Source organism: Cinclus cinclus, chromosome 2 (genome assembly GCF_963662255.1).
Source record: "Cinclus cinclus chromosome 2, bCinCin1.1, whole genome shotgun sequence".
NCBI lineage: Eukaryota > Metazoa > Chordata > Aves > Passeriformes > Cinclidae > Cinclus > Cinclus cinclus.
Window position 1 is genome coordinate 116,786,005 of NC_085047.1, and position 69,932 is coordinate 116,855,936.

General features: G+C 48.3%; 3 protein-coding genes across 5 annotated transcripts in view; 2 read left to right on the forward strand and 1 right to left on the reverse strand.

The window, feature by feature from the left end:
• Positions 1-8,416, forward strand: part of LOC134058148 (trifunctional purine biosynthetic protein adenosine-3-like) — a 24,038-nt gene extending 15,622 nt beyond the window's left edge. Inside the window, exons 15-21 of the mRNA XM_062515246.1 lie at positions 540-689; positions 1,670-1,876; positions 2,626-2,766; positions 3,610-3,740; positions 5,218-5,359; positions 6,505-6,620; positions 8,150-8,416. Coding sequence (XP_062371230.1) covers positions 540-689; positions 1,670-1,876; positions 2,626-2,766; positions 3,610-3,740; positions 5,218-5,359; positions 6,505-6,620; positions 8,150-8,416 — 1,154 coding nt within the window. The remainder of the gene's footprint in view (positions 1-539; positions 690-1,669; positions 1,877-2,625; positions 2,767-3,609; positions 3,741-5,217; positions 5,360-6,504; positions 6,621-8,149) is intronic.
• A 3,166-nt stretch (positions 8,417-11,582) lies between these two features.
• On the reverse strand, positions 11,583-38,123 carry GART (phosphoribosylglycinamide formyltransferase, phosphoribosylglycinamide synthetase, phosphoribosylaminoimidazole synthetase). Its single transcript, XM_062515247.1, has 21 exons — positions 37,979-38,123; positions 33,124-33,219; positions 32,362-32,536; positions 31,613-31,724; positions 30,368-30,436; positions 29,496-29,621; positions 28,862-28,949; positions 28,388-28,473; positions 27,652-27,820; positions 26,895-27,126; positions 23,674-23,768; positions 22,670-22,779; positions 21,876-22,074; positions 20,627-20,875; positions 20,171-20,323; positions 18,740-18,943; positions 18,361-18,492; positions 17,667-17,797; positions 15,792-15,933; positions 13,221-13,336; positions 11,583-11,980 (listed from the first exon to the last, which is right to left on the reverse strand). The coding sequence occupies exons 1-21, from the start codon at positions 38,121-38,123 to the stop codon at positions 11,798-11,800; spliced, it is 3,012 nt and encodes a 1,003-aa protein (XP_062371231.1). The 3' UTR covers positions 11,583-11,797.
• A 10,312-nt stretch (positions 38,124-48,435) lies between these two features.
• Positions 48,436-69,932, forward strand: part of SON (SON DNA and RNA binding protein) — a 36,505-nt gene continuing 15,008 nt past the window's right edge. For all 3 annotated transcript variants that reach the window (XM_062488210.1, XM_062488211.1, XM_062488212.1), the window contains exons 1-6: positions 48,436-48,551; positions 49,177-49,340; positions 54,445-63,777; positions 65,048-65,208; positions 66,712-66,852; positions 68,099-68,290. In XM_062488210.1, the coding sequence (XP_062344194.1) occupies positions 48,463-48,551; positions 49,177-49,340; positions 54,445-63,777; positions 65,048-65,208; positions 66,712-66,852; positions 68,099-68,290 (10,080 nt within the window). In that variant the 5' untranslated portion in view covers positions 48,436-48,462. The remainder of the gene's footprint in view (positions 48,552-49,176; positions 49,341-54,444; positions 63,778-65,047; positions 65,209-66,711; positions 66,853-68,098; positions 68,291-69,932) is intronic.

The window sequence follows — 69,932 nt, forward strand, 5'->3', positions numbered from 1 at the left end:
CGCTTCTGCCTCCTTCCCAAGGCCTTCTACAGGGGCTGGGAGAGAATTTGTTCTGGGAAACATTCCCAAAAACACCCCATGACCTTTGAAGCTAATTCACTGAATTCAGCCTGGAAAATGGTTCTGGGAGAGCTCAGAGCCCCTTCCAGTACCCAAAGGGGCTCCAAGAAAGCTGGAGAAGGACTTGGGACAAGGGATGGAGGGACAGGACAAGGGGGAGTGAGCACAAACTCAAATAGGAGAAATTTAGGCTGGATATGGGGAAGGAATTGCTCCCTGGGAGGGTGGGAAGGGGCTGGGATGGAATTCCCAGAGCAGCTGTGGCTGCCCCTGGATCCCTGGCAGTGCCCAGTTCCTGGTTGGACACTGGGGCTGGGAGCAGCCTGGGACAGTGGGAGGTGTCCCTGCCCATGGCAAGGAATGGGAATGGGATGATCTTTAAGGTCCTTTCCAACCCAAACCATTCTGTAATTTTTTTAAATTCTAAACTTCGCATGAGATGTCAAACAGAAGGACTGAGCTGATGCTGTTGTTTGCAGGAGATGTTTTGCTGACCCCAGGGAAAATGTTCAGCCCAGCTCTGCTGCCCATCCTTCGCTCGGGGCACGTGAAGGGCTTTGCCCCCACAGCTGAAGGGCTCCTGGGGGGCATCTCCAGGCTCCTGCCCGAGCACCTCAGTGCTGTCCTGGGTAAGTACCTGAGCTGTTCTGGGGGACAAAAGCATGGCCTTGACCTTCCAGCTTCAGCTTGGAATCCTCAGGAATGTCCTGGCAGAGGGGAACGGCCCCAAGTGGGTGCTTTCCAAAACCATTCCTATTCCAAGTCACCCAGCCCCACTCTTTGTTGGAGAAGGGAAATTCCAGAGGAGATTAAAGGCAGCACAGCTCTAGGACAAAAGGTGTTGGAGAAGACTGTGTGTTCCTCAGGACACTTCTCCAGACAAAACATTTTGACCAAATGCTGAGGTTTGGTGGGTGAATATATTTGCACAATTTGCTCCACACACACACATTTAATGCACTTTTTTGGTAGCTTCCCCACAAAATCTGACATCTGTGAGTAAGTCAGAAATTTTTCTAATGAGGCCAAAATTGGGCAAAGAATTCAGAAGTTTGAAATAGTAAAGAAAACCATGTTCATGTGAGTCTAAAAATACAGTGGGGATGGGGAGGGGGAAAGAAAGGTGTCTGTGTGTGGGTTGTACTTCTCTAGAATGAAATTGGAAGGGGAAGAAAGAAATTTCCAAGGCCAGGTTGGACGCTGCGGCTTGGGAAACCCTGGGATAGTGCAAGGTGTCCCTGCCATGGCAGAGGATGGATTGGGATGGGCTTTATGGTCCCCTCAGGTTGGACAGCAGCAGGAATTTCCCCATGGAAAGGGTGCTCAGGCCTTGGCAAGAGCTGCCCAGGGAGGTTTGCAGTGCCCATCCCTGCAGGTGTCACCTGGACGTGGCACTCAGTGCTCTGGGCTGGGGACAAGGTGGCCGTGGGGCACAGCTGGGACTCCGTGGGCTGGGAGGGCTTTGCCAGCCTCAGGGATTTGGGGATTCTGTTGCAGCAAGAATTGGTCTCTACCAGCTCTTGTGACACATCACTGTCATTGCAGACAGTAAATACGAAACACCAACAAACATTTGTGCTGCTCACACACGAATTTCTATCTTTTCCAGATGCTCTCAGCTGGAAGATCCCTGAAATCTTTTGCTGGCTCTACAAAGAGGGGAACCTCTCTGCAGAGGAGATGGCTCAGACCTTTCCCTGTGGGATCGGGGCCGTCTTGGTCGTGCAGAAGGAGCTGGCCCAGCACGTTCTCCAGGACATCCAGAGGCAGCAGGAGGCCTGGCTGATTGGGAAGGTGGTTGCCCCTTGTCACACAGGTGAGCAGGTGTCCCTGTGGGACTGAAGAGAATCCCAAAGTTTGTGTACTTCACACCACTTTCCTGTTGCTTCACTAGGCAGGAGGCTACTGGACACCTCCACATCTACATTTCAGTATTAAATAAATGAGAAACCAGTTCTTGTTTCAGAGTGGCAGCACCTGGAAAACCTCTTCCCCTCCCTGAGGCTTCAGGAAATCCCTGTGCTGATTGTTGCAAAAATCAGTGGATATTTTGCCACACTCACGGCGATCAAGTCCCCTCCTGTCCACCCCTTCCAGCTCACACAGACCTGTGCAAAGGTTGAGGACAGGCCACAGCTTTGTAAAGTCACGTGTGGTGATGGTCAGCTTGAATCCTGGTGTGTCACTGATTGACATCCAGCAGGACATGAACCAAAATCCCTCTGGAAACCCAACAGTTTGAGCAGCCAAAATGCCACCTCAGCTCTATCAGCATTGTTTTTAGTGTCCTTTTGCAACATGAGAGCTATAAAAGATGGGACTAATCCTTGAGAAGGTCATGCCTGGGCCTTTGTGAACAGCTCAGTGAGCAGGTGACACCAGAGACCAGCACAGCTGCTGGGATCTGGGCTGTTCAAGCGCTGAATCCCTTTGGAGCTCTACCTGTGCCAGCATAAATTCATTGCTGGTACCATTTCTTGTTGTTGAAACATTATTAATAAACTGCACAAAGTCAGTTTAGAAGGAAAGGTAAAATCTAACACTTTCCTCGTGTGATTGGAGCAGGTTCTCACATTGAAGTGGAGAATCTTGCAGAGGCTCTGCAGCTGGGCAGCCCCCAGCAGCTGCTGAATGACAGCAGTGCCAGGATCCAGCCCCAGCCTGGGAAGAGAAAGGTGAAGGTGGCTGTCCTTGTCTCTGGAGCAGGTGAGCTGCCACTTGTCCTGGCACAGAGAACGTGCTCACACGCCAGGAGAGGCTGGTTCAGGTGTGCCCACCTTTGCTTTCCTTTCAGTGGAATCTCCAGAGCCTTCAAAGCCCAGGGTTTCACTTTGAATAGAAGTCAGGGAGTTGTGTTGCACTGTTTGAAAACCTGAGCTTTAGCAGTGCCCCCACCCTCAGTCCTGTGTGTGGACAAGCAGATCTTTGTCCACACAAGGCTCAGAGCCCCTCCCAGGGCCCTGGGTGCTCACGTGTGTTGGGGTTTATTTTTTTTTTTTTTTAAGGGTCAGGATTCAATGAGTGAGATGGTATTTTTTGTTTGGACTTAGATGTTTAGTAGCTTTTATTTATATTTCAGTTTCACAAATGGAAGTTTTACAGTACTTTAGCAAATTTAAAATGGAGTATTTTTTAATAAGGCCTTCGAAGGGTAAAGTGTCTAATTATGAAATGTTACTTAAATTATTTTTACTTTTAATTTAATAACTAACCACTTGTGGCTCACAATGTGGACTTTACTTAATTACACAATATTACCCAAACTCACAAAGGACTAGTTTTTGTCTTAAAACCTCCATCTTGCTTTATATATACTACTATATTCTAAACCCTTAAATTCTAAGTTTTCCCCCATGTGATATCACACACTTCTTTTCAAACTACACACCCATAATCCCAGTTCTATCACTTCATTTTAGAATTTCTCTACCGTCTCAGGTTAAATGTAGTGTTTTCTTGGGGGTCAGTGCCTGTCAGCACAGAAAGTCTCAAATTCTCAGTGCCCGAGGTTCCAACAAGGTGTCCCCACCTCTGCTCTCTCCCCTGGAGGCACGGCCCTGGCTGGGCTCATTGGCTCTGCCCGGGAGCCTGGCAGCTGTGCCCAGCTGGTTCTGGTCATCTCCAACAGACCCGGAGTGGAGGAGCTGCGGAGCGCGGCCCGGGCTGGAATTCCCACCAGGGTAAGGAAAATTCCCCTTCTCCTTTTTATTCCCAGCCTCTGAGTCCGTGGGTGGGAAGGAAAAGCTTGCTTGAGCACTGGGGTTTCACCTCAGTGTGAAACTTTCCCCATGGATCTGTGGATGGAGCACAGAGCTGGGAGCCCTCATTGGGCTCTGGGAGCTTTTTGCAGTTTGGGAGCCAGTGCTACATCCCAGGGAAGGGATTTAAATGGATGATTTGGGACTCAGATTTCAGCCCATGAGCATCAAACTTCAGGTTCTGCAAAGCACAGGAATGTGTTGTCTCCTGGGCTTATCCCTCCTTAGAATCCCAGAATCCCAGACTGGTTTGGGTTAGAAGGGACCTCAAATCCCACCCAGTGCCACCCCATCCATGGCAGGGACACCTCCCACTGTCCCAGGCTGCTCCCAGCCCCAGTGTCCAACCTGGAACTGGGCACTGCCAGGGATCCAGGGGCAGCCACAGCTGCTCTGGGAATTCCATCCCAGCCCCTCCCAGGGAACAATTCCTAATTCCCAGTATCCCATCCAGTCGTACTTTGAAGCCATTCCCTGTGTCCTGTCCCTCCATGCCTTGTCCCCAGTCCCTGTCCAGCTCTCCTGGAGCCCCTTCAGGCCCTGCCAGGGGCTCTGAGCTATCCCTGGATCCTTCCCTTCTCCATGATAAAAACCTGTGTCTCACATTGTGCCCAATCCCTTTCACTAGCACCATACAGTTTTTCTCCTGCCTGTGGGTCACAGAGCACCTCTTTGGGACAGGAATTTGTTCTGGTTTCTTCCATAAAAACCCCTGGCAAGGATCAGCAGTATCTGAGAACATTCCATGACTTGGGATGTCAAACACAGGAATTCCCCCTTCTGACATCAAGTGGGTTTGAGCAGCTGTTTTTACATCTTTGCACAGATGGAAATAAACTCTGCTAGGGGCTGTCCCTGCATGGAAAGGCTTCAGCAGTTTCTTAAGCTTCTGAGTTGGATTCACGTGACATTTTCCTGACTCATCTCTTAAAAAAAAAAAAGGATCTCAAAATTCATTCACATTTTCACAGGCAAGAGCACAAAGATCTGTGAGCCCCTTGTTTGAAGGTCCACAGGAGAGTCAGGAATCAGCACTCACCTGGGGACCTGAAAATAGAAGGTGGAGTAGAAATAAATTCCTCCTCCCCTTATCCAGAGAGTCTGGCCAATTGACACCACCACCTCCCTGGGCAACTAATTCTAGTGCCTGACCACTCTTAAAATGGAGAAATTGTATCTCCAATCTGAACCTCCCCTGGTGCAATTGAGACCATTTCCTCTCACCCCTTCACTTGGGGCATGGCAGAAAAGACTGACCCCACCTCACTGGACCCTCCTCTCAAATCATGGATTGTCCTGGAATGAGTCCAGTTTGTTTTTCTTTGTTGCCCAAGCAGCTGCTCTCAATCCCACCGAGGTGTTTCCATGATGTGGCTTTTGTTGTGTTTCACTTCCCCAGGTGATTGATCACAAATTGTACGGGAGTCGCTCGGAATTCGACAGCACCATCGACCGAGTCCTGGAGGAATTCTCAGTGGAGCTGATCTGTCTGTCAGGATTCATGAGAGTCCTGTCCAGCCCTTTTCTCCGAAAGTGGAAAGGTAAGAAATTAAATGTCAAAGAGCAACTAAAGCAGGGGTGGTTGATTCACTGTCAGAATTTGATCAAATCCCTCAGCCCTGCTGGCACTGCTGACATTCCAGCAGGGGCTGCCTTGGGATTCCCTCTGGCAGGGGGATTGCCTTGGGATCCTGCTTCCATCTCCTCTGGCAGGGGGATTGCCTTGGGATTCTGCTTCCATCCTCTCTGGCAGGGGGATTGCCTTGGGATTCTGCTTCCATCCCCTCTGGCAGGGGGATTGCCTTGGGATCCTGCTTCCATCTCCTCTGGCAGTGGGATTGCCTTGGGATCCTGCTTCCATCCTCTCTGGCAGGGGGATTGCCTTGGGATTCTGCTTCCATCCCCTCTGGCAGGGGGATTGCCTTGGGATTCTGCTTCCATCCCCTCTGGCAGGGGGATTGCCTTGGGATTCTGCTTCCATCCCCTCTGGCAGGGGGATTGCCTTGGGATTCTGCTTCCATCCCCTCTGGCAGTGGGATTGCCTTGGGATTCTGCTTCCATTCCCTCTGGCAGTGGGATTGCCTTGGGATTCTGCTTCCATCCCCTCTGGCAGGGGGATTGCCTTGGGATTCTGCTTCCATTCCCTCTGGCAGTGGGATTGCCTTGGGATTCTGGCTGAGGATTGCCAGAGGAACCCCGGTGCTGCCTCAGTAGTGACAGAGGAGCAAAATGAAGGCATGGGGTGGGTCTGTGCCTTCCCCAGGGAAGGAGCTTGATCCCATCCTTTGCCAGGGAGCTGTGCTGGGGATCCTGCTGAACTCAGCCCCTGCAGTTCCCACCCAGAGAAAAATGGGAGAGAGATTTATCCATTCCCAGGAGGGATTTCTCCCTCCTGTGGTGTCCTGACCCAGTTCCCTGTGTGCCCCAAGTGAGTGAGGGGTGAGCAGTAAGTTAATCAAGGGTGAGCACTGAGACAGTGCCAGCCCTTGAGGCCTTGCTCAGGAGTTATTCACTCATGGCTTGAACAGGCTCCTTTAGGAATGTTGCTGCACCTGTGATACTGGAAGGGAAGAATTCCCTCACATCAGAGCAGTGCTGAAATTAAGTGAAAGAAATTAAATTCAAATTATAATTTTCTTTTTTTTATTCTTCTGTTATTTTTTTTTTCCCTCACACTGATACCCAGGAAAAATTTTGAATGCTTCTCCATCACTTTTTCCACTCATCAAGGATGGAAATGCTCATCAAGAGCCTCTGGAGAGTGGATTCAAAGTTGCAGGCTGCACTGTGCATTTTGTTCTGGTGAGTGGCCTCAGAACTGGGAAGCTAGGAAAATTTGGAAGTTAGGAATTTGCTTTTTTCCTTTTCTTTCTGGGGGCAGAAATAGGCAGATGTAAGAGCAATGTGTGGGAACCCTAGGACTATTACCAGTAAAAACCAGGAAGATTTGGGGTTGCTTGAAGACCTTTTGTCTGTCCCTTGCATTTTGGGGTGGGATTTTCCCATTTATCCTTCTTGCAGAACGTGCCAGCCCAAATCTCCTCTGAGGTGCCTGGGCTGTCCCTCATGGAGCTGTTCCCTCTTCAGGGGGTGTCCCTGGAGCCTCCTGTGCAGCCCCATCCCTGTGCTCAATTCCCTGTGCTCCATTGCCATTCCCTGTGCTCCATTCCCTGTGCTCCATTCCCTGTGCTCCATTCCCTGTGCTCCATTCCCTGTGCTCCATTGCCCATCCCTGTGCTCCATTCCCTGTGCTCCATTCCCTGTGCTCCATCCCCCATCCCCTGTGCTCCATCCCCTGTGCTCCGTCCCCTGTGCTCCGTCCCCTGTGCTCCGTCCCCTGTGCTCCGTCCCCTGTGCTCCATCCCCTGTGCTCCGTCCCCTGTGCTCCATCCCCTGTGCTCCATTCCCTGTGCTCCATTGCCCATCCCTGTGCTCCATCCCCTGTGCTCCGTCCCCTGTGCTCCGTCCCCTGTGCTCCATCCCCTGTGCTCCATTCCCTGTGCTCCGTCCCCTGTGCTCCATCCCCTGTGCTCCATTCCCTGTGCTCCATCCCCTGTGCTCCATCCCCTGTGCTCCATCCCCTGTGCTCCATTCCCTGTGCTCCATCCCCTGTGCTCCGTTCCCTGTGCTCCGTTCCCTGTGCTCCGTCCCCTGTGCTCCATCCCCTGTGCTCCGTCCCCTGTGCTCCGTCCCCTGTGCTCCGTTCCCTGTGCTCCGTCCCCTGTGCTCCATCCCCTGTGCTCCATTCCCTGTGCTCCATCCCCTGTGCTCCATCCCCTGTGCTCCATCCCCTGTGCTCCATCCTCTGTGCTCCGTCCCCTGTGCTCCATCCCCTGTGCTCCGTCCCCTGTGCTCCGTCCCCTGTGCTCCGTCCCCTGTGCTCCGTCCCCTGTGCTGCATCCCCTGTGCTGCATCCCCTGTGCTCCATCCCCTGTGCTCCATCCCCTGTGCTCCATCCCCTGTGCTCCATTCCCTGTGCTCCATTCCCTGTGCTCCATCCCCTGTGCTCCATCCCCTGTGCTCCATTCCCTGTGCTCCATTCCCTGTGCTCCATCCCCTGTGCTCCATCCCCTGTGCTCCATCCCCTGTGCTCCATCCCCTGTGCTCCATCCCCTGTGCTCCATCCCCTGTGCTCCATCCCCTGTGCTCCATCCCCTGTGCTCCATCCCCTGTGCTCCATTCCCTGTGCTCCATTCCCTGTGCTCCATTCCCTGTGCTCCATTCCCTGTGCTCCATTCCCTGTGCTCCATCCCCTGTGCTCCATTCCCTGTGCTCCATCCCCTGTGCTCCATTCCCTTTTCCCCCGCTCCTGACGCGCTCCGTTCCCGCAGGAGGAGCCGAGCGCCGGGGCCGCCATCCGCCGGGAGCCGCTGCCGGGGGACTCGGAGGCCGCGCTGGAGCAGCGGCTGCAGGAGGCCGAGCTGCGGGCGTTCCCCCCGGCCCTGCAGCTGGTGGCCAGCGGGGCCGCGTGGCTCGGAGCCCACGGCAGGACGTGCTGGAGGAGGGACGGGCAGGGGCCCAGCCCCGAGCCCGAGCAGGAAGGAGCAGCGGCCGCGGCGGCGCCTCCGGAGCGCGGGGGGCTCCGGGCACGGCCCTGAGGGGTGAGAAACAAGGCTCGATCTTTAAATTGTTCAAGTTTCATAAGGGATAAAGGGGTTATGTTATAAGTGAGAAACAAAGTCTCGATATTTAGCAAAATTTAGATTGCTTCGCTTGATCTAGGCGGAGCAAGCAGCGCTGGGTAGAGTGAGGGGTCTCCGCTTCATGCTTCATTGAATTTTGGTTTGCAGGTTTTGTTTTTATAGCATGGTTTTTCTTGGAGTAATCAATAATTGTTATTTTTTTTGTTGTCGTAGTTCTGCCAGGTACGCGGTGGTGGTTAAAAAAACACCCGTGGGACCCCTGTGTGAAATCTCCGGACAATTTGTCAAGTAACCATCTGGCTTTGGTAGATAAAGAACAGCACAAAGTGGGAATCTGCTCTTAGCAGACAGGTTGCAATTGATTACACAAAGGCAGGAGATCTGATTTTGCAAAATCTTTCAGGCTGTGGGAAAACCTCGTTTTGCAAACTGGTATCGAATACGATTTACTAAAAACCACAATAATCATAACAGGGGATTTAAACAGAACGATTTAATCATGTATATTTTTCTCTGTCTAATGTCCATGCTTCATTTCAGACCTAAGTATTCTGGTTTATACAAGCCCCAATATTTTTATAATTAACACTAATCTTTTATCAATTATCACAGTAATATCCAGCTAGGGGTACTTGGTAAACTGCCCAAAGCACCCCAGTTAGCTTAAAACAATTTTCTTATCTCCTTTTTTATTTCCTTGGTTGAATGCCTGTTCATGAGGGTCACACATATTCAAACATTGCTGTGTGTTCCACGAATTCTTTTGCTTGGTTTTAACCTTTGACTTGTCTTCATGCCATCCTGTAGATGAAATCAATGTATTTTATTTCTTCTCAACGATCTGTTCTGTTTGTTTGACACTTCCTGATAACTGGAGAGTCAGTAGCAAATTTTTCTCTTGGTGTCCTGATGTCATCTTACCAGGATTATTATTTTTTATTAGCTTATTATTTTACATTATCTATTTCACAGAACCGAGTTATTCTTACCAATGCCAACTAGTTATAAAATCAATAACTACTTCTGCAACGGTTAATACACAGCACAGTCTTTATTTCAATATTTTGCAAGAGCCTAATCTACATAATATGTTTATCACACTAAAATACATAAACTAAGCAGGGCCAGAGTACTGGCCACAAAAAATGACAAATTATATCAAAAGCAGTTAAAAGTTATTAAAAATTGTATTATATCAAAATAATTTGCAAAAGTCAATATATAATAGTGAAATCCAATAACTACACCCTCCTCCTTCCTTTTCCCTTCTCCTCCACATGCTTCTCTTGGATGTCTCAGTGTCCCAAGTTTCCATTCCCAGCTTTTTCCCTGAGCTCACAGCTTTCATTACACCCCCTTGGAAAATCCATGGTGGGAGCCAGGCTGGCTTTTCAGGTTTGGAATTCCTTTGTTCTCTTTTTAAACCTGTAAAGGAGAAAACATGTTATGTGGACGGGGCTCCAGCTGTAAAATTGGTTTGGTGCTTCCAAGGGGAAATTCATCCTTCCAAGGGATCCATTTCTGTGGTAGAGCAGTGGGAGCATCCCAGGGTAACCCCAAACCCTGCTGCTGCAGGAGTGGGACAACAAAGCCCTGGAGCTGCTGGAGAGAGCCCAGAGGAGGCACGGAGCTGCTGCAGGGCTGGAGCCCCTCTGGAGCCAGGCTGGGAGAGCTGGGGGTGCTCACCCGGACAGGAGAAGGATCCAGGGAGAGCTCAGAGCCCCTGGCAGGGCCTGAAGGGGCTCCAGGAGAGCTGGACAGGGACTGGGGACAAGGCATGGAGGGACAGGACACAGGGAATGGCTTCAAAGTAGGATTGGATGAGATACTGGGAATTAGGAATTGTTCCCTGGGAGGGGCTGGGATGGAATTCCCAGAGCAGCTGTGGCTGCCCCTGGATCCCTGGCAGTTCCCAGTTCCAGGTTGGACACTGGGGTTGGAGCAGCCTGGGACAGTGGGAGCTGTCCCTAGCATGGCAGGGATGGCACTGGGTGGGATTTAAGGTCCCTCCCAACCCAAGCCTTGTGTGACTCTGGGGAATCCCATTTCACATCAGCCTTACCTAGCGAAATATCAGAGTCTAGATCAAGGTGCCTGTGATGGGGATGGGTACTGGATCTGGGACAGATCTCCCTCTCTGGCAGTGATCCCACTGCTCTGATCAGTCATGGGATATTGATTCCCTGCACAGGCAGTGATTTCCCCCCTCAAGTCCTCATTTCCTCTGCCTTCCCTGGATGGAGCTGTGTGACCTCCCTGCTGACCCACAGCCCTACACCATGCACAGCCCTTTCCCTCCTCCCCCCCACAGTCCTGGGAAATCAATTCCAAGGAAAGAGTTGTAGATGGAATATTTTTATTATTTTGAAGTTTATTAGGCTTTATTTCAAATCCCAAAGGAGATTATGCCAACATGGGAGTACCATCAGAACATCAGAGCCCAGAATAAAAATCAAGTTTTCTCTGTGTTAAAGGGGAGCTCCAAACCACCTCATCTGCTTTGTGTGTGGGAAACCTGATCCTTTGAGTAAGAACACTAAAATTGCTTCATAACTACTAAAATATTAAAAGAAAACCACAAGTGTTGAGCTGCACAAAAACCCCACTTGTTTTCCAAATGTTCATAATTCCTGGGTGTCCCCCAGTGTTATTGCAGGTGAAAACACTCGTCCAAGAATAAAGGCACTTCAGAATTCCTGAGGAATGTTTCACAAGCCACGGACATGCTTTGTGGCAGGTCTTCCTGCTCATGTAAAAAAAATAAAAACTCAAATCTGAGGGGGATTCACATAGGAATGTTGATGAAAAAATGGGTAGCAGACAGGTTTGGAAATGACAGGGTCTGTCAAGGGTCTGGGCTGGACAAGATCCACCACCATCAAACCAGGAAGCAAATGGAGAAAAAATCCAATACTTGGTGTTTTGGAAGGCCAGGCTTTCCTGGTCTGATGAGGTTTTCAGAGTGGAGGTTTCTGCTTTTGGCTGTCTCTTCCATTGAAGTTTCCCTCAGCAACACTTCCCAGCACAAGGAAGGTCCCCATCAGGGAACAGCCCTGATGGCCCCAAGTCCACCCCAGGGCTGCTCAGATCCACCTGGCTGGATTTGAGTTGTTAGGAAAGTGATTGAGAACCAAAACGTTGACCAGGGAAGCGATTAAAATTAGGAAGCACTTACAGGAGCCATTGCTGCACCCTCTGGGAACGGCCCCGAATTCCCATTGGTGGCTTTCCCGGGATTTGAAGCTTTCCCCTTGTGAGGCAGGTGAAGGGCACGGCCCTGTGGGTCAGCACAGGGCTCCCAGCTGCCCCATCCAAGGGCAGGGTGGAGCCCCAGCTCTATTTCCAGTAGATCTTGCCCGCCTCGCCCACGCGCACGGCGCCGCTGGCCACGAGCTGCAGGGCGGCAGGGAAGGCTCTGTGCTCTGCCTCCTTCACCCTCTCGGCCAGCGTGGCCTCCGTGTCCCCTGGCTTCACTGGCACAGCCTCCTGGAAGATGATGGCCCCAGCGTCCACCTCCTCCTGCAACAGCAACACCAGGGGTCGGGGCTGGCACCGGGGGGACGCTCCGGGACGTGTCAGTGCCTCAGGAGCTGTCGGGCGGTGTTACAGGGAACTGGGATTTGGGGTGCTGGGAGGGTGGAGAGCTGGGGCTGGGAAGGGTTCACAGAAGAACAGCAGGGAGGCAGAACACCAAGGAGCAACAGTTCTATTCCAGAAAACCCCATTAACCAGGGACAGGAGGAAGAGCACCAAGGAACAACAGTTCTATCCCAGTAAACCCCCATTAGGCAGGGACAGGAGGAGCTGGGTTGGGCAGGACAAGGATATTCAGTCCAGAGGGAGAGTGAGCCAAGGCCTGCATGGAGCAGGGATCCAGATCTTCCCTGGAACATTGCTGGGGCAGATCCCTGCTGAGCAGGGGCTGTTTCTCAGGAGCTGCCACACTGAGAAACCCCAAGTCGTGGCATGGGGAGAAGAATGCAGTTTTCCCTTCTAGATGGAAAAATGATTCCACTCTCTTTTTCCATGAGAAAGCAAAAATCCTGAGATATATTCCAGCAGCAGAGGGAGAAAGGAGCCAGAGGAGAGACCTTTGAACCCTGAGAAGTGACCAAAGGGAACTAGTGATCCCTGGCCTGAAAAAACATGGCTCTTAAGCTGGGAGATCTTTATTTACTTAGTGTCTGACCAGCATAAATTGTCAAGTTTTCCTCTGTTCCCACAAACGTCAGATCAGTCCCTAACAAATCCTAACTGTGCTTTTTCCAGTGGGTTTGGTTGTTTGTTTGTTTCTATTTTTTTCTTTTTGTCAAAAGCAAAAAATAAGGCAAGTTGTAGGATAAAATCCAGGAAGTTTGGGCCATGTTTAATAAAGCCTTTAGGCTTTAAAGGCTCCAGTGGGTGGAAGGCAGCAGTGGGATGCTTAGGGAAGAAGTTCCCTTAGGGAAAGCTTATCCTGGACAGATTATTCATTTCCATTCCTTCTCCAGAGTCAGCAAACTAAAGTATGTATGTATGACTGTTGTATGAACACAATAAAATCTCTGTCATCTCTAGCTACAGAGTTCTGAACACAGAGGGCAGGTGATCAAACACGAGGCTTTAGGGTGCTCCCAGCAGGCTCCGAGGTGAGAATGTTCAAAGAGAAGGATTGCAGAGAGCAGGGGAGGTGCCGATGTTGAAAGGGGAGGATCACAGAGCTGCAGGACATGGTCACAGAGCTGCAGGACATGGTCACAGAGCTGCAGGGGATACTCACAGCCACAAAGTGCACGGTGCAGCCCGTGACCCTGACCCCAGCCTGCAGCACCAGCCTGTGCGCGTGCGCTCCCTTGAAGGACGGCAGCAGGGACGGGTGGATGTTCAGGATTTTCCCTGGGAAAGCAGAGCTGAGGTTAGTGGCTGTTGGCACTGACTCAGTTGTTCAACCAACAGAGGAACAAAATCTGTGAATAGGATTTTTCACAAGTTTTGAAGACACAGCCAGCCAGCTCCAAGTGACTGCGGTGTGTGTGTCTGAAATACCAGAGTGCAGCTACAATTAATGGCCAAACACATTTCTCCAGGGGTTAATAATGACTAAATGGCTGATGGAGCTGTCCCCTCCCTCAGCACCTTGTCCTTCTTTGATCACTAAATCATCAAGGCTGGAAAAGCCCTCCCAGCCCACGGAGCCCCAGCTGTGCCCCACGGCTACCTTGTCACCTTGAGTGCCACGTCCAGGTGACACCTGCAGGGATGGGCACTGCAAACCTCCCTGGGCAGCTCTTGCCAAGGCCTGAGCACCCTTTCCATGGGGAAATTCCTGCTGCTGTCCCAGCTGAGCCTGCCCTGGCCCAGCCTGAGGCCGTTCCCTCTGCTCCTGTCCCTGTTCCCTGGAGCAGAGCCCGACCCCCCCTCCCTGTCCCTCCTGTCAGGGAGTTGTGCAGAGCCACAAGGTCCCCCCTGAGCCTCCTCTTCTCCATGGTTTCTATTACCTTTATTTGTTTAATTCCTTCTGTTATTTCCATTCTACTCTTCTCTCTTCCTGGCAGCACCTCAGGGACCCCATGCCCTCCCCTGAGCAATGTGGAGAGCTGGGCAAGTTACAGGAGGCAAATGTCCCATCTGATATCCAGCAATGCCTCAGATGCAAAATGCATCTCAGCAAAACCCTTTTGAAGCATCAGCTGCTGCTTGAGCCCAAAAGGCTGCAGGGACAGTGGGCTGGAAACCACTCTGCTCTTCTGCCTCCATTTCCCATCAGAATGGGATGTGGGTTCCTGTTTGCTTGGATTTGTGTGGTTCCGTTTTCACCTGTCCTTTGTTAATATTCATAATTAACACTTTAAGCTGTCGTTTGTTAACAGTCATAATTCACACTTCAGGGCTGTTAAGCAAGAAGAAGTTTCATAACTCCCAGTCAGTGCCCTTGTGACTGCCAGAGAAAGAAAAAGGAGCAGCGTTGACCAAAGCAGCAGCAGAAATTGATTCTTTCCTGGGTAATTCTGGGGGTGTCAGCGGCCAGGCATGGCCAAGGCAGGGTCCTGTAGCTGGCCCAGCTCCCTGAGCTGAGCTCAATGTCTGAGCTCGTATCTTGTGGTCCCAGCTCAGGTTTTCAAGTTCAATCCAGTTCTGGACATTTAAAAGAAGGAGTTTAATCCTCCTGTCTGGAAAAAAATTTCCTTTTCTGTCACACCAATCATGCAGGTAAAGCAAATCCTGCACTATGCAGGACAGTGATCAGTGCTCCGTCCCTTAATCAAAAGGCACTAAAATCCTTTATTTGCACAAGGTTCTGCACTAGAGGAAGTTATTTTCTGTCCTCTACAGAGACTCTCTGCTCCAAACACGTCCCTTGGAGTGAGAGATCCTGCCTCCTGCTGACAGCTGCCCACAGCACAGGCATTTCCATCTCTGGACCCTCAGTGGAGACAAAAAAACCCAATTCACCTGACTGGCTTCACCTGACAGCTTCAAAACCACAGCAAGGCCTCTCAGGAGTGCTTGCTTTGCTCTACTGATTTTAAAGAGAGGTTTGAAAAGTAGCTCAGGTGTGAAGTGTCCCAGGCACACCCAGGAGAACACAAAAGTCACCAAGAGAGCAAGTGAAAGCTGCAAGGCACAGGCTCACCAGGCTGTGCCTGCTCTGGGCAGGTTTAGGTAACCCAAAGCAGAGCAAGCAGCAGCTGCTCTGTGTGTTCAGGACTCCCTGGGAAACACAGGAGAGAAAAGTAACAGCTGAAGCAGGGGGAGCAGGGCTTGAAGGTGTCACCAGCCTCTCAAAGAGCTGGAAACCTAAAAGATGAGCAGAGTGGAGACACTGAACATTCTGGGCAAACACAGCCTGGATCTGCCAGTGGAACATCCTACCCATGGACTCAGGCAGCTCCTGACACGTGGCCTAGGACTGGTCAGGACTTGTTACCCAAAACTGCAAAATGCTGCCCAGTTGGGTGGTTGTACAAGGATCCAGAGCAGTTGCTCTGTCAGGGGAAGGAATCATCAGTGGCTGGGTGCTTACCTCTGCCCAGACACCTGCCCTGCACCTCCCGTGTGCAGAGGCCCAAAGCCTTCACAGCCTTTTAAAAAATATTTTCTAAGAAATCAAAGACTGTGAGACGTGTTTGCCCTTGGCTTCCTTCAGCCTCTGCACCAGTGCATTGCCTTTCCCTCTCACCCTTTTCCTTACAAGGTGGGAAGAATCTCATTTCACAGAATCCTAGGATGGGCTGGCTTGGAAGGGGACCTTGAAGATCATCGTGTTTAATCTGGTTCCCTCTCTCTTTTTCTTGGTGACAAGCTCTGAAATGCCTTTGTGTACATGCAGAGCCCCCCCAGCTGTGCTCACCTTCCCATTTCTTGACAAAAGGACCCGAGAGGATGCGCATGAACCCAGCCAGGCAGATCAGCTCCACGGAGAACTCCTCAAGGACTTTGTCCACGGCGCTGTCGAACTCCGTGCGGCTCTGGTACCTCGTGTGCTCAATCACCTGGGGCAGCCCAAAGCACAAGAATATGGACGTGGTGGGAATTCCAGCAGGAAGAACAGCTCCTTAATGCACAGCTGACAGACAGAGTGGAGCCTGTGCTCCTCCTCACACAGAGGGATCATTGGAACAAACAAGTTTGGATTGATAAGCGCACGGCTCTCGGTCCCAGCACTTGGACACCATGGAACACCCTACAAATGCAGGGCTTTAAGCCATCCTGAAGTCTTCCAAAGATTTCACCCATTTTGAGGCCTCTGGCAGTCATAAGCAGTTGAATCTTGGCAAAAGCTCTACCAGAAAAGCTTGAAAAAAAGGCTGATCACAAACTCCTAAACCAGCCCCTACTTCATGGTTATGGACTCCCAGAATCCCAGACTGGTTTGGGTTGGAAGGGACCTTAAAGCCCACCCAGTGCCATCCCTGCCATGGCAGGGACACCTCCCACTGTCCCAGGCTGCTCCCAGCCCCAGTATCCAACCTGGCCTTGGACACTGCCAGGGATCCAGGGGCAGCCACAGCTGCTCTGGGAATTCCATCCCAGCCCCTGCCAGGGAACAATTCCTAATTCCCAGTATCCCATCCAGTCCTACTTTGAAGCCATTCCCTGTGTCCTGTCCCTCCATGCCTTGTCCCCAGTCCCTCTCCAGCTCTCCTGGAGTCCCTTTATGCACTGGAAGGGGTCTGGAGCTTTCCCTGGAGCCTTCTCCTGTTCAGCTGAGCACCCCCAGCTCCCCCAGCCCATTCTGTTTTTTCCATCCAGGATATATCCCCTAATTTAAGCAGGAAGAAGGCAGCACTAACTTAGAACATCCAGTCTTACAAAGAAGCACCTGTTAATGCCACTAGAGTCACAGGGGTGGTTTGGGAAAAGCCAGGGCTGGTCAGGTGACAGGGACAGCAGGCACTGGGAACAGAGCCCAGCCCAGCCCGGGCTGAACCAGCCTCTGCCCCTGTGCCCGTTCCACCTCTCCCTCCACAGCTGAACCCCCAGGACCATCTGATCTCCCACACTGGGCTTTTTTCCTGATAAAAACCTTGGGGTTGCAACTGGATGGGCTTTAAGTCCCTTTCCCAGCCAAGCCAGTCTGTGCCTGTGATTCTCTGTTCTTCTCACCACATTTCCCTCGTGCCCTTTTGTGTCCTCCCAAGGAGGAGCTGGAACACCAGGACAGATCCCAGCACTATTAAAGGAGCAAAGCTTTGGGCTCCAATTTCCCTGTGTCTGTATTCAGCAGTGAAAAGTGACTGTCAAAGGTTTCTAAGTGACAACGGGATCATTTCACATCTGCAATACAAAGGAAAGGCACACAAAAATCCAGGGAAGCTCAGGGAGCACTTGGAATGATTCCTGGAGAGCCTGAGGCAATATCTAGGGAGTCAGTGGAAGGTCCCACTGAGTGTGACCTCTCTATTCCATTCAAATGGTCATTTTAAAATTAAATTCAGATAAAATAGGTTGGTACTTCATTGTCAATGGCCTACAGACAAAGTTGAAGCTGTAACAGAAAGTGTTGTGCTGGTTTAATGTACTAACTGTCCCCAAAGCATCAGGATTGCTGGCAGAGAAGGAGAAAAGGAAGGATTTTGCTGTCAGGTGAGCACAAGTTCACAACAGACCAAAAAATAAAAGCCAAGGCTCCCTATCAGCCCCTGTGTTACTCCGTAAAACTCATTAGCACCTTCCTGCTGGAGTCCCAGCTAATGGTGGCTAATTACAAAAAGGAAATGCTCACCCTTGTAGGGATCCCAGCTCTCTCAGCTTTCCTCAGCCCCTCCACACCAGCTTTGTTGGAGATAACCAGAACTATCTGTGCATAGCTGGTGTCTTTCTTCGTGCTATTGATGAGGGCTTCCAGGTTTGTGCCTGGGGGAGAGAAAAATAACTCATGGATACTGAGAATAAATAGAGGGAACAGCTGGAAGAGGCTTTAAATAAGCAGCACTGTGGGGGAGACCAAACCAAACAGCTCTGATGAAACATTAATCCTTTTTTAATTGATCTTGCTGGGAGCTGATTCAGACAGCTGAAGGCCTTTCTTGGCAGCTGCACTTGGAAACTGTAATTTATAGCACTGGATTGATGGTTTAGTAATTGGGAATACTGGAAATAGTTGGAGTGCCTACATGGCAAGAAGAAATTGTGATCGCTCTGTGAAATGATGCTGCTGTTCCTACAGGGCACCAGAGTGGGAGCCTGAATCTGGACACGTGCAGAGGTTTGGAGATAAACTGAACACAGATGCAATTCAGAGTTTGCAGCAGAGCCTAAAAGAGGCTTGTGACTGACATCAATCCCAGCACAAAATCTCTCCTGCCTGCTAGAAGCCTGTCAGAGTGCCCATGGAGAAGTGCAGGGATTTTAATTCCAGGCTGAAGTTCCCTTCTCCACAGTCTGGTTTCCACTGCAGCAAAGAGCAGAACTCTCACCTGTTCCAGAGATGAGGACAGCAACCTTCACTTTGCCTGGCTGGATCTTGCCCTGGATGTGGCTGTGCACACACAGGGACCTGTTGGCTTGCAGGGCCCGATGCAGATTGAGGACTTTAACGCTGTCAGAGCCTGAGCAGGTACAAGGAAAAACCCCAAAACAGCAGAACAAAGTGTCAGTAAAGGAAGAAACTGAGAGAGGAGAGAAAAGCACCCGTGGAAGAGATGAATGAACTGAACTGTCAGTTCAATACCCTCACAAAAAAGGGAGGTGCCAGTGAAGAGGTTTTCACCTCATGAAGACTCACAAACAAGGGAATTTCCCTCTGCCCTTTCTTTGTTACTGTTTTCCTCCCAAGGAAAAGCAAACTGCAATAACCTTTTTGTAGGGAGACCACTTTGCCAATGAGCCAGGCAGTCTCGTGTGCCTGGATGTCCCTGAGGACCTGCTGGGCCATCTCCTTCTGAACCACCAGCACTGCTCCAACCCCACAGTTGAAGGTCCGAGCCATCTCCTCCTCAGACAGGTTCCCTTCCTTGTGGAGCCAGCTGAAGATTTCAGGGATCTTCCAGGTGAGAGCATCTGAAGAGAATTGAAAATACAAACCAAGAGTGGAAATTGGCACCAATGGACTACAGTTATTAGGGTATTAAGAGGTAAAATCTGTCTCAAAAATCCCCCACTGTCCCAGTTCCAACCAGGTGAGAATGATTTACAGCAGCACAAAAATGCTTCTGGACAAGGAACTGGAAAGGAATTCCAAGGACAGGAAATTTCTTTCTTGTCACAGTCTCTTTTAAAATGGCTCTACCTCAATTTCTCCAGATTCATGGAATCCCAGACTGGTTTGGGTTGGAAGGGACCTCAAATCCCACCCAGTGCCACCCCTGCCATGGTAGGGACACCTCCCACTGTCCCAGGCTGCTCCCAGCTCCAGTGTCCAACCTGGCCTTGGGCACTGCCAGGGATCCAGGGGCAGCCACAGCTGCTCTGGGAATTCCATCCCAGCCCCTGCCAGGGAACAATTCCTAATTCCCAGTATCCCATCCAGTCCCTCTTTGAAGCCATTCCCTGTGTCCTGTCCCTCCATGCCTTGTCCCCAGTCCCTGTCCAGCTCTCCTGGAGCCCCTTCAGGCCCTGCCAGGGGCTCTGAGCTCTCCCTGGATCCTTCTCTCATCCAGGCAGGATATTCCCAGCTCTCCCAGGCTGAGAGCAGAGATGCATATACACAAATATTTACCAGTGGACAAGTGGAAAATTATTTACGTGCAGTTCTTGAGTTCAGAACTCACTATTAATTCCTTATTTTACTTTATAACCCCTTGAGCTCTCACAGCCTGTGCCATTTCTCTTTCCATGCCTCACCTTCCCCAGCAGTGAAAGCTTTTCAGCAGTGCTGAGGGGAGGGTGCTGAGAATTAGTGAAGTCAAACAGCAGGAGCTGTCCCTGAGCCCACAACCACCTCTGAATGCTAATTGAAAACTTCATGAGTATCGTTTAATTAGCAATAATTTCGTTGGGAATTGCAAATGGGATTGCAAATGGCAGCTGACTTGGGATTGCTGGTAAAGTTGTTTTCTTCTTGCAAGTGTCCTAAGAAATCCAATCCCAAACACCACCAGGGGAGGGAATTCAATGGGGAGCAGCCTTTCCACTACAAAGAGTTTTGACTGGCTCTGGTTTGGGTAGAAGGAGAAACTCCAACATTTCCAGACAGGCTCCTACAGCACAAATCAGCTGGTGTGTCCCCAGGTCCACAGCAATCCACATTAACATGAAGATTTTTCCACAGCTTTCGTCCTGTCTCACCTAAAACGACACCCAAGGACTGTGGCAGAACTCTTGGAATGTTTTCCAGCAGGCCCCCTCCAGTGACGTGGGCATAGGCTTTGACATGGCCCGAGCGCAGCACAGGCAGCAGAGTCTTGCTGTACAGTTTGGTTGGGGTTAACAGGAGTTCTCCTGCCCAGGGGAGAGGGAAAAAGCATGGAGACAAATGTGGATCAATATAAAATCTCAAAATAGCAATTTGGATAGTAATGAGCATTGTACTAGAGAGAAACAAAAGTTCTACCTTTTTTTGTTTGTTTGTTTTTTAGCCCACAGTTATGTATTTATCCCCCTCCCTTCCTTTCTTCCCTGCACATGTGACTTCCAGGAAAAGAAGAAGATGAAAACATGCCAAAGATGGAATGATTTTTTCTTTTTTTGAGCCTAGACCAAAGAACAGTGCCAGCTGTTGGGAAGCTCAGGAGGGAGCAGTACCCAGCGTCTGATCCCCGGAGACACCGACACGGGAGGAGAAATCCAGGGACGACTTCTCCACGATCTTCCTCACGAGGCTGAAGCCATTGCTGTGGACCCCAGAAGATGCCACCCCAATGAGCAGGTCCCCCTCAGTGATCCTGTCCAGCTGGGGCAGCATCTGCCCTCGCTCCACGGCCCCCACGGCGAAGCCGGCCAGGTCGTACTCGCCGGGGGGATACATCCCTGGCATCTCGGCTGTTTCTCCTCCTGGGGACCAAAAACACAGCAGAGAGGTGTTGAAAATGCCTTTTTTTAATCCTAGAATTCCAGAATGGTTAGGGTTGGAAGGGATTTTAAAGCTCATCTCATTCCACCCTGACAGGGACACCTTCCACTAATCCCAGGCTGCTCCAAGCCCCAAAGTCCAGCCCGGCCTTGGGCAGTGCCAGGGATCCAGGGGCAGCCACAGCTGCTCTGGGCAAAATTCTGCCTTTTTCTCTCCTCTTCCCACTTTTCACTCCCTGCCCTGTGCTCCAGCTTCACCTGCTTTTTTCAGTCCTGGGGTTTCAGCTGTATTTAATAAGGGCTGAATCAAATGGAGGATGGAGAAGCCAAGAGACAAAATGAGGAGAAGTGCTTGGCCATCCAACACTTAAATCCACAATTAATTGTGCAAAACCTTGCCCTCTCACTGTCACTGGGGTGATAAGTTAAATTTGTTGAGCTGAAGGTTCAGCTCTTGCAGAAAGGCCCCTGGAGTTTGGAAGTCTTGGACTGGAAATAAAATCTTGACATTTTGGTGGTTTCATCACGAGGTCTCACCTAACACAGACCTTGCTGCAGCATGAATGGGGTGATTATATTTGATAAATGCAGAGAACACCCTAAAACAAACATAAAGCTTACCAACAGTTCATGCAGGAAAAAAAGTAAACCAGGGCATAAAGAGCCTCTTGGTCAAAGCTTATAAACAGACCCAAAATGACACCCACTGAGAAAGGCCTTGTGTTCCTAAGTTCCCTAAAAAATTGGAAAAGAGAACCTTTTCCCAACATCCAACCTAAACCTAATCTAAATTTAACCTAAATTTTTAAAATACTGTCTCCTTCCACTGTGATTCAGATTAAGCTCCCTGAAAGCAGACACGGAACACTTTGCTTTTTCACTCCTCCCAGATTCTTCCATAGAGTAGGAAGCCAACTCCATTAAAACCAACCAGAAGACATTGCAGAAGATTTTTCAGATCCCCCCCGAGAAGTGTTCCTACCCAAAAGTGCACATCCAGATTTCCTGCAAGCATCAGCAATTCCTGCAATGACTCCCTGAGCCACTTCCACGTCGAGTCTGCCGCAGGCAAAATAGTCCAGGAAGAAGAGGGGCTCAGCTCCCTGGGCCAGGATGTCATTGACACACATGGCCACCAGGTCCTGCCCGATGGTGTCGTGTTTCTGGCACTCCTGAGCAATCTGCAGGACACAGGGAGAAGCCTGGGATCAGCTCTGGGCCCCTGGAACACGAGCCAGGGTCTGGAAGGGACTGAAATCCTGAGCAGAGTCTGCAAGCAATGGACCAAAATCCCTCCAGGTGTTCTTTGAGGAGCAGCTTTGTTTATTATCATCTGTTTATCATCTTTTATTATCATTATCTTTATTATCTCTGACTCTCTTCAGGAATTATTCCTGTCTCCACTGGCAAATCCAAAAGGCATTGAGAAGGAAACTGCTGCAAAAGGGTTTCGTTGCAGCCCAAACACAACAGCAAACCCAGCATTAAATGTTTTTCCCCATCAATTAATCTTTCTTGAGGGTGGAGAATGCTGCCTTTGTGAAACAAGATTCCTGATTATATTCTTAATATTTAAAACCCGGTTATTTTAGGCATCGTATCAACTTCTGCCTATTTACAGGTACGTCATTCTTTTGCCTGAAGAAGGGCAATTTCACTTTCCATCCCCTTTTTAGAAAGGCCAATAGATACTTTTACAAGACAGCTGCTATTTCCTGACTGAACATTTTCCCTTCTGTGCTGTTTTTCCCTCTTTGGCGCGGATTTCCACCTTACCTTGAGTTTTGTGCCGACGCCGTCGGTTCCAGACACCAGGATGGGATCTCTGTATCCAGCTGCTTTCAGGTCAAAGAGCCCAGCAAACCCTCCAAGCTCTGCATTGCAGCCTGCCAGCCAGGAAAAAGGAGAAACAGCCCAGCTTTACCTCCAGGGGCTTCTCCAGCATCTCCACTACAAATTCTCTCCAAGGTTTGTCAACAGGACTTTGCTTTGTCAGCAGGAAACTTTTCTCTGCCATTTAGAACCTCTTCCCTGAGGAGCTCCTAATCTGCTTAGGTTGGATTTGTCTTTTTAATTCATCATTAGCCTAAGCCTAAAAATCCCCAACTTTGTGACTGAACAGTCAGTAATTCCTGTGACTGACAGACTTCTCCCTTGCACTGAGTGTTTCACAAGCACACGAGGAATTGTGGTAAGATTGTTGTACTGGTGTGAGAATATCTATATTTTTCCCTCTTTGTATATCTGACTTCACTAGAAGGTTCTCAGTTAATTTAAAATAAAAGGCCTATTTCATAAATAAATATTTTAAATCTGTCAGAAAAATTACAAGGACTTGCTAGAGCAAAATATGCCTGAACCCCAAAAACAAGGATGCTGGTTTAACAAAGCAAAAGATGTGTGTTCCACATCTATCTCAGGAATTCTACAGCTCATAATCTTTCTAAACATTCATCCCCCCAAATGACAGAGTTCACTGGGCAAGAAATAATAATTCATGGAATCAAACTCAGTAGTGAATGGTAAACTTTTGCTTGCATTTATCCTTATACAGCACTGAACTGTGCTCTCTAACACTCCTGCCATTCAGAAGATGGAGTTTAGAGGCATTTGGGGATTAAAAGGTGTGCATCTGGAATAAAATCACTGGCTTTTGCTGACCACAGATTTTCTTGCGTCATCTAGAAAGAGGCAGGACACATAAATATGAGCTTTTGATCAACTGATAAACCTCATTGCCAAGAAGTGACCAAAGCTGGAGCAGAAGGTTCTTGTCTTACCTGACCTTGATGTGGCTGCAGCAAAGGGCTTGATCTTCTGCACCAAAGTGTTCCCTGCTTCAATGTCCACCCCACTGTTCTTGTAAGTCAGGCCTCTGGAAGAGCAGGGGAAAATGGGATGGTAGCTGATTACTGAATGTGTTTTCAAACAATATTTACTTCTTTACATCCCTTGGTGGATTAACTGTGCAGAATCCCATCCTGCTGTCTGGGGAGGGGCTCCCACGAGCAGTACATGGCTAATTCCAGAGTTTTGACGATGATATCAGAGCATTGGCATCATACAGTCAAATCCCAAAATGAAATCAACAACCAAACCCCTGACAACAAGGTAAAATAGGCAGCATAGGCCTGATTTTGCAAGGTTTGAATCCCTGGTCCAGACACAGAATCCCAGGATCCCTGAGGTTGGAGAAGCTCTCCCAGCCCATGGAGTCCCAGCTGTGACTGATCCCCACCTTGTGCCCAGTCCAGAGCACTGAGTGCCACGTCCAGGCCTTGAGGTGTCAGCAGGAAAACTCCAAACCAAAACCAAACCAAGCACAAAACTGCACAGCTGGGTCAGAGCAGGGCTAAGGTCAAGTCACTTTTCCACCCACGGGTCTCAGTGAATCAACAACCTCCAGGATACTTCAGAGTTTTACAGCTGTAGCTTAAAGGCTGCCTCTCCTCGCTGGAATGATCCCACCACAGAAGCAGCCATGCCTCTTTCTTCCTTCAGTGGGCTTTCTATTAAACAATATTTTCTATTTCCTTCAAAAGACCCAGGTTCCTAAGGTGGGGCTCAGGAATCTAGAAGGAGACACCTGTAAGCTCTGGGTGGGGTTTATGTAAGATCAACACACTGGTACAAACTGGTGTCACCCATGTGTCCCCACAGCCCCCTGGGGACACAAAGCACCAGCTCATATTGACAGAAGGACCTTTCCATTTTGGGGACAGGGCTTTAATGACTTTTCACTCCAGCAAACACAGCTCTGTTAAGCAGTTGTTATTCCCAGGCTCTCAATGGCATGAACCAGGTGCATCCCTATTTTAGATCCATCCCTGTTTTCTCTCTTCTATTGATGGGATTTAGCCTGAAGTTTAAATCCTAAGGGTGTTGATTAACAAGGACAAATACAACAAAACAACTGAAACCCATTCAAAACTGACTCAGAGGAACACAAAAAAAAAAAATCAGTTAATCCACAAAACACATCTCAGGAACCAGGTCAAGAATTCAGCAAACACTGAAAAACTCAGAGACAGACACAAATGCCTACAATTGCACTAAATGGATTAAATATTTTTGTGCTTTGCCTATTAAATCTTATTTTAAGATGTGGGAGGGTTTTTTTTAGGATCAAAGGTATTTCTGTTGCGAAGATCATTGCTGGAATATCTGGAATTGATAAGACTTCAAATGCCAGAAGAGCTGGCCCAGGAGCAGTGCTATCAGAAAAATCCAAAGGTGTCTGTACTCACAGCATATCCCTGCCCAAAAACTGGCAAGAAGACAAGAATTACCCCAGGCAGCTGTTCAGGCTGTGAATAAGACCCAAGGAAACATTGGCCTGCAACAACCACAGATCAAAGTCAACCCCTTTCAGTCTGAGCATGATAAATGGCCACCATATTTTCACCATGTTTTTAGGAGTATTTTAAATTTGTTATTTTTTTTTCTATCTGCTTTGATCCTTTAAATGAATCTTTAATTCTTTCAGTTTTCTGGAGTACTTTTTATTAAGCATTCTGGCTATTTTCCTGAGGTGAAAGGGCCTCAGGACTGAATCCTGCCAGGCTGCCAAGAGAAGGTGAGTCCCAACTTCCAGAGCCATCCCCATTCCTTCACAGAGTCCGAAGGGGACAGGGCTTGGAGCACCCTGGTATAGTGGGAGGTGTCCCTGCCCATGGCAGGAACAGGATGAGCTTTAAGGTCCTTTCCAGCCCAACCCAGTCTGGGATTCTGGGACTGAAGCATCCTGACTGTTCTGCCCTTTCAGGAGCAGAACTTGGAGCAGCCTCCAGGGCAGTGCCCCAGGCACCGACTGCAAACAGCTCCCAGGAGCCTCCTCCTCCTCCAGCCAGGGATCCTCCCAGGCAAACATTCCAGGCAGGAACCCTGCTGGCTGTGGCCCACGAGCTCGGTGTGGGAGAGAACTGCCCCAAGTGCCTCCTCCTGCCTCACTGACCTGGGCTTTTTTTCTGCTACAAATCCCTATTCCATCAATTTTTCACATCGGTTCGTCAACGGATGAAGAGCACTTGAGAGAGAAAGAAGACTAAGTACCAACACCCTTGTTCTTTTAGGAAGTTTATTGATCATAATTTTACAAAATACTAATCAGGATACACTGCCAGCAGCAGCAGAAACTGTCACTGATGTGTTTCCCAGCCTACAAAATAACCTCTTGGGAAAAGGTACGTTAGGATCTCATTGGAGCAGAGCAGTTTCTTATTAGGTAAAAATGAGTTTAAAAACTGCAAGAAGCTTTCAGGAACATTAAAGACATAACAGGACTCCCTGTCATAAAAAAAAAAAAAACCCACACCCATATGATCTCCAGAGTCTTAAGAGTAAATACTTAATGGAATGAGAATGGAAAGAAGTGATGAATCCTACCCTGTTGTTAGGCAGCTATCCCAGTAAAATGTAAATCCCAACAAGGCAGGGGTTCAAGGTAACTGTAACCATTCCTAAAAGCTAAAAGGAACCAATAAGCCAGCTTGAATTTGTTCATATATAAAATCCCAGAATCTCCTGAGCTGGAAGGGGCCCCCAGGGATCATCCAGTCCCACCCCTGCCCTGCCCAGATGCCCCAAAAATCCCAGCATGGGCATCCCTGAGAGCTCCTGGAGCTCTGGCAGGTTGGGGTTGTGACCACATTTCATGCTATTAAATATCAGACTTCTGGACAAGACAAACCCAGAGCTAAAGCTGTGATCCAAAGCCCAAGAAGCCATAGCTAACCCTCCCTAAACCAGGCCTAACAACTGCAGCAACACAGATCAATCCTGCTTGTCTGACACTGTAGTTGAACTCAGATTTAGGAGACTAAGAACATGGATCAGGCATTCAAAATACTCCTCCCTTGGTTGGTCTTGCTGAGGTTGAGTACGAGGACGGGGTTAAAACTTGTCAAGAATTACACAGAGTATCAACACTAATATCAAGCAGGGATGTGCTCGGATCCCTTCCACACCACTTATTCCCACTGCAGGGATTTGGAATATCTACCTGGATTGCCTGAGGAAGGCTATGGCCCGGTAGCCAATGTCCTTCCTGTAGGTGGCCCCCTGGAAGTGGATGGCAGCCACGCCCAGGTTGGCTTCCCGAAGCGCAGCCGGCAGGTCCTCCTTGACGGCCGTGACTGTGAGCACTCTGCCCCCGCTGGTCACCACCCTGCCCTCCTTCAGGGCTGTGCCTGCGTGGAACACCTCCAGACCCAGCTGCTTGGCCTTAGCAAGCCCTGTGGGGATGGGGAGAAAGAACAGCTGCTGGTTAGAACGTTCTCCACGAAGACATATCGAGCACTTTGTGTCTGAAAAGCACAAAGTCAGGGTGATGCTGCTGGGAAATGGGAATAAATCTGTAAAAAATACCTCTGGAGGAGAGGTAAGTCTACCTGTGTGCTCAGGGATTTGGGAAGAAGGACTTAGCTGACACACAACATCTGATTCCAGCTGGGTTTTTATGCCTCAGTGACACCCAGAGCACAAAACATCAGCATCAATGTGACCCAAGAACCCTCATCAGAACCACCTAACTGCAGCAGGTATTAAATATCAATATCTGCCAATATCAAATAACAGCGTGGAGAACTGAAAATACACCAAAATAAACAGAGGTGTGTGAAAATTCAGCTGCTCTTGCTGACCCAGGACCAGGGTTTCTGGGACTCTCAGTTCCAGTGATTCACCCTGATGCAGCAGGAGAGAACAGGGAGAGGCCAGGGGGGGATTGAGCCTCCTGCAGCTTCTCCTGTTCTGTTTACCTGTTATTTCCAAGCCCTTGGGATATGCCCCTGGATATCCTTGACTAGCCATGACCACAGTGACAGCTGCACTGTCCTCCTTCCAGACTGGCATGGAGCTGGCCAACCTCCTGTTGATCACTGCCTGCATAACCTCGTACAGGTCACTCCTCAGCAGGGGCAGAATCACCTGCAGGAACACACAGCAGCAAATCAAACGAGGTCATCCTGCACTGCCTTCCCTGGCCTTGAAAAGACACTAATGCAGCTGTAAAAACAGCATTAAATATGTCCATGCATTGTACTTCCACACGTCATACACACAGTGTGTCATCTGAGAGCCCTTACAAATACTGGTCCTTGAGGAGAATTTCTGTGGGTAAAAGAATTGTCACATATGGAGAGGAAAGGCTGAAGACAAAGAACCTAATTTGTTCTGAAGAATAGAAACTAAGAGTTTTGTTCCACTGTCAACAGGAAGGAAGGAAAAATCCACAGTCCGTTCCAGAAAAGACAGGGAAGTGCTGAGCTCTTCTCAAGCTGACCCTTGCAAAGCCCAGATTTGAGTCCAGCCTACTGAAATCCTCTCTGGAACAGAACAATTTCCTAACAGACCTTCTGCCTTCAACAAACAACCCAAATACATTAAATCTTGGTGCAATGAGCTGATTATTCACCCCAAATCTAGTTAACTATAGTGGTAGATGGTCACAGATTTCACTCATCCCATAATAACAAATGGTACAAAATAACTCACCTGACACTCTGGGTCACCAAATCTGCAGTTAAATTCCAGAACTTTAGGCCCATCTTTGGTGAGCATTAATCCAGCATAAAGCACACCTAGAACAAAAAGTGATACAAAAAGATCTCTCAGGAACTCATTTGTTTTGAATCTGCTGATAACAGGGTTTAAAAGGCTGCCACCTGCGCTCAGTGAATTTGAGAAATGGTAAAAATAAATCAGGCAGAAATAGTTGTCACAATTTTACAGCTTACTTTTGAACACTTTCCTTTCTGTTCCTCCTCACTTGAGGAATTATACCCTGTTCATGAAATGACCTCTGTTGATTTCCACGGACTCTGAATCAAGGCACTGGTACCAAACCCAGTTCCTAATAAATCAAAGCTGTTTCCCTTAACCTCCAGTGTGAGTCAGGCTACAAAGAGGAAAAAGCAAAATAAAAGGTTGCTCTCCTTATGATTAAAAATCCCAGAGTTTTGCACATACCCAAATAGGGGACACCTTCTTTCCTCATGCCATCAACAGTCTTCTGAAGAACAGTCTCTCTTATCTTCTGCAGCAAATCTTTAGAAATCTAATAAAAAAATATTAGAAACCAGTGTTTGTAAAAAGGGAGGGCTTGGGTTTGTGTTTCTAAGAGCCAAGCAGAATTCTTGGATGGTCTCTTGCTCATTCCAATGGAAACCTAAGAATGTTTTTCTCTCTATTTCTGCCAGTAGAAGTTCCCTATCAAACAGCCCCCAAACTGCCCTGAGCCACAGTCAAAATTCACCATTAACTTTGTCTGGCATCAGATAAAACTGTGAGTTTAATCCCTTGGTTCTAATGAGCAGCATTTCATAACACTTAAATCCCAATCAAATATAAGGTTGCAGAAATAACACTTCCCCCTTTATAATTCCAAGTAATTCAGTGGAGATATTCTCCTCTTCAGAGAAATTTGTGGGGCTGGGGATGTTACTTGGCCATGTCTGCTTCAGGCAGCTCTTTCCATCCAGCAGAGCCCATTCCCTCCTGCTCCTCATGCTGGAATTAAACACTCCCACAGGCTTTCAGTGGCAGCTGGAATGACACATCCCCTTATCAGCCCATTCTGCCTTCCTCATCAATCCTTTCTCACCTGAGGAGCTGGGGAATAAGCTCCCATCCCTCCTGTGTTGGGGCCTTCATCTCCATCCATCAGCCTCTTGTGGTCCTGGGCTGGGGGCATGGGAGCAATGGTGACACCATCACTGAAACACAGGTACTAAAACAAGGACAAGAGTTAACATTCCTGGGGATGGTTAAAATTGAAGTGCAATTAGTGCAAATACACTTGATCTTCAGTATGACAAAGGGATATTAAGAGGATAAACTCTGCCTCCCTGATAAAATAAATGATGGGGTTCAGAGCATTTGCCTTTTTTCCTCAGGAAGCAGGGACTCATTTTGTGTGACCTTCCTTCAGAAATTAATAAAACCCAGAAAAATGATACCATCAGCAGCTGCACTGAAAAGAAACACTCAAAAGGTTTAAAAAAAAAATTAAAATACTGCATGATGGAAATTACTTCTTCCTTCCCCCTGCCAGCCCCTGCCCCGGAAGGAAGGCTTTGCATTCCTTTCAAGACTTCCTTTTCCTTGCTGATAAAGCTATTTACTTGTGAAATATTTATAAATTATTTATGTAGCAGTTGTTTTTATCTTCAGTATCTTCAGAATAACAAGCCTGCTGGCATCCTCTGGAACTGGATGATGATGTTGTGCACTCGAACTGGGTAACATTGTTCCCTGTCTGGACTAATGGGAGCAGTTTTACAATGCTAATTATAAAACCTGCAAGGATCCAAAAGAAGCCACACAGCTGTCTCTAACCAATACAATTTTATTTATAAGCAGGGAATGGTTTTAAGTTAACTGATAAAATCCTCCACTCTGTTGGTGAAGGCACGCAGTGAATCCCAAACAATTCAGAACAGCTAGAACCAAAGTGTTACAGTGAGATGCACTTACAGAAATTTCTTCTCCTTCAAGAAGTTCTTCAACAACAACAGTTTCCCCAGCTGTGCCAAAACTCTTATCCTACAGTGAAACAAAATCTCTTTAGTTCTGTTTCGGTTTTAAACTACTGAAAATGCAACAAGAAATATGTATTTTTAATACAGCCAAAAATGCAGCACAAGTTTGAGACAATGAATCCATTCTCCCCCTGGGGATGTCAGGCAGTGTGTGAAATCCCTACTCCTCTTTTCTGTTTAGTCTTAAATAAATGCAGGGTTTATTACTGAATATTTTCAAATGGCAGAGGGTATTTGTGATTACTGAGCAATTCTTCATGCTATGCATTCTGAAATTCACCCCAACAGCAGTGACAGACAAGTCTCCAATCTGCACTTTCACTGGATAAAAGAAGTGCAATTTTATACAACACATGGGTAGGGAACAAGATTCTCACATCCCAGTGCAATGCTTGAAAAATGACTGCATATTCTGGGTAATTAAGAAATTAAGAACAACCAGCCCATGCTGCCAAGGTGATTTTGGGGGTCTCTAGAAATCTCTAATTTGCAGGCTTTTTGTACAAGACATTGGGCCCTGTTCAGACATGAACTGTCCAGTGACCACAGCCCATCCAAAATGTGACTGCAGCCCCCATGCTCTGACTCTTGAAGCACAAGTGTCTCAGATAATGTCTCCCATGGATCAGCAGAGCTCCATGGAATTTTAGGATTCTGTGCTACTGACACCAGCTGAGGGCCTGACCTGGGAGCCTCAGCTCTGTGTTCCTCACTGGGCAGAAAAAATCACTTCATGTGGCCTCACTTCAAGTCTTGATGCTCCAAATACATTTGTGGAATATCCTTCCTCAGTGTGAACTTCACCTGAAATAATCCCAGCAGAATTTGACTACACAGTGAAGTGCTGTGCTTAGTCCTAATGGTGCTTGTAAAGATCCACCTCAATCACTGAGTTCATGTTCCTGCACCTGTTGGATTGCAGGAGTCTCATACAGGGGGATAAAAAGGAACTGTACATATAAATAAGTGAAATAAGGTGGGTTTTCATGAAGAATGGTTCTATTTTAGCCTACAAGAACTGCACCTCAAGCAATAAATAGAACAGAGTTTCACAGCTGGCCAAATAAAAGGATGAAAGGCTTGATGTCTTACAGCCAGGTTCCTTTTACATGAAATAAGGAATATCTGTGATGCTCTGAGGTGGTGAAGAGCTGATTTGGTGTGAGACATTCCTTCTCACCTGCATGATTTCAGTGACAGCTTTGCAGGCCTCCTCCTTGGTCGAAGCCACGATGACTCCTTTGCCAGCTGCCAGGCCACTGGCTTTGACAACCAAAGCAGGGAAGGTGGCACTGCCAAGGCACAGGACAGACATACAACATGAACAGTCCTTGCACGGACATTTTGAACATTTCAAGATTTGAAAGATCAAAGTACATCTCAGTTTTCATAGCAACCTTATTGAATAACACACAAATCACACCAGGCTCCCCTTGCTATGCTCTGCCTGAGAAAGGTTTCTTCTGTTTCTTTTCCCCACCAGGGAATTTCCTGCCTGTTGATTACTGCTTTGCATTTGGGAATTTACTCTTCTATCATCTGGGGTCAACTGGGTTGTACTGTGATGAGCAGATCATCAATTGCTGAGTAATTCTCCAGGTTTTTTTTTGGTGGAGAAAAGGGCTAAGAAGCCAGAGCAGATGGCTCTGGGCTGCTCCCTGCCTTTCCCCAGCAGGCAGATGGACAAAAAAATAACAGCTTGTCCTACATTCTCCTGTGAACTGAACACTGAACTTTCATTTCATTTTAGAGCAGGAGGAACCATTTTTCTCAGACTTGCTGCAGTTTGAGAGAGTCATGGCAGGTGATCCTCTGAAACCTTTGCAGATATTCTATCCCAAAGGTACTGATACATGAGCAACCATTGGATTGGTTTGGATATCCAGCACACTGTCAGTAAGAATATATCTAAAATGACAAGGACTGTACCTGTTGATAAAGGCACAGGCTGCTTTGGGGTCAGTGAAGGATTTCCATCTGGCAGTGGGGATGTCATGACGATCCAGGAAGGCTTTGGTAAAGCTCTTACTGGACTCCAGCTGAGCTGCCTTTGCTGTGGGGCCAAAACACCTGATCCCAGCTGCTGTCAAGTCATCCACAATTCCTAAACACAAAACATGTTATAAATCTCCAGATGATTTCTGGGAGTCAGGCCAGCCAAGTCCAGGGCTAAACTGATTCCTTGGAGAAAGAATATCAGGAATAAGAAGTTATCTGTGTCTGCAGTGCCTGCTTTCCCCACTGGAACCAGGAGCAGGTAACCCTGCACCACTGCAGGCCCTCAGGATGTGCTGGGTTTAAGAAGGGATGACAATCCCCCCTTGGTTTATGACACCTTTGAGCTGAAAGGTCAACATGAGTCTTTGGTGAAGATGCCAAAAGGTTTAAGCAGAAAAACTATCAGCATGTTTACAATCAGTTGTTCTTGGTTTTTTTTAACTGAGACTCAAATTATAATTATTTCAAAATATGAATACTCCTTAGAAAAAACAAAACTGGCTTTCTTGCTCACACACTACCCTTCAGAAATTCCTTTACGTCTCAGCACAACTCTGCATTTCAGGGAAACTGCTCCAGAGGATCTGTTTCCATTCAGACTGGAGACACTGCTGAGTGATGCACAGATGAGGATTAAAATCTGTTTTTCTTCCTAAATGCTGAATGCTATGATTTCCAGCTTTTGTCTCTTACCAGCAGCAAGAGGAACCTCAGGACCGACCACCACCAGCTTGATGTCCTGGTCCCTGCAGAACTGGGCAACAGCGGCATGGTCACTGACTGGAACAGCTGTTGGAGACACAAAACAGGGAAAGATCCCATCCATGGGTGCTCCTCAGCACTGAGGTATCACAGATCTCTCACCAGCCTCACCTTCTGGGCTGCCAGGTCACTGGGAAGGAACCTGGAGGAGTGAGGCCCACACTGACAGAGACTCACCTAAAACACAGCCCCAAAGCCCAGGCAAAGGCTCTGCTTGGACATCCACTGTCATAAATCACAGAATCACGGAATACCCTGAGTGAAGGACCCCCAGGGATCAGCCAGTCCCAGCCCTGTCCCTGCCCAGACCCCCCAACAATCCCAGCCTGGGCATCCCTGGCAGCTCCTGGAGCTCTGGCAGCCTCGGGGCCGGGACCATTCCCTGGGGAGCCTGGGCAGTGCCAGCACCCTGTGGGACAGGGCAGAACCTTTCCCTCAAATGCAGCTGAGCCTGCCCTGGGCCAGCTGCAGGCACTCCCTGGGTGCTGTCCCTGTGCCAGAGCAGAGATCGGAGCTGTCCCTGCGCTGCCCCTCGGGAGGAGCTGCAGCCCCGGGGAGCTCTGACCTCGGGCTCCTCCAGGCTGCACTGACCCAGTGACCTCGTGGGGCCCCTCCAGACCCTTCCCCACCTTCATAGCCCTGTCAACCCACCTTGCTCTTGAAGGTGAGAAAGAAAGTTCTGGGATCCCCAGGCAGCAAACTGGTCTGAGCCCTAGGAACACCCTGTCTGCCAGCACGAGCAGCATCGCAAAGAATCCAAGAAAATAAAAAACTCCAAAGGGAAAAAAATACAACTTTGTTTCCAGCAAGTCTCCTCTCTGAGGAGGGAGCTTTACAGAGGGGTAAGATCAGCCTGGAAGGGGCTTGGAGCAACCTGGGACAGTGGAAGGTGTCCCCACCCATGGCAAGGGGGTGGCACTGGGTGGGATTTAAGGTCTCCTCCAACCCAAACTATGCCACAATTCTGTGATTTTATCATTTTGGTGCCAGGAGGGTGCTGGGGATGAAACAAACAGGTGGTGTTAGAATCCAACTCATCTTCCTATCTTCCTTCCTTTCTTCCTATCTTCCTTCCTTCCTTCCTTCCTTCCTTCCTTCCTTCCTTCCTTCCTTCCTTTCCTCCCTCCCTTCCCTCCCTTCTTTCTTTCTGTACTACCACCTAAAAATTGCGCTAACCTGAGCCCTCTGAAAGCAAGGGGAATCAGAACTTTTATTTTTTTTACATTATGGTGAACATAAATAAGAAAGACATTGTGCTGTCATTATGGCTGAGGATCTATGGGCTCAGGCTGTTACAACCACTATCTTTCCAAAAACAAACATTCAATGTGATGACACTTTGAATGCCCCAAACTATGCAAACAAAAGAAATCTCCTGCACCAAAGACAATAATGTCAATCTCATGATCCAAAAGTTACGCAAAAGCCCTGCAATTCCACTGCTTTTATCATGAATAAATAAAGCCAAGGTCTGCAGAGGATGGGAACATGGATCCAGAGAGCCAAAAAAGAGATGAGCTCAGAGTGGATTGGCTACTTGTGCAGGGAGGAGACTGCATACACCAGGGCACAGTGCTGGCAAAGGGAGCACAGAATCCCAGGATCACCAGGGCTGGAGGAGCCCCCCAGGATGAGCCAGTGCCAGCCCAGCAGCAGCAGCATCACCCCAAACCCTGTCCCCAAGGGCCACATCCAGACTGCTCCTGAGCACTCCCACAGACAGTGACTCCAAACCTCCCTGGGCAGCTCATCCCAAGGCCTGACCGCTCAGGGAGGGAAAAATTGTTTCCAATCTCCAATCTGACCCTCCCCTGGTATAATTTAGGGCCATTTTCTCTTGTCCTTTCCCTTGGAGCATGGCAGAAGACTGGCACTACACTGGGAGCCAGTCCTCCAGCCAGTTTCTGGGAGAGGAAGGAGATGACAGGACTTTGGTCAGTGCCCACTGTGCTCCCCCAACCCTGGAAGAATAAATTCATAGAATCTCTGAACCCCAGACTGGTTTGGGCTGGGAGGGACCACAAATCCCACCCATTCCCACCCCTGCCATGGCAGGGACACCTTCCACTGTCCCAGGCTGCTCCAACCCCAATGTCCAACCTGGCCTTGGGCACTGCCAGGGATCCAGGGGCAGCCACAGCTGCTCTGGGAATTCCATCCCAGCCCCTCCCCACCCTCCCAAGGAACAATTCTTGCCCATAAAATTTCCTGATTCTACAACAGAATCTACATTTTGGTTATAGATTTACTTTACTCAGGTGGGGTGGGGGGACACACAGACAGAACACAAATAAAAATCACCTCCTTGGCACCTCTTTAACAGTCTAATTACTTTGTTCCACCAACAAAGGCATTTGACTTCTGTGAGCAGCTGATGCCAGTTGAATGCTGGCTCACCCAAAGGCACAGCACACCTGTGCCAGGGGGGGATATTCCTTCCCACTATCCCATCCATCCCTGCCCCCTGGCAGTGGGAAGCCATTCCCTATATCCTGGCATTATAGATACTCTTGTCACTCTCCAAGCAGGGAAAGGAAAGAGCCTGGAATTCACCCTGCATTTCTTACTGCAGGTGGGATCTCATGATATGAACACTTGAGTGTGGCACAAGATTTACACGATGGAGAAGTGTCCTAACAACAAACAAGAAGGAACAAATCATGTTGTTTATCCACGATTTTAACTTTCCTCCCAAATATCATTTTTCTTGGGTTGCTGACTGAAAGGAGACATTTCTGTAGCTGTGTTTGACTGCTCAAAACAACAGCTGGACATTCCTTTGGAACCAGACAGGAGCATCCCAGACCAAGGCTTTCAAGGGTGGAGCTTAAATTTAAGAGCACGTTACACTGAGAGGTAGAATGTGACAGAAGGAGGTGTCAGGATGGTGAAGTCCATTTACAGACACACCTCTTGTTCATTCAGCAAGCCACTGTCTGTGCTTCTGCACCAAAACTGCCCTGATAATCCACCTAAATTAAATATAAACCTATATTTAGGCACCCAGCCTAAACCCCACTTTATTGCTGGAAACAATTACCAGCTCAGAGCAACCAGATTTTTTTTCCTTACATTTGAATACAAAGTTTGAAAGATTTAAGGTTTTTATAATTTTCAGCTCACTTTTTCATGTTTTAGTAATCACCCAAGACCCAGAGCTGCAATCCTAATTAAAGGCAATTCCATGACCCATAAAGGGAGGAAGAACTTTCAGAGCCAAATCTTGATTATACTAAAAACCCCCCAGAAATCAGGGAAGGAGTTTCCCAGATACCCCAGGTATTGTTGCCCACACAAAAAAAGCAAGGCTCATGTGCTTCTGTAAAGCTGTTCCCCATTTTCCACCCTGAGTTAAATCAAGGCCCCAGTGACAGCACTGGAATTCCTGAACATGGGAGACAAATTCTTATTGAAAAACCCACATAAGTCAAACTCTTCATAAATTCTAAGTTCTCCCTGGGGTGGTGAAGATTTTTCTCCCAAAGCACAGGTGAGCCCATGTGTAGAACAAAGCCATTTATTGCACATGGGAGATTTCATAGACCTGGCTCGAGATCAAGCATTTTGGTGCAATGTTTTTTATGGGATGAAAGAGAGGAAAAAAAAAACAGGGGCAGGTTTAAAAAGGCACAGCTTGAAAAAAAAAAAAAACCACTGTGATTTCCATTCCACAGCCTGGCACTGACCACATTTAGCACAAAGGTAAAGGGGGGTTTTTGACTTTCTGGTCTTGTCAAGCTCTTCCTTTCAGGTCTCTCCTCAGAGGCCAAACAGAGCAAAAATCTGGAGTGAGGAGCTCACTCATGATGCTGTGACTGGTCAAAGAAATTAAGGACAAAGTTGTTTCAAAAGCCTGTAATTAAGCATTCCAACAGAACACTACTGAGTAATTACCTGCTGTACAAGAACCTGGCAGCACTCACGTTTTCACATGAGACAACAACACACAAAGCTACCCCCACACCAACACAAGTGCAGAAAATGGATGTATCTGATCCACATTTACATGCATCCTGTGTTAACTCCAATTGCACATCTTATCACATGTTCTAAAGGGAAAAGTGAAGGCTTAGGTGGGCTAAAGCCCCTAAATCAGGATCTCTTATGTAAAGCACAGAGGAATCTCTGTGATCTGGACTCATTTCCTGGGTGCCAGCACCTCAGACCAGGCTTTTTTGAAATGTAGCTCCAAATTTTGGATGCTCAATTTGCAACATCTGAAGCTTGATTTCTCAAAACTAGTAACTATGAAAAGTTTCAATTACAGCCAGTCCATATGTTAAACCAAGAGCTCCAACCAAGCAGTCAGTATACAGAGAGAAATATTTGAAGTTAACCTTGATTTCTTAAGGTCACTAAGACAAAGGAATGAATTTATGTTGACAGTGACAGAGTGTTCTTGTCACAGGTTGTGGGGACCATGGGGTTTCAACACACTTCTGAGAGCACAAGAGGGAATTTAGGTGGCAAGCACAGCAACTATCCCGAGCTGGATTCCCAGAGGAAATTCAGCTCTGGCTGAAATCCTCCAAACTAAAACCTAAAGAATGAGATTTCACAGCTGAGATCTTATAAAATTAATTACACAACTTACACAAGGCTTTGCATTTTTTTTTCTTCTTAACTGCAACTAAAATCTATTTCACATGCCTAAAACCTTAAAAAATGGTAATCCATCATCATCATCATCATCGTCGTCGTCCTTTCACACTACCAGCTGTGATTTCAGCTCGACAGCATCCTGGTTGAATTATCAAATTTAAAAATGGTATTTTTTTGGTTTTACCTGAATTGGAGATTTTTCCATTGTCAGCTGTCCCTGCATTTCCTGGAGCCACAAACACGTGTTTGACGTGTGGGGACTGAGCCAACTTCCAGGCCAGGGCGTGCTCCCTGCCTCCACTGCCGATCACCAGCACCCGCTCAGCCATGGCCCTGCAGGAAACCAGGGCAAAGGAAAACAGCTGGAATTACCTGGGGAAGGTGAGGAAAGCAAGAGCTTCAGGGACCACAAAGTGTTGGAGAATTTCATCAGGTGTGATACACACTAAAACTCCAAGGCTGAACTTAGCCAAGCATGGCAGGAACCTGTCAGGAAAACCATCCTGGGTTTGACTGGAAACTTCTCCCACTTATACAGAAATGTGGGAGACAGGAAAAACCCTGATGAGTGACCCAGCTGTGATTTGCAGCCTAGAGAATCACAGACTCCCAGAAGGGTTTGGATTGGAAGGAATCTTAAATCCCACCCAGTGCCACCCCTGCCATGGGCAGGGACACCTTCCACTGTCCCAGGTTGCTCCAAGTCCCAGCGTCCAGCCTGACCTTGGACAGGGATGGGGACTCCACAGCCTCTGTGAGCAACAATTCCTTGGGAGAATCCAAACCTGCAAAGGACAAAGCCCTTCTGATGCACCCACCATATGAACACAGAATGTTTGGAGCTGGATGGGGCCATGCAAGAGTTTTTAGAGGCAATGAAAAGCTCTGAACACCTCATGGAAAGGAAAGGCTCCGAGGAATGAGACAAGGAAGTAACTTCCAGCTCTGGCTTTCCTTGAAGACAACAACCATGAGGCCAGCAGGTGGAATTAATAAATGAGTTCACTCAGACAAGGTAGTACGGGGTATCCACTCCACTCTGGCACTGCAGTGAGGTTTGGAAAAACCCATGGACGTTGTGCTGGCCAGTGGGAGCATGGATGAGCACGTCATCACCTGGGTGTGCACACACAGCTTACGCACGTGGGGCTCCCAGCAGAAGTACAGCGTGTTCTCTGAGCAGCTCTGCAAGCCTCTGCTGTGAGATTTACTGCTCTGTGTACTCTCCACATATTTACTGATGGAAGAGTTCACTTGCACTGACAAAAACCACTAGGATTCAGAAAACAGTAAAGAAAGGATGGATGTAATTCGTAATTTAAACTAATGATATATGTCCTTATTTGGAGCTAAAATAATTGTTTGGTTTGGGAGGGAGGGACCTTAAATCCCACCCAGTGCCACCCCTGCCATGGCAGGGACACCTCCCACTGTCCCAGGCTGCTCCCAGCCCCAATGTCCAACCTGGAACTGGGCACTGCCAGGGATCCAGGGGCAGCCACAGCTGCTCTGGGAATTCCACCCTGTGCCAGGACCTGCCCACCCTGCCAGGGAACAATTCCTAATTCCCAGTATCCCATCCAGCCCTGCCCTCTGGCAGTGGGAAGCCATTCCCTGTGTCCTGTCCCTCCATCCCTTGGCAATTGTCTCTCTCCATGTTTCCTGCAGCTCCTCCAGGCCCTGCAAGGCCACCCTGAGCTCAGCCCAAAGCTTCTCCTGTCCAGGTGAGCACCCCCAGCTCTCCCAGGCTGGCTCCAGAGCAGAGGCTGCAGGGATCAACTCCCATTCTCCCATTGCTGGGGGGAGGAACAGAGCTCAGAGCAGAGTTTAGGACAAAAGGAGCCACGGGTGTGTGTGATGTAATCCCAGCACACACAACACACAAGCAGGGTCACCCTCTTCACACAGCTGGTCACTGACCCACACGTGTCCAGTGCCCCAGGTGAGCTCAGAGCTTGCCTCAGCAGGAGGACAGGAGACGATGACAGTACAAAATATCTCTTAGAAAAGGGGGAAAAAAAAACCAAAACAAAACCCAGGAGATTTCTAAGGGAAAAGCCAAAATGATCCAAAGCAGATTTTCAGATAAGGCAGGGATGTGCCTTTGCCTCACATCAGCTGCTACAGCTTGACTTGACTAAAGCTCCCTTGATGAGGCAAAATATCTGGATTAGGCAAAACATCCTGACAGAATAAAATCAAAATAAACCTAAATAGAAGGATAAAACACAGAAAATTAACATTTAGTTTGCTATCAACTAACACACCAGAGCTAACATGTAATGGTAGTTTCATGCTGGGGGAGACCAACAGGTTTCTAATCCAGTGTTGGGCCAAATATGGATACTGCAAAGTTAAAGACATGTTTTAATTATGAAACTCCATGATTACTTGGAATAAAAAAATATCAGGTTAGGCTAAAAATTATCAGTTATTGTATAGACGTTTGGGAAACCACATTATGCTCAACACTTTCATATTTCAACTCAAGCAAGAAGATAAAAGAATGAGGGATACAACAAAGGGGTAAATTAGATAAAGACAGTAATATAGTAGTTAGGTAGAAGAACATTTATCACACAGCAGGCAGCTGTCTCCTTGAAGTTAAATAAGCATTGCCAGTGGTGTCCAGGGCCAGTGACCACTAAACAGTATTTTTAAGGCAAATTTTATCAACAATAAGTTAAACTATACGAAACACGATTTTCTGAAAAAATAAATTTAAAACGTCTAAAATGTTAAAAAAAGAAGACATTTTAAAACTTTAAACCAGGATAATTTAAAGCCAAGAGAACCCCTACTCACTGTGTGCTATGTGTACCAGGCTGAGGAGAGCAGGACTCAGGAGCTCAGAGGCACAAAGAGAGCAGAGATTGGCAGTCCCTGGTTAAAATGTCCCTGCCCCAGCATTCCCAGCCCACTGATGACCCTGCAGGCAGCCAATGGACAGGGAACTCCAGCTGGGAACAGGGGACAGAAGCTTCCCTACAAATGCTCTAGGAGTGAGAGGCAAAAGCTTTGCAGGATAGGAGCAGCTCATCCTGTTGTTTCTAAACAGCAAAATAAATTCTGTCCCATCCCAGGTATTATTTCAGCTAAAAACTGGTCATTAATCAGCTTGTGAACATTCTCTTTATATCTAAAAATCAGGATCTGCAGTTTTGCAATCAATAAAAATGAGTCTATGTAATCAACTGTATGATAAATAAGGGGTATGATGCAAATTATCATGGAATGGTTTGGGTTGGGAGACCTCAAAGCTCATCCCATCCCACCCTTGCCATGGGCAGGGACAGCTCCCACTGTCCCAGGCTGCTCCCAGCCCTAATGTCCAGCCTGGCCTTGGGCACTGCCAGGGATCCAGGGGCAGCCACAGCTGCTCTGGAAATTCCATCCCAGCCCCTCCCAGGGAACCATTCCTTCCCAAAATCCCATCCATCCCTGCCCTCCTTCAGCTTAAGGCCTTTAAGAAATTCACACTCCACTAAGCCCACACTGCTGATCAGCACAGCCTGAAGACCCAGTGACCCTGTGGCCACCTCCAGGGACTCACCAGGATGGCAACTCACTGCAACAGTCCCCTCCTTTCTTCCCCTGAGGCAACATATTCTGGTACTACTGTCAGCTGAAAGAATTCATCACATACAGGACAAAGCTTTCCATAGGAGCAGTAAAGAACAAGCCATGTCTGATATTGTCAGATGATAATTTAATCATTTTATATCAAAATGTGAGTGAAAAATTAAGTTTCACACATTTGTTTTGAATCTTAGTGTTATTTGTGCATCCCACTATGGTATCCTAGTAACTTCTATTTAGGAATGTGGCTTGAGAAGAACTTGTGGTGGCACTGCCAGTTTAGGAGGCTCAGATGTAGCCATGGCAGCCTCTGTTTGACACTCAAAGATGTCATGGAGGCCCCTCTGCTGCTGAGCAGGACCTCACTTTAAAAATTAACATCCCAAGAGGCAACATTCCTTTTTATTTTTGTCACTAATCCAGCAGTCAAAAATTTACTCTAAAAAGACCTAAAGTCACTCACAAGGTAGATATTTACTCTGTGGGAATTTTCACACCCCCAGGATTTTTGGAAGATACATGTGAAATAATCCTTAAAGATTCCAAACCACAGGATGTCATTACCTTCTGCAACCATTGTCTGCTTTGGTAAAGAAGGAGATGTTTGTTGAAAAGATGTTTTAAAATGAAGATAAGGGACATTTCAGGAGAGGGTCTGCTGTTAGATCCTTATATGAAGTGAGAACAGGACAGAAGAAATGAGTTAATCACTCTGTGTATCCAGGAGGAGAGGAGGCAAGGACAGAGTGAAGAGAAGGAGATCCCAGAGCTTATCCCTGAGGATGCCAGGACAAAGCCAGCAGGCAGGAGCAGCAGCCCAGAGAACCTTTATCCTCACTGCAAGAGGGCAGCTGGGGCTCACCAACGAACCAGGGAACTCTTCCTCACCACCAGGACCTGTGGAGCAAAGCAAATCAAGTGAGGGAGGCAAAGCCACAGTCCTGAGAGCCTTCCCCATCCCCATTCCTGCACAGGGCACAGGGAGGCTCCAAACACAGTGAGCAGTGACATGAGGCTCCTCAGGTGCTGTCCCTTCCTCTGTCCCTTCCCAGGGGACAGGAGCCACTGACCTTCCCAAACTTACCCTGCCACACGCCTGGGGGTTACACTCAGCTCCTTGGCTGCATTTATGAACACAACTCTGCAAGAAAACATAAACTCCTTAAGCAATTTATTCCCAAGTGTGATGCAAGATACCTAAATATTCAATCTCAACTGGGTGGAGTATTTTAATAAGGCAGTGCCTTATCACCTCACCTCAAACTACAGCAGGAAAGGTGCAACTACAATCAGATCTCTGCACCCCAGCACAAACAGCAAAGGCTCTGACTGAAGCTCACTGCTTCAAACAGTGTATTTCTTTTTTTAAGCTCCAGTGCTGTTGGTTTCCTTTGTGCTCCTCTGTATCTTTGCTTCCCAGCACTGGGATTCAGGAAAACTGATGGAGTCATTCAAGTTTCTTTAGCTCAAAGACATGGTCCTTGTCCAGTGTCTTAATTCAGGGCCGGGTTGGATGGGGCTTGGAGCAACCTGGTCTAGTGGAGGGTGTCCCTCAACAGAGCAAGGAGCTGGAACTGGATGAGTTCCTGAGGTCCCTTCCAATGAACCCCTACCCTTCTTAGAGCTGAGTCTGAAAAATAGCCCAGCAATGATAGCACTTTCCCAAACACTACAGACCCAAGCCCAGTGCCACTGTGAAGGTTCAAACCCACAACCCCCAGCCCCTGGAGAGGAGCTGTCATCACTCGGCTTTGGACTAAAGGACAAAGTTCATTCTTCCTCTTGCAAGCAGGCAGGAGAAGAACAAAAAGAATTCTCACAGGAGGCAGGAAAAAGCCCAAATTGGGAAGGCTGTGCAGTTCCCACCCCACTGAGGGCTGTGTGTTTCTGACCCCAGCAGTCTGAGCTGTTTATGAGCTTCAGGGTTTTTTTCATAGACCTATTATGGGATAAATAAATCAAAAGAAGGGATTGGAGAAGAAGCCGAAACTTGCAACTTCCTCCTCCCAGCTTCAAACTCAAAACTTTCTCCTCTCAACTTCAATTCCGTCCTAGGATCCACGCTGCCATCCTTTACTCTGCTCCCAAACTCACCCACAGCCAGGCTGTGTGGCCCCAAACCCCCGTGGGCTGAACCCAGCTCTTGTGCTTTCCGAATTGCCCCACGGGTTAGCCTCTCCCTAGGAGCCCAGTGCACACTCTGAGTGCTCCCAGAGCTCTGAGGCAGCCTTCCCAGGGAATCTCTGCCAGCTGCTGGCCCCCGTTCAGCCTCGGGATGTGCAAGCTGCAGGTTCAGCGACTGCGGGTGCACATGGGGCTGAGCTGCCCTTGTCTGGGATAGCTCCTCATTGGTCCCACCAACCTCTCCCCCTCCAGGCTCTCCTTCCCTCTGTCTCCCTCCTGCCCGTGCCAAGGGAGTGCAGTCATTTGGATCAGGAAAACAATGCTGGAAAGCTGACACCACGATGGTAACCAGTGCAGCAAAGTAAATATGTCTATATGGAGATAGAAAGGAAATAGTCCCAGCTTAGTGAGCTGAGCTAATTCCCTGAGGATGAAGGATCAGCACAGCCAGGACAAGGGAAGCAGCAGCACAAGGCAGGCAGGGAGGGTGAAGGGAGCTGTGCCCTCGGATCATCCCCATGGATGGAGTGACCAGGACACTGCCGGCGACTCCAAGTTTGCATCCCCATTCCCACCTCCTGCCCCAGCCTGTTCCTGGTCCCAGGGAGAGACGCATCAGGGAGCAGGGGCTGGGGAGGGGAACACATCCACCTCTCTCTGCATTTTAATCCTGTGTGGCTCAGTTTCCAGAAGGAATTCACCATGCCAAGTGTGCAGGCAGCTCTGAGGCACAACAAAAAAAAAAACAGCCATGGCAACCAAATCTGCAAAATGGCCAGAATCCCACTGGCTAGAGAGAATGTAGGTTTAGGCTGGGGCAGAATTAGGCTCATCCTGAAGGAAAAAAAACCACAGCCTTAGAAAACTTTGTACTTCCCCAGACTTCAATACATGAAGAGCTGCTTAAGTAGCTTTGAGGCCTCCAGAATTTGGTGGCAATTATGATTTTTAATTAGAGCTTTGGGTTAAATAATCTTTTTTTGCTCATGTGTTTTATTCAGGACGAATTCCTGACTCTCTCCTGGCCATATAGAATCATGAAAGGTTTGGGTTGGAAGGGAGTTTAAAGATCATTTTGTTTCACCTACTGCTATTCAGTGTGGTGTAGAAAACAAAATAAAAGAAGAAAAGCCATTATTACATGTGTCTTTCATGGCTCAAGCTGAAGCTCTGCAAGATAGGCTCCTTGTGTCCAGGTATGATACTCCAAACAGCTGGATTTGGCATTTTCCTAGGTAAAACATTCTCTTGAGTTTTGCTGCTAAAAATAAAGAGGATCATAAACTTTTACAAGCACCCCCATAGTACTAAATTTGACACCTCAAGTGGTGTAGGATGCTGGAAGTACTCAGTGTTTTGTACCACAATGAGGGGGAGAAATACCCTTGAAATGCACTTTCTGTGTTACCCTTTCAGCTATATGCACGAAATAGTGGCAGAAGTACTAACTCTGCTCATTAATTCCAATATCTACTGGATAAATTTTAAAAATGCTTACAAAGTTGGTAAGCCCCCAACTTTACAAACAGGAGGGAAAGAATCCAAGTGAATCAAAGTCCAAAACCAGAAAGGCTCGAAGTTTAATATTTACTTCAAACAAATATTTCACCACTTTGGCCGTGAAGGCCAAGTCGTGAGGGGATTGCTGTGAGGGCCCAGCCGTGATGGAGATGCCACGAGGGCCGTGCAGTGAGGGCCATGCCAGGAGATGATCTGCCATGAAGGGGATGCTGTGACGGCCATGCCGTGAGGGTACTGCTGTGGGAGCCATGCTGTGAGGGCCAAGCCATGAGGGGAATGCCGTGAATGGGATGCCATGAGGGCATTTGCCATGAAGGGGATGCCATGAGGGCATTTGCCATGAAGGGGATGCCGTGAGGGGGGTAGCGTGAGGGTCAAGCCGTGAGGGCATTTGCCATGAAGGGGATGCCGTGAGGGGGGTAGCGTGAGGGTCAAGCCGTGAGGGCATTTGCCATGAAGGGGATGCGTGAGCACCATGCCCTGAGGGTACTGCTGTGGGAGCCATGATGTGAGGGCCAAGCCATGAGGGGACCGCCATGAGGGCCAAGCCATGACAGGGATGCCACGAGGGGGGTGCCGTGGGAGCCGAGCCGTGAGGGAATTTGCTCCGAGGAGCGGGGATGCCGCGAGGGGTGCCCCGCCATGTTGCGGAGCGGGCACGGGCGCACATGGCCCCGGGCCGCCCCCGCGCCCCCAGCCCCGCGGGCAGCGCGGGGACTCCGGCAGCCACAGACCCCGAGCGAACCGCGGCCCCTCCGCGGTTCCAGCGCGGCTCGGTGACTTACTGTGCTCCGGGGGAGAGCCGAGAGCGGGAAGGATCCTCCGTCAGGCCCCGAACTACAGCATCCAGCGAGCACCGCGGCACCGGCGCGGGAGGAGGGATCAGAGCGTGTCAGCGATGTCGCGACAGAGGCAGCTGGAGCTCCCTTTGGCACAGAAATTCCTCAAAGCTGGGACTGTGAGGCGGGTGGAGAAAGGGGGAGGGCGGCCGAAAGACTTTAGGGATGCGTAGGTTGTTTTTACTTTATCCATCAGTTGCCTCAGGGGCTGAGGGTGGTGGTCTGTGAGGGCTGTGCAGACGTGGATTTTGTTTCTACGTCCCTTGAAACATCACATAGGACCAGCTCCTTAGTTTGTCCCACATTTGAACTTTCGTGCTTTATGAAATCGAACAGTATTGGGCAACGTTTAGTCTAATTTAGCATTACAATTGTGCTACAATGCTGTTAATAAAACAGTATTTGATCCACAGTTTTCCTCCCTTCAAGAGCTATAATGAGAAAACATCACTGATGTTTTCATAAAGGAAATAAGATTTTTTTTTTTTTCGTATTTAAGCACGCCCCTGACTCCTGCTTTGAAAAGGAAGAGTCACATGAATAAATTCTCTAAGTAGAATTGATTATTGTAGCAGAACTACTATTACAGAAGTACTGTAATTTTGCTAATTGAACATTACCAGCAACAATCACTGGTCTGGACAAGAGGAAAGTAAATATTTAATTAATCGGAAAACTACCTGACACTGAAACTGAATAAGAGTTTAAATAAAGGGAGTTTATTCTGCAAGCAGATAGGGAGAGAGCAACAAGTTATTTTCCCGTAAGGCTGTGGATCTCATGTGTTTGAGGAGGGACTTTTTGTAATTATCACATTAGTTTTGTTTATAAGAAGTCAGAGAGAAATATGCAGCACACACTGAAGTCCTCTGGCTTTTTTGGGGCACCTTTCTTCATGTTTTTTTGACATGCCTGGTTGAGACAAGGCCATTTGCATCAGCTGAATCTAAATAGGTCTGAAATTGTTCAAGCGAAACATTTTTAGTCTTTACTTTGATATCAAAAATTACACAGCATTCTACCAGTAAGTCTAACATATATTAATGTGAGCATGGCATGAACAGGTAAAAGGACTTCTTAACTGTAACTACTTTATATTTTAAATTGAATAAATCAAGTGTAACATAAAAGTAAGCAAATTGATCCAAGTCTCTGATTAATTTTTTTCTCCGAAGTCAGTATTAAGGCAGATGAACAGGACATAGTGAAGAATGATGCTGCTTTTAAGGGGTCTCGCAAGTGATCATTAAACAACATTGACGTTGAAAAGTTTAGACCCCAGCTGTAATTAAACAGTTTTCCTTGGGTCTTCATAGAATCCCAAGATGGTTTGTGTTTGAAAGGATCTTAAAGACCATTTAGTGATTACTATAAGCAAGGATGCCACTCATCAGGTCAGGTTTGGAGGTATTTTAAATATATTTCAGGTCAACTAACTCCCCTGAGTTACTACTACAGAAACTGTGGGGAGGGGGGGGGGAAGTCTTCCAGCCGTACGATTATTCGGATTTACAGCTTGCTTAAACACCCATATAATTAAAATTTGATTTTATTAAGGCATCAGGTCAGCACTGAGGGGGTCCCTAGGATGTCTGTATTCTGGACAAACTCATTTCGGTGCGTTCCATCACCGCCAGAAAAAGCTCCGGCTTTCCAGGCGGGCAAAAGGCGCACTTTATTTATCCACCTCCCTTTGCTTTCCCCCCTTTGTTCCTTTAATTTTCGCGGCCCCGCTGCCAGCCCCCGGAGCACATGTGCGTGTCACCGCCGGGCGGAGGGGGAGGGAGGGAGCGCGGGCGGGCGCCTCTCGCATGGAGTCGGGGCTGAGGGCCCCGTGGTGATGCAGCAGCAGCCGCAGCACCGCCCGTGTGCGGGCAGGGCCCTCTGAGAGCCACCGCCCGCCCGGAGCACACGCGGGGCTCGGCCCCGCTCCATGGGCACCGATGGAATCGCTCCCGATCGCACCCACCGGCGCCGCGCCTCAGCCCGCCATGGCCTCGGCCGGGTAAGCAGCGACCGCCGCGGAGACTCCAGCGGCTCCGGGGAGGGCTGGGCGGGAGCGCGAGGGGACGGAACCGGGGGCCACGGCCGCCGCGGTTTTCCTGCCCTCCGTGGGGCCGCGGCGGCTCGGACGCGGCGTACGGGGCGCGAGAGGGGCCGCGAGCGGCGGCGGCGGGGTGACGGTGTGTCTGTGTGGGGAAGGGGTCTGCGCGAGGCGGCGGTATGGGCACGGAGCGCCGGGGACTGGTTTAATGCTTTCACCGGGGGACGAGGACACGCTCGGGGCGGCTTTGCCGGCGGCGGCGGCGGCAGCCGGGGAGCGCGGGGGGGCGGCGGGAGCGCCACAACATGGCGGCGGCGGCTGAGGGGACACGAGACCTTCCTCCCCCTCCGCCGGAACCCGCCGCTGCTCTATGGCCCGTGCGCCGCGCTAGAGCGGCCGTTCGCAGCTGCACGCCGCTCTGGCCAATGGCGAGACAGCTTACAGCGAACGCAGCCAATCGGGAGAGGGCTTACAGCGGGTACGTCAGCGCGCGCCCGGGGCCGCGGTGCACTGTGGGATGCTGGAGGCCTCGCGTAGGGGCAGGAAGGAAGGGGGGGTGTCATGGCGACGAATATCGAGCAGATCCTTCGGTCCTTTGTGGTCAGCAAATTCCGAGAGATCCAGGAGGAGCAGCAGCAGCAGCACGACGGGTAACGAGGCAGTGGGGAGCGGTGGGGAAAGCCGCGGGGCGGAGAGAGATGGGCCGCGGCCTGAGGGTCGTGTCGGCGGCAACATGGCGGGGCCGGGGGGGTCGTGGCCGTGCGGGCGCCCTGAGGGAGGCACGGCCCAAGGGCCGAGAGAAGACGGTGGGGGGACGCGCCTACCCACTCTCACCCCTGTTTCGGTGCTGTCCTCACGTCGGAGCAGGCGCCTGCATAGTTTGTCTTATCTACGGCTAAATTTGCCAAGTTTACCTCGTAAAACAAGGAAAACGGTGGAAAGAGAAAGATGGAAGAGAGCGCGTTGCGTGTATTTGTTTTGTATAAGAAACCCCTGCAAGGTTGTACGAGCACGGGGGATGTGGCACATTCCAGAATGTGGTTTGTTTTTTTTTTTTTTTTCCCCTTACGTCTCAACCTCAGCAACCCCAGTGTCCGGACTAGATAAATGAAAATTAATCCAAAGGCAGGCTTTTAAGTGCACGGCTTTTTCAGGAGGCTGGAGTACTGGTCTGAAGCATTGGCTATAATAAATGTATGTGAATGACAAAAAATGTTCAAGAAAAGGCTCAAAATCGCTTGTATTAAGTTGATTTTTTTTTTTTAACTTGGTTAGTGCAAAGGTGGAAGGCCAGCCCAATGGTGACACGATCCCAGCTGAGCAAGCTGGGCCTTCCGAAGCCTCTGGAGCTGCTGGGAGTTGTCAGAGTGATCAGATAGTGCAGAAAATAGAGGAAGTGCTCTCCGGAGCCCTCGGGACTGAGCTGCAGTGCAACCCAGGTAATAAAACCTCTTTCTGGCAAATCTCTTTCTTGGTAAGAAGGTTGTGACTGTGCCTAAAATCACATCAGTGTTATAGAGATGAAAATGTGCTTCTTGGTGCTGCTCCTCTGACAAGTTGTGTGTTTGCTGTGAATTGGTTAAATATTTTCTCTACTGTGATTTTACATCCAGAAGTGGCCAGAAAAATACATAATTTAAAAATTGAGCTGGCTGTTATATGTAGGCTTTGGTATGGGGAAAAGTTGGAATTGTTTCTTTCCAGTGCTGAAACAGATAAATATTTTCCATACGTATTCATATATATGTCTCTAAATTCTGTATTATTTTATATATATTTATTCCAGGGTCACTGAACTGTTCTTAGTACCAAAGCTGATGCTGATAGAAGTAGTTTCTTCTTTGGGTTGGTTTTCAAGATTATTTTGAAAGAACAAAACAGATTACAAAAAAAACCAGATCTGTGATGAACTGTTGAGTCAAAAGCTGATTTGCTGTTTTAAAGTGTAGGTACTTACATTGCAGCCTTGCAAAGGATAAGGGATTTGGATGTGTCAGTCTCAGATCTTGAATAAATTACTAGATTTTTTTTTTAATGCTAAAACGTCATATCTGGGTGTCCCCTCATGTGGAACTGGTCCTTGCTGTAAAATTTCTGATGGTGGAGGGTTGGTGAGGTGATGAAGGCTGTTATTGTTGCATTTCTCATTTTTGGGAGTTGAAACACAGGAGACTGCAGTGTGCTGGGTGCGTACAGTTCCAGAGGCAGCACAGAAAATGATTAATTTCAGAGATTCTGCATGCAGGAGTTTGGGATTGCTTTAGGGTTTTTTTTTCTCCGTGGTTTGTGTACCTTGAGCATTTTCAAGTTTTGAATTTGTGCTGTACAAGGAGCACTTCAGGCTGACATGAGGGGGTTTTGGTAGGTTCTTGGTTGACTGGTGGTTTTCTTTGGTTTTGTTTGGTGATGTGATTTTTATTTTTGTTTGTTTATTTTTTCTTTTGATCTTTTGTGGACAGCTGAGGCAAGGTCACATGGTAATAAAGAAATGAGATGTGTTAATTTGGAAGTTAATGAACTTACCTGTTGGCAAGCATTCCCACTGTCTGTAACTGAAAATCAGTTAGACAAGAGGCATTATCTGATTATCTGAATGTAATGAATTAACTTTGCAGGAACATTAATTTTATAGAATTCCAGAATATCCTGAGCTGGAATAAACACCCAGAGATGATCCAGTCCCACCCCTACCCTGCCCAGATCCCCCAACAATCCCAGCCTGGGCATCCCTGGCAGCTCCTGGAGCTCTGGCAGCCTCGGGGCCGGGACCATTCCCTGGGGAGCCTGGGCAGTGCCAGCACCCTGTGGGACAGGGCAGAACCTTTCCCTCAAATGCAGCTGAGCCTGCCCTGGGCCAGCTGCAGGCGCTCCCTGGGTGCTGTCCCTGTGCCAGAGCAGAGATCGGAGCTGTCCCTGCGCTGCCCCTCGGGAGGAGCTGCAGCCCCAGGGAGCTCTGACCTCGGGCTCCTCCAGGTTTTGCACTGACCCAGTGACCTCGTGGGGCCCCTCCAGACCCTTCCCCATCCCCCGTGTCCCTCCTGGCTCCAGGGCACACTCGGTGGCTCACTGGCTGACTCAGCTCCAGCTGGCCCTGGACCAGGACCCCCAGGGCCCTTCCACAGCTGCTCTCCATCCACACAGCCAGGGTTGCCCATCCCAGGTGTGGAATCCAGCACCTCCCTTGTTAAACTCCACACGGTTGGGGGTTGCCAATCTCTGATTTGTTGAGGTCTTTCTGCAGGGCTTCTCTGCCCTCAAGGGAGTCAACAGGTCCTCCCATTTTAGTATCCTCAACAGACTAATTATCCCTTTGAGTCCTGTGTCCAGGTTGTTAGTGGAGATGTTGAAGAGATCTGGGCTGAGAATGGAGCTCTGCAGAACCCCTCTAGTGACTGGTGTCAGCCCAATGTCACCCCAGTCACTGTCACATTTTGTGCCCAACCTGTGGGCCAGTTGCTCACCCTCTGAGCAATGCAGTTCTCCAGCTGTGGGCTGGACATTTTGTCCATAATTTGACTCTGCTTCACTGTTCTCTCTCAACACATTCACAGCAATGTTGGTGCAAAAATTATTTCTAAGTTGCTTATTCCATAAGTATTTACCTGGTATGCTTGTTGTGGAATCTCAAGTCACATTCATTTCACAGTATGGCAGTTACCAAATGCCTTTGCAAGATTTTGCCATGTTCTCTGGAAAATAAGGAGCTTTGGGATTCTAATTGGAGGGTCTGTGTTGCTGTCCTGGCCTGTATAAATAGAATCATTGAAAGGAACATGCAAGCAGACTCCAGTGTACAGCTCATATTTCACAGAAACCCCAGCAAGTTGCCTTTAACTAAATGCCTTTCTCCTGGAAACATGGCACTAGGTCTCCAGAAGGGCAAGAACCTAACAAAGGTTAAATCCACAGGGAAGTGAGGTTCAGAATTAAAAGATGGTGATGGAAACCCCAGTCTCCCTCTGTCCCTTCCCCATCAATGATTTGCTTGCCCCCACAGCCATCTAAATTTGTTACTTTCTGGTTGGAAGCAACTGCTCTAAGAGGAACATGCAGCTTTACAGTGGCTCGTGGCAGCTGCAGTCCTGTCTGTCCCCACACCTTTTCCAGCCTGCAGTGCCTTAAAGTGGGATTGGGCATGTAGATGCTCTTTTCCCTAATTTGCTAGGCCCTAGTGAGTAACTTGGTCAGTGAATGCAAGGAGAATTTGTAGCACAGCAGCAACACTGAACTCACTCAAGGGTTAAAGCACAGCAGGGGAGAGTGGCTGGTCAGGTCTGGTGGCATAAAACCCCTCTCTGGTAATTTGTTTGGAAAATGGGAATTCTGGTTTACCTTCCGTGTGCAGCACTGGGGGTTTGAAAGCACATCTCCAGCCTCCTGTTGGAATGTGCTGCCCCACTGAGCGTGGGTGGGGGGGACATCCAACCCATCTGCTCTGCTCAGGTGAGAGCCCACCTGCAGAGTTGCCCCAGGCCTGGATCCCAGCACAGGGAGGAGCTGGAGCTGCTGGAGAGAGCCCAGAGGAGGCAGCAGGATGAGCAGAGGGCTGGAGCAGCTGTGCTGGGAGGAAAGGCTGGCAGAGCTGGCATTGTTCACCTGCACAGGAGAAGCTTTGGGCTGAGCTCAGGGTGGCCTTGCAGGGCCTGGAGGAGCTGCAGGAAACATGGAGAGAGACAATTGCCAAGGGATGGAGGGACAGGACACAGGGCAGTCATGGAATGGTTTGGGTTGGAAGGGGCCCTTGTAGATCATCTCATTCCAAACCCCCTGACATGAGCAGGGACACCTTCTACTATCCTGGGTTATTCCAAGCCCTGTCAAGCCTGGCCTTGAACACTTCCAGGAATGGGACAACTTCTCTGGGCTACCTGTGCCAGGGCCTCGCCTCCCTCACAGCGGAGAATTTTTTCCTAATACCTCACCTAACCCAAATCTTGCTCATTTTGAACCCACTGTCCCTTGTCCTGTCACTCCAGGCTTTTGTCAATAATCTTCTGCTACCTTTACTGTACTTCCAGGTACTGGAAGGTCATAGGTCACCTGAAGTCTCTCCAGGTGGACAATGCCAGCTCTGCCAGCCTTTCCTCCCAGCACAGCTGCTCCATCCCTCTGCTCATCCTGCTGCCTCCTCTGGGCTCTCTCCAGCAGCTCCAGCTCCTCCCTGTGCTGGGATCCAGGGCTGGGGCCGCTCTGCAGGTGACCTCTCACCTGAGGGGGCAGCAGGACACAATCCCAGTCCCTTTCCTGCTGCTCACACTGGGCACAGGGGGCTCTGGGCTGGGGCAGGTCCAGCTCTCCCAGGGCTGCTCCATCTGCTCATCCCAGCCTGGATTGATCCCAGGGGTTCCCCAGACTCAAGTGCTGCACTTGGCCTTGTTAAACCTCATGAGATTCCCTGGGGGCACTTCTGGAGCTGGTCCAGATCCCTCTGGATGGTCCTGTCCTTTAGAGGTGTCACCTGCACTTGCAGCTTGGCATCACCTGCAAACCTGCTGAGGGTGCACTCGATCCCTCTGCCATTAATGAAGATACTGAGTAACACTGATTCATTAATGAAACTATTAAGTAACACTGGTCCCAATATGGATTCCTGAGGAACACCGCTGGTCACTGATGTCCATCAGGACTTTGAGCTTTTGACCATTCCCCTGTAGATGTGACCATCCAAACAACTGCTAATGCGCCTGACAGTGCGCCTGTCAAATTCTTCACTCCAGTTTGGAGAGAAGACTGTTGAGGGCACTGTGTCAAAATAACTTAACACAAGTCCAGATAAATGTCATCTGTAGCTCTTCCCTTACCCACTGATACAGTCAGTCCACCACAGAAGGTCAGACAGGATTTTCCCTTTGTGAAGCTGTGCTGGTTGTCCCAAATCACGTCCCTGTTCTCCATGTCCCTTAGCAGAGCTTCTAGGAACATCTGTACCATGATCTTCCCAGCACAGAGCTGTGGCTGACAGGGTGGTAATTCCCAGAAATATCCTCTCTTCCCTTCTTCAAGGGAATGGCTTTTCAGTGCCAGAGGGCAAGGTTAGGTCAAGTATTAGGAGGCGATTCTTCCCTATGAGAGTGAGGAGGGCCTGGCACAGGGTGCCCAGAGCAGCTGTGGCTGCCCCTGGATCCCTGGCAGTGCCCAAAGCCAGGTTGGACACTGGGGCTGGGAGCAGCCTGGGACAGTGGGAGGTATCCCTGCCGTGGCAGGGGTGGAACCAGATGGGTTTTAATGTTCCTCCAAACCAAACCATTCCATGACTTTAATATTACTTGGAAAGAGCTGTTTTCCCACTGGACCTCTGTCCTGACAAACAAGATTTGGGTAATTTTTTAAGAGAAGTTTTGTTGCTTAGAGTTACTCTGAGAGGAAGGAAAGGGAGCTGAAAAGTGCGTGTGTGCTGTTTGCGTGTGGTGGTTCAGTTATTCAGGCATGGTTTGCAAGTTTAGTTGTTTTGTACCTCTGTCCTTGTACTTCACAACTACTCTGAAAGAATTCCTTGAATGCAGTCTTGGAAATGTTTACAAGGTAAATGTTATTTTTTTCTAGATGTAGACAAAAATACTGTGAAAAATAGTACTCAGACTACAAAAAGGAGCTCTACTGGTGAAGATGAAATTCCTAGGAAAAAAGCAAAGAAAAACAAGAAACACAAAAGCAAGAAGAAGAAGAAAAAGAAGAAGAAGAGGAAGAAAGAGAAAAAGCATAAAAAGCAACCAAAGGAATCCAAGTTGAGTGCACGTCCCGGAGAACCTGCAGGCGTGCAGCCAGCTCCTCACTTGATGCCAGAGCAGTCCAGCTCCCAAGTGAATGTACAGCATGGAGTGTTTGCAGATGCAAACCTGGCTGGCCACGTGCAGCCAGAACTGTGCTCAAAACCAACTGAGGGGCTTGATAATCAAGCTTTAGGACTTGTTTCTCATTCAGTGACTGATTCTCAGCAATCTGCAGAAAATCTCGGAAGTGGGGAGGGGACTTTGTGTGCAACAAATCCTCCATTTAATTTAGAAAGCATCCAGTCTAATATCCCAGAAAATACTAGTATAGCTCAAACTACAATTTGCACTAGCGAAGAACAAATTCAGCAGTCCCATGAAAATATTTATCCTGTAGCTATTAATGCCAGTGTTGTTGATAGTGAAAATTACACTTGGTCCAGCATCCCATCTGGAATTGTCAGTAAATCGGAGGTTCAGAAAGATTCGGTAGAAGCACTAAGAGGTACAGAAGTCACTCTGACATCTCAAAGCATTGGGGAAGTAAAAGCTTCGGACACAGCTCTTGAGCCCGAGACCATGGAGGTGTTGACTTATGCAGAAGCATCTCATCAGTCTGTGTCTCAGGGGGCAGCACAGGGGTTGGAAACACTTTCGGAATCCGTGTCCTTGGCAAGTGGTGTGACAACAACTCCTACACCTACACATTGGGCACATCCAAGTGCTGTGACTGTAGCTCACGTGGCTGTGGCTGGGCAAGAAGTGAAAATTCCAGAAACAGCTGAAAAATCTCTGCACATGGGAAATGTGAAAAGTGTGGAGAGATCTTCGGAGCTGGGGGGTGTGAGCAGAACTTTGGAGCCATCCCTGCAGCCTTCAGTTATATCTGGGAGTTTGAGCATGACACAGGGCAGCCCCGTGGAGGCTTCCAGTGTTCTGAAAGCAGGTGCACCTTTGCAACATCCTTTGACATTATCTGCAGCCACCCCTGTGACCCATGTGGAAATAAAAAGTGCCAAAACACCTCCAGGACCAGGAGCTGTTACAAAAATGAAGGATATGGAACCAGCTACGGGAAATGTGAAAGCTTTGGAAACAGCCATGGAACCTGTGGGTGTTGTAACAAAAGATGTCAGAGCGGCTCACGAAAGTCTGCAAGGCAAACGTCTGGAAGGGACCACAGGTCCTGCAACAGCTCTGGGTGCATCAGGAATGTTCCTACAACATGGAGTCTTGACAGAAACAAGGAGTGTGGACAGAACCCAGGGATCTGCACTTCCAGCAGGATTGACAGGTGTTAGCATGGCTGCAGAGGCAAAAGGATTAAGAGCAACTTCAGAACCCGCAGCGGTTGTACAGACCTTTGTTTCCCAAGTAGTGCCAGAAGTCCAGATGGCAGAGGGCTTTAGAAGTCCACGAGCAAAAGATTCAGAGGGTACTTCATTGCTGAGGGAATCAAGGCCTGAGGGCGAGTCACACGTGAGAAGTTTGGCACCTGCCCTGTGTTTGCAGAAGGAAAATACGCAATATCCAGGAGGAGTCCTGAGACCAGCAGTTGTGGTGGAAGCAAAAACTTCTACAACAGCTTCCATGTCCTTACAAGTGGAAGGTGTGAAAGCTTCAGAAGAAGCTATGCATTGTGGGACTCTTGAGAGCCCAGGACTTCCTGCCTTAGAAAGGACTCCTGAACCTGTGGTTGCATGTGAAAGCGTGGAACCAGTTAGAGAGGCTGAGGCATTGGCAGGGCTGATGCCACAGCAAGCCACAGCAGAGACAGAGCCTCTCCATGCAAGCCAAACAGAGAGTTCCATCATTGCGCAGTTGCAGGTCATGACACACACAAGAACCTCACAAACTGAAGTGCTGAGGGAGAGAAAGGACTCGGGACACGCTCCAGAAGCAGAGACAAGGAGCAGAGAAGCAATCCTGGAACATGTGCAAACTTCAGAAACCAGTTCAAAATCTATTCAGGAACAAATAGTAGGTCATTCAGCAGCAGTATTGGAGTCATTGCCCAGAGTGGAAAAAAACAGTATGGCATCAGGAATATTGACTGAATTGACAGATGCTCAAACTCAGGGATCTGCTGTAGAACATGAAATTGCAGAAAGGAGGACCAGCACACAAAGAAATGAGCCCTCAGAACTGGAGAAAGTAAAATATCTGGAGCCAGCATCAGAAGCTGGAGAAGAGAGGTGGTTGGAGAGCATGAAAGAATCTGCAACAGTAGAGGTGAAAGATGCTGGAACAGGTGAAGAGCTTGAGGTACCCATGGGTGATGCTTCAGCAGCTGTTCCAGAATACTTACATGCCAAAAACCAACAAGAGCTTCAGGTAGTTGAAGAAGAAAAACCTGCTGCAGAATGGAAAAGTGCAGAGGAGGCTCCAGAAATCTTAAGTGCTTCTGAAATAAAGTGTTCTGAAGCAGTTCCAGAACCAGGGGATGCGAAAGGTGTGAAGACCACACTGGAACAAGAAGTGACAGCTGAGGTACAATATGTAGAAGGAGTACAGAGCCAACAGGTAGAGGATATGGTGATTGATAAAGAAGATGTGGAGCAGACTCTAACACCTGAGCCTTTAGTAGCAGAAACAGTTTTTAGTTCTTCACATGCAGCAGAGGAAAAAGTTTCTGCAGGGACTCCTGTAGTAGAAACACAAGATTTGGAAACAGCTTCACATACTGAGGTAGAGCTGAAAGATGCAGAAGCAGCTATAAGGTCGGAGGCAAAGACAAAAGATTTGGAAGCAGCTTCAGTATCTGAGACTGTGCAGAAGGACTATGCAGAAGCAGGTCCAGAACTTATAGAGGAAGGCCAGTTGGAAGACACTCCAGAGGCTGAGGATGTCAAAGAAGCAACTCCAGAAGAGGACTCAGAGAAAAGAGACTCAGAAACATCTGATGTGCAGCCTGATGTGGCGGCACGAATGAAGGAGACTCTCATGAGACTTGAGAACGTTGTTGAAAAAAGTAGTCATAGAACCAGTGAGAAAAAACATGATTCAAAGAAACAGAAAAGGAGCCGTTCCAAGTCTCAGTCCAGGTCTAGGAAGCGGAAGAAAAAATCAAGGTCACGTTCTACTTCCAGGCGTTTGACCTCTAAAAGAGCACGCTCTAGGAGCAGAAACTATTCAGTTTCCAGAAAAAAGCATTCCAAATCTAGGTCCCGATCTGTGGAGAAGAGAGAGAGGAGAGTGTCTTCCCGGCGGTCCAGGCGCAGACGTTCTAGGTCATCTGACCGGTACAGGTCTAAATCCAGATCAGCAGAAAAGAGATTGTCCAGACGGAGACGTTCCAGGTCATCTGACCACTACAGGTCTAAATCCAGGTCAGTGGAGAAGCGACTGTCCTCCCGAAGGTCCAGACGCAGACGTTCCAGGTCATCTGACCGCTACAGATCCAAGTCCAGGTCAGCGGAGAAGCGGCTGTCCTCCCGAAGGTCCGGTCGGAGACGTTCCAGGTCTTCCGACCGCTACAGGTCTAAGTCACGGTCAGTGGAGAAGCGATTGTCCTCCCGAAGGTCCGGTCGGAGACGTTCCAGGTCTTCTGACCGCTACAGATCCAAGTCCAGATCAGTGGAGAAGCGATTGTCCTCCCGAAGGTCCGGGCGTAGGCGTTCCAGGTCTTCTGACCGCTACAGATCCAAGTCCAGGTCAGTGGAGAAGCGATTGTCCTCCCGAAGGTCCGGACGCAGACGTTCCAGGTCGTCCGACCGCTACAGGTCTAAGTCACGGTCAGTGGAAAAGAGGTTGTCCTCCTGGCGATCCCGCCGCAGACATTCCAGGTCCTCTGACCGGTCAAAATCTAGATCCAGGTCTTCAGAAAAGGGAGGAGGCAAAGAATACTCTTGGAGGTTCAGACATCGGTCTGGTTCCTCTGATCGTTCAAAATCCAGGTCAAGATCTGTTGAGAAGAGAGGTCGGAAAGCATCTGTACGGAGGTCCAAACGCCAGCGCTCAAAGTCCTCGGATCGCTACAAGTCTCGATCCAGGTCAGTAGAAAAAAGAGATCGAAAGCAATCATCGCGGAAGTCTAAACGTCAGCGCTCCAAGTCCTCTGACCGTTACAAATCTAGATCCAAATCAGTGGAAAAAAAGAAGGAATCCTCACGAAAATCTAAGCGTCGACGCTCAAAATCTTCTGAACGTTACAAGTCTAGGTCTAGGTCTGTTGAAAAAAAGCGCAAGGAGTCTTCAAAAAAATCCAAACGGAAACGTTCCAAGTCCTCTGACAGTGTTAAGTCAAGGTCCAAATCTGTAGAAAAGAAAGATAAGTTATCCTCATCAAAGCCCAGTAGCAAGCATGTGGAGTCTTCTGAACTTCAGGAATCAGCCAAAGGTCTTGATAAAGATGTTCCTCAATCTTCTTTTGGAAGTGAAGGTAAATCCTCTAATGGTCCCACATCAGGAGCTTTGTCTGATGAAGGAGTAAATGGCCCAGTGCTGCCACCGTCATTTGGAAGTGGATTTTCCAAACCTTCAGAGAGCCTTGAGGAAAACTCATCTGTCGAAAAAACAGCAGATCTGCAGCATTCTGCCACATCTGAATTTGATACCTCCAAAACCCCAGATGACAAGGAACTGAGATCCACATCTGTGGAAAAAACTCAGGATTCAGAGTTGTCTGTAACATCTGAAAATACATCAACTGAAAAAGCAGCAGCTCTGGAGTCTTCACCGCTACCTGAACTTCCATACTCCACATCCAAGTCAAGATCCTCATCTGTTGAAAAAAGGGGAGATCTACAGACTTCTTCAGTAGCAGAATTCCATCTCTCTGCCTCCCGTGGAGATGAGTCCAGGACTGCACCTCTCAAGGAAGTAGAAGGTCCAGAGCTGCCTCCAGCACTTAGAGACATGCAAGTTCAATCATCTTCTCTCCTGTCTGAAGGTGGGCTCTCCAACTTGTCTGATGGTCACGAATCACAGCATATCCCTGGTGAGCACACAGAGCTTTCACAGGTTCTGCAAGTACCTGAATGTGAGTCTTCCCAGCTGGCTGACAGCCCTGGAGCAGTGGAAGTTCAGAGGCCTTTCCTGCCACCTGAAATGATCCACCCTGTGATCCCTGATGGCCAGATGCAGGAGCCTTCTCTGGCTCCTGACAGTGGACATTTCGTGTCTCCTGATGGACACGGATCAGGATCCAGCTTTGCTGCACCAATAGAGGAGCATCCACTGTCTGTAGGCGAGTCCTTTAAGTCGCCGCATGGAAATGAACAAAGATTTTTATCTGTTGAAAAAGTCAAGACTCCGGATATTTCCCTGACATCTGTGTGCAGTTCTGTTGAGGTGTCTGCCGATGTCATTTCAGTGTCTTCTTACGAAGTTCGTGACTCTAGATCATCTGTTGACAAAGGTTTAGATGGTCCAACACTTCCACAACTACTCGAGGTTGACTGCCCCAGATCTTCAGAAATGCACGAAACAAGATACCTAACTGGCAAAATAGATGGCGCAGGATCTTTGGTGATGTCTAAAAGTGGGATTCCAATATGCCACGATGGCCACAAAGCAAAGTACAATTCCTTTGAGCAAACAGAGAGTGCAGAACTGTCAGTGGCATCTGAGCTCCGCTGTTCCATCTTTCCGGAAGGTTATAAATTGACATCTACTGCAGTAGAAAAAGTGGACTTCCGGAAGCCTTCCCTCTCACTGGAAAGTGGCATCTCCGTGTCTGCTGCTGGTTGTGAATCTGTGGGCACACCTGAAAGACTGCAGCCCCCAGTGACTGCTGTGACGTCGGAGGGTGGGATTCTGCTGTTGCCCGACAGTCACGAGCCGAGACCTGTCCCTGCAGAAAAGGCAGAGGTGCTGAATTCATCTGAATTGAAACACCTGGCATCCCCCGATGGCTACAAGCTGAGATCTGCCTACAGTGAAAAAATGCAGGTGCATGAGCCCTTTCTGATACTGGAAAGCAGGTGTTCTGTTGCCTCCGATGGTCATGAGCTGGCATCCACGCCTTTTGAAAGAGCTGAGGAGTCTTCTCAAGTGTCTGAAAATGAGTACACCATAGGGCTTGATGGCCCAGAGTTGACATCAACCCCTGGTGAAAAAGCAGAGCTGCGAAAGCTTTATGAGATGCCTGAAGAAAGATGTTTGGAGTCCATCGACAGCCAGGACTCTGCTGAAAAGACACAGGTGCAACAGCCTGCTGAAAATGAACATGCTGTGTCCTGGGTGAGCCAGGAGGTGAGGTCCAGCTCTCCTGAGAAGGCAGAGATGCAGGAGGAAGCTCTGGTTCCTGACAGCACTGTGGCTTCTAATGATCACAGATTGCCCTCTTTCTTGGCTGGAACACCAGAAGTGCAGGAGTGTTCTCTGCTGCCTGAAAATGAATATGGTGAGACTACTGAGGGCCAGGAGGTGACAGCCAGCCCTGCTGAGGAGGTGGTGCAGGAGCCTTCTCTGACACCTAGCAGTGAATATTCCATCTTCCGTCAAGGTCAAATACTGCAGTCTGGCCTAGCTCAAAGCACAGCAGTGCAGGAGCCAGTGCTGGTCCCAGACACCCAATACGCTGCATCTCCCAGGGAGCAGGAGCTGCTCTCTGCTTACACTGAAAAACAAGAGGTGCAGGAGTGTTCTTTGCTGCCTGAAAATGAGTACGATGCATCCCCTGAAAAGCGTCATTTGAGATCTAGTCCTGTTGATAAAGAAGAATTGGAGGAACATTCTGAAGCATCTGAAAGTGAAAGTTCAATATCCACGGATAGCCAGGAGTTGCAGTCTGCTGTTGCTGGAAAAACAGAGGTGCAAGAGTTGTCCTTGTCTGAAGGTGAATGTCCCATGACCCCTGAAGTTCAGGAGCTGCAGTCCAGCCCTGCTGAAAGACTAACAGCCAAGGAACCTTCTCTGACATCTGAACATGCTTTGTCACCTGAAGAGTACGAGTCAAGGTTGGCACATGCTGAGAAAACAGAGGGTGTGGACTCTGCTTTGACAGCTGAACGTGACCATCTCTTTTTCGAGAGCCAGGAGGTGAGTTTTACCTCTTTTCAGAAAGCAGATGTGCAGGACCATTCTCCAACACCTGAAAATGAACATGGAGCATCCCCTGATGGGCAGGAGTTGAAATACACCACTGATGGAAAAGTAGACGGTCTCGAACCTTCAACACTGGATGATAGAGCCTCCATGTCCCCTGATGACAGCGACTTGAAATCCATCCCTGTAGAAAAAATGGATCATGCAATGCCTTCTTTAATGCCTGAAGGGCGCTCGGTGTCTCCTGATAACTGCAGTGTGAGATCAGGCCCTGGTGAAGAAATGGGGGATCTGGAGCCCTCTTTGAGATCTGAGCGTAGATATTCCACATCCTCCTACCAGGAAGGGCACGAGCCAAAGTCTCCCATGGAGGAAGAGGGTCTGGAGTCCTCTGTGACCTCTGAACACAGACGATCTGTGTCCCCTGAGGGCCATGATCAGAAATCTGCAGATGAAGAAATGGATGATCTGGAGAGGCGTTCTACTTCTCCTGATGAGCACGAGTCAAGATCTAGCGTTGGTGAAGAAGCAGAGGATCTGGAGCAGCCTTTGACAACAGAACATCCATGCTCTGAGTCCTCTGATGAGCACGAGTCAAGGTCAACTACTGGAGAAGAGGCAGAGGATGCAGAGACCTCCTTGGCAGCTGAAAGAAGAGACTCCATATCCTCTGATGACCGGGAGTCGAGGTCTGCTGCTGGGGAAGATGTGGAAGATGGGGAGCCCTCCTTAACAGCTGAACGTAGACACTCCACATCTTCTGATGACCGTGAGTCAAGGTCTACAGCTGATGAAGAAGCAGAGGATTTGACAGCTGAACATCACTCTGTGTCTCCTGATGGACGTGAGTCAAGGTCAACTGTTGGTGAGGAAGCAGAGGACCAGGAGGTCTCTTTGACAGCTGAGCGTAGACACTCCACATCTTCAGATGAGCAGGAGTCAAGGTCTACTGCTGGTGAAGATGCAGAGGATGTGGAACCCTCCTCAGCAGCTGAACAAAGAGATTCCACCTCATCAGACGAACAGGAGTCTAGGTCTACTGCAGGTGAAGAAGCTGAGGATGTGGAACCTCTGGCAGCTGAACACAGACGTTCCGCGTCCCCTGATGGGGCTGAATCGAGGTCTACGACTGCTGAAGAAGAAGGAGACGACGCAGAGCCCTCCTTGACAGCTGAGCAAAGAGAGTCCACATCGTCAGATGAGCATGAGTCAGAGTCTTCCAGTGGTGAAGAGGAGAGAGAGGATGTGGAGCCTTCTTTGGCAGATGAGGAAAAGCAGGATTCCATGCCTCTTGAGCAGTCAGAGGAGCAGGACTCTTCCTTTGTCCCTGAAAGTAGGCGTTCTGAGTCTTCCGAACGTGAAAAATCCAGATCCAAGTCTGTTGACAAAGCATCTGACAAAGAGTCTCCACAGAGATCTGTCAGCAGACACTCAAAGTCTCCTGCTCGCCAAAAGAGCCGATCCACATCTGTAGAAAAAACAGCAGACAAAGAGTCCGTGCGTCGGTACCGACGGAGACGCTCCAGGTCCACGGCTCGCCAGAGGAGCCAGTCAACGTCTGTAGAGAAAACAGTGGACAAGGAGTCCTCACGCAGGTCCAGGCGGAGACGCTCCAGGTCTGCTGCTCGCCAGAGGAGCCAGTCCAAGTCTGTGGAGAAAACGGCAGACAAGGAGTCATCACGCAGGTCCAGGAGCCGACGCTCCAGGTCCTCCCAGCGCAGATCCAAGAGGTACGACACGGACTCGCGTTCCCGACGGAATCGCTCCAGGTCAGCAACACGGAGAAGAGCATCCAGATCCCGGTCCAGCTCGTTGTCACGTTCCAGGCACAGGAGGAGGAGCAGGTCAAGGTCGGCGTCACGAAGGCGGCGCTCCTTGTCCAGAGACAGGCGCAAGAGGTCTCAGAGAAACAGATCGAGGTCTACCGACAGGAGAAGGAGAAGATCCGACTCCAGAGACCGCAGGATATCGCTCCGGTTGCGGAGCAGGAGCCGGACCCCTCTTCGGCAGAGGCGGTCGCGGTCCCGAGGGAGGAGACGGAGCTCCAGCAGATCCCCGATCCGACTGCGGCGCTCGCGCTCCTCGGGGAGAAGGCGCTACAGCAGATCCCCCGACCGGCGCAGGTCCAGGTCCTCCGAGTTCTCCAGCAGATCACCCAAACGTCTTACAGACCTGGGTAAGTGACTGCTTTGTTCTCTGTAGCTCCACCCTAAGGTGGATGTGCATAGTCTGCTTTTAGCTGTGGAGCGTTCAGAAGGGATTTCTTGGAAGTGCTTTAGTTTTAGGCAGTGACTTCCAGCAGGAGTTTTTGTGTTGGAGCAGAATCAACGCTGAGCATTTGAATGAAAGCCTCTGTAGAGCCAGTTTTACCTTGGTTCTGGAGCTTTTGTACAGAAGCTGCGTGTTGAAGTCTGCAGGAACATTCTACATGGTAATTAGTGAAGGTCAAGTACTTGTATGTAACAAAATTCAGAATTTCTGCTCCTGAGAACAAACGTCATACAGGTGCCAGTTAGAGAGTCCCAAGCTCTGTTGTCAGGTGTTCCCAGAATTCTGTATTTCCTCTTTCCCATGGTAAGAACTTAAAGGAAAGAGAGACTTACTTCTGAAAATACTCTCAGACCCAGCAGGTTGGAAAATAAAATTAAATCTTAGGAGCCGCATCTTCTCTCTCTCCTTGGAAGAAGAGAGGCTGTGTTGTTTCCTTGGGTAGTGAGTTAATAAGGGGAAAAGAAGGTTTGAACTGGGAGATGAGCTCTTGTACAGTGTGTGAGGAAAGCTCCTGTGGTGGACTTGAGGTTCTGAACCTTCCAGTTCTTCCTCAGAGTTAGCATGGAAGCTTTCCAGTTAGGGAGTTATTTACAAACTAGCAGAAGGCTTAATTTCATTTTATTTCCTATTTCTATGTTAGGGCTGTCCTTTTTCTCCTTATTAAAGCAAAATACTGTCCTGTTCAGTTTTGCAACAGAATCTAATTCTGTTTCAAGCAAGAGGAAATTTTACTCAGAGCTTGTTTTTCTGTTCAGTGGTTGATGGTTTTCTGTAGCTTTTGGGCTACATGTGGGGAGATAAGACTTCCCCCAGAGTTTTCAGAGCTTTTCAGAGAGAGGTAGTCAAGAAACTGGAGTTTATGCTGTGTAAGAAGGACTCAGTATTGCCAAAACAGGAATGAATCAGTGAAGAGACATCAGAGCTTGGGGGCTGGGAGAATGTTGTAGTTGGGACTGCTGTGCTTTGGGTTACATTTGCAGCTTCACTTCCCTTCTGTACAGCCCAACCTTAAAGTCCAGAGCAGCTCTTTGCAATTCCAGTTATTCACACAGAGCATTAAAAATGCAAAAAGTGCAGGTAGAATCTCGTTTAGTTTGCCAAAAATGTATGTTTATTATGAAAATAAGGATCTATAAAACTAAAAACTTGCCTTTAAAGAAAACCAATCTCTTTAGACAAGGCGCAGCTCCTTGAAATCGCCAAAGCCAACGCCGCTGCCATGTGTGCGAAGTCTGGCGTGCCCTTACCCCCCAGCCTGATGCCTCTGCTGTCCCAGAAGAAGGATGACAAAGCCAACCAGAAGTCCTCGAGGGACACCCTGAAGGAGCTCACTGAGGTGAGGGAGAACAGCAGCATCAAGCCTGGAAATGACCACCCTGGGCTTGGTGATTTTGGGAGGTTGTCACTGCATGCTGCTTTTATCTGGGAGCTGCCTTGTGTTCAGAATCCCCAATTCCCTGATGCTGGCAAAGCCCTCCCAGCCCATGGAATCCCAGCTTGTCCCCAGCCCAGAGCACTGAATGCCACGTCCAGGTGACATCTGCAGGGATGGGCACTGCAAACCTCCCTGGGCAGCTCTTGCCAAGGCCTGAGCAGCCTTTTGAGCCCTTATTCTCCACACAGTTTCATTTTTTAAGTCACCAAAACTGATATTTTTAATTCAATGGAATTGCATGAAATCAAATTATTTTGCTTTTTCTTAGTTTTAGTTTTGATTCTGTTCTAATTTTGTACAAATAGGTAGTTGTCCCTGCAGTCCTGTCAGTGAACTCCAGAACTTTCACTCCTGATTTTTTGTTCTGGTGGTGTTAGTTATGGTTTGGGTTGGAAGGAACTTCGAAGCTCAGCTTGTCCCACCCCCTGCCATGGGCAGGAGCACATTCCTCTGTCCCAGGTTGCTCCAAGCCCCATCCAGCCTAGCCTTGAACTTCCCTCAGAATGGAGAAAATCTGGAATAGAAAAGTACTTAATTTTTTTTTTCATGAGTGTGACGGTGCTGAAATTGTGTTTATAGAAATTAGCTGAGATCAAACATTGTGACAGTTCTGAAATTGTGTTTATAGAAATAATCTGAGATGAAGCAATGTCCAGGTGCTGAGAGATAATCTGCAGTTGTGCCTGGGCTGGGGGAGCAGAAGTCCTGAAGTCAGAAGAGCTGAGTTGGTGCAGGTGCCCTGTGGTGCCATCCTGGGTGGTTTTTTTCACATATCCTGACCAAGATCCAGCATAGCTTGTGCTGATCTGCAGGTCCCAAATCTGCTCCTCCCTTCCCTTTCCAACTCTGGAGATCTGTTGAATGATGTTTCTGTTCTTTTGACTGAAAACTGCCCGCAGAAGCAGTGCAGGTGGTAGGAAATGGGGAAAGACATTTTAACCTGGAAAAAAAAAAATTCTGACCTCTCAAGAACGTCTTTGTATCTTTGGTCCTTTTCTTCCTCTCTTTTCTTTTCCCCCCGTGGAGGCTCCTCTCCTCCCAGTTTGACTGTGATATCTCCATAATAGCTCTGTGTTTTAAACCTGTTGCACACCAGATGGGGCTGTCTTGCACCCCAGTATTCCAGAAGAATCTGAGCTCTTCTGGAGCCATCACTTCTGACAAAGGTCTCTGCACTGCCAGAGAACTGAGTCAGTAACCAGAGCGCCTGGCAAAGCCATGGTGGTATTGGATCATTTGTGTAGAATATCCAAAGTACATCTATTGATCCTGTTGCTAAAAGATTTTCCACCTTCTGGTTTAGTAAAGAAAAAACATTTTTTTTTTTTTGGTAGAAATGTTCTTTGTGAGTTTGGGTTGAAAGTTGTTTACACAGGGCTGAGATTTCCCTCTTTTATTTTTCAGAAATGCAAGAAGATTGCTCAGAGCACTGATGATGTGATAGTGAACAAGCCTCATGTTTCTGATGAAGAGGAGGAAGAACGTCCTTTCTATAACCATCCTTTTAAGCTGAGTGAACCCAAACCTATTTTCTTCAATTTAAGTGTGAGTGCTGCTTCTATTTTCAGTGCTTTAAATCCTAGTTCTTTTTAAGTAATGCTGATAATTCTACAGAAATTTATCAAAGGTTGATAATCTTGGTGAAACTGGGAGTATTTTTAAATCAGTTTAAAGAAACACTCCCAATGCCATCAAGATTAAATTGATAATCTCAGTAAAATTGTGAGTGTTTCTTTAAATGCATCTGGAAATCAGATGCTTTGAAGCATGGGTTAGAATTTGTTTAAATTTTGTTGGGGTTTTTTGGGGTGGTGGGTGGGTTTTTTTCAGTTTTATTTGGGGTGGGGGGTTGTGTCCTTGAAAGTCTGTTCTGATTTTGCAGGATATAAAGCACTAAAAAAGCTTTAATATGCTCAGCAAAAACAGAAAGAGAATTCCTGGTTTTGTGTATAAATATGTATAGCTGGTGGGGTACACAAAATAAGCACAAAAATAAGTAGTGCACATTTATGTAAGGTGTAAGGTAGAATTTGATTTAGATTTAATCCTATATTGTTGGAAATGGCTATAAGGAAAGTCAAGAAACCTTGGAATTTTTCCAGGCTCTGAGGAGCAGTGTTCCATAGTGGTTCTGGGCTGCTCTGCCTCTTAGTCTTGTTTTTGACCCTTTTAGTTTTGTTCTTTCTCTTACCTAAAACCATTCCCATCCATATTCCTAGGAGTTTATCCAGTATTATCCAGTGCTGCCAGCTGTGTTTGCCTCTTGGAAGGGAACCTGGCAGGGATTTCTGCAGGTTTTTAATACATTGACAACACCAAGCAGAACAAGGCCTTAGACACTGTCTGCTCAGAGACTCAGGCTGCTGCTAAAAATAGCCCAGAATTAGAAACCCAGATGCTGAGAGCTGCTTTCTCTCCACTTTTGGGGAGCTTTTGATCACAGGCAATGTTTTACTGCCCAGGATTTTTGCCTTGGAGCTTTCCATACAAAATACCTTTGTGGCATGTGGGGATTGTTCTTGATGTGAATGGGGTCAGCTGGGAGAGGAGGGTCAGGGATTTTGGGTTGCTGAAGTTGTTTTAAGGGGTTTTTCATCTTCTCTGATAGCACAATTTGTGGGTCACTTGCTGTGTTTTTAGGGCTGTGCCAAAATGATTAATTGTAAAGGTTTATTACTCTAGAGTAAGAATGAGTGTTCTGTAAAAGCCAAACCCCAGGTGTTTGCAACAAAACCACCTCATGACTCCTGGGTGTTTTCAAGTCTGAACTTCTCGTTTTTATTTCTTTCAGACTCCCAGCATAAAACCAGCACCACCACCCCAACCAAAAAACCAGGTCAGCCTGTCCAAGGAATTCCCTGTTTCCTCTGGGTCTCAGCATAGGAAGAAGGAGGCAGACAGTGTGTATGGAGAGTGGGTTCCCGTGGACAAAAACGGCAAAGACGACGGCAAGGACGATGTTTTCCCCAAGCCAGCCATTGAGGTAAGGAAGGCAAGGAGAGCATATCATATAAAAAAACCCAAACCGCCACCTGGGCAGTCTGGTACCAAATTGCAGTCTGGAAAAAAAAAAAAAGGCACTTAAAAAGGTAGTGCCTAACACTGCACTAAACTGAGGAGGCGAGCTCTGCAGATGGGGATTTGCACGTGGGCAGCGGTGGAAGCAGCCTGTGCCCATCCTGCTTCTGGTAGCTGGTGACTTCTTGATCTCCACAGAATTTAAACTGTAGCTGGAAGATGAAAAAAAAATTCCTCGTTCAGTTTCCTGCAGAGGTTAATTAATAATACCTTGAGATTTGCACAATAATGTATGTAGTACTAATTAAAATTATCCCACTAGTCTTAGAACAAGAACATCACTGGAATGTAATCCACTAAAAATTGTAAGTCACTTGCTCTGGATGTACTGATTTTTTTAGCTTTCCAGTCACGTTTTCTCCCATGGCTGTCTTGCACGTGGCCTTCCAAAGGAGAATCTAATTGTATGGTAATAAACTAAAAAAAAACCAAAGCAAGTGTTTTTCCCCTTGAAATTTCTTCAAAGAACATTTTTGGGGGTTGATGTAATTAAGTAAATTAAGTATTTAAGACAGATGTTAATATTTTTAAGTTGATTTTACCTCAGTGCACCTGAAGCCTTGTTCTCACACCTTCCAAAGCCAAACCCCAAAGCCTCCCCATCAATTTCTGACAAAGCCATCCTGGCACTTGGTGCATTTTGTTTCTCAAGACCTTTCTGCTGTTGTTCAGCTCATTCCCTGAGGCATGGAAGGAATTTTCTTCTGGCTCTTTTACAGCACCAAAAGCACAGAGGGTATAACTTAGCCAGCATTTTCATGGAATCCCTCAGAATTTGATGGTTGGGCACCCAGTTCCTTGTTCCCTCAGCACAGGTGGGAGCTGCACTTTGGGCTCTTCTGCTCCACTAAAACCCTGAGATGTTGTGCAGAATGTCATTCCCAATTTCATTGCAGTAAATATATTTAACATAACTTTCTTTCCTTCCTGTTGTGTATATCTTTATAAATGCCTGTAACTATGTTGTCTGTTTTTATATTTTGTAAATAAATATTTTTATTTGCCTTTACCTTAACTTGGTTTGTGTTAAGGGTGATTTCAGGGGCATTAGTTCCCAGCAGGCTGTACCATCCCCTGGGGTTTGGGAAGTGCAGGTACAGAATTGCTGTGTTTCTCCAGGGAGTCTGACAGGTAACACAGTGCTTCTCTGCTTCATTCTTTAATGTTCAGAAGGACTCTGATGGAAATGGCTCCCTTGGAGCAACATGAGGCAGATGAGCTCCCTTGCTGGGGGAGTAGAGAGCTGGGGGTGCTTGGAACTTCAGGTTTCACCTAGAATTGACCTCCATTCATTGTGTCTGATTTTGCAATGCTGTGACAGTTCTGATGCAATTCTTTGCATTAAACCCCACACAATTGGTTTTGTTGCAGTGTTTTAATTCACATATTAGTTCTGGGCTTAGTCTGAAATGACCCCACTAATACATTACGGTTTGTTTTAATAAAACCTGATGCCTTAAAGTAGCTGTGTGTGGTAGAAGGAGATGGAGGGGAAGGTCTGGAGTCATCTGAGGGCTCATCATGTCTGTAGCAAGCAGAGACCTCTG

Excerpts from the sequence above, each read along its gene's own strand:
- GART (XM_062515247.1), bottom strand. The coding sequence starts at position 38,123 with ATGGCTGAGCGGGTGCTGGTGATCGGCAGTGGAGGCAGGGAGCACGCC. Across the intron at positions 32,537-33,123 it reads TGAGGTTCCTCTTGCTGCTG|GAATTGTGGATGACTTGACA; the intron begins GTAAGAGACAAA and ends TTTTGTGTTTAG. Across the intron at positions 20,876-21,875 it reads ATCTGGATGTGCACTTTTGG|GAGGAGAAACAGCCGAGATG; the intron begins GTAGGAACACTT and ends TTTGGTCCCCAG.